Below are 70,215 nucleotides of genomic sequence, written 5' to 3' on the forward strand. Positions count from 1 at the left end.
GTCACTCAGTGGGTGGTTTGGCTAAAAGGGAGGCTTGGTATTGAGACCACCAGACACATCCCCCTGGTGCATCTACTTGCTTTGTACTGTATCTTTGAGGCCTGTTCTGGGTCTCCTTCAAAGCAGCTCTGTAGGGTTATGAGTTCTCTCTGTAGTCAACCTATTGTGTCCGTTTCGTTAAGAATGTGCTCGCTTACGAGTTATCTACCTGTTACTTTCTATCTAGGTTATTTGGAAGAATAGGTATTAGAATTGGGAGTAGAAGATTGAAAAGTTCCGGGGAAAAGAATAGAAACAATGCCAGGAACTGGGAGGGTCGTGCCGGACAACTGGTCACATACGGAGGCCCGGATGTGGAGTGGGTCCGACAGAGTGTCACAAGGTGGTGGTCAGCTAAGGGGCCCAAGGAGAACCTCAGCAGCATGAGCTCGGCCCTTCCTTCCGCAGCAGATGGTGCAACCGGATGGCTCCACTGTCTTGTGAGATGAGTGAAGAAAACCCTTTGCTAATGAAAATGACCGCGACAGTGGGAGAGTAAGCCACTGTCTCCGCTATGTTGATATGCTTATCCGGTGAGCACGTCCTTTGAGTTGTGAGGGTTCCGGGTTTTAACTAAATGTCGAAAAGGTCTTCCATTCTTCGCCAGGAATGTGGGAGGACCGGGCATTGCGCCCGCCAACCTGCTCAGATTTGGCATCTGTAACGCGATGCCATGGGTGGGGTGCTGAGGTCCTGGGCAGGAAGACATCAGTGAGGGTCCAGTATGTGCTCTGACGACATGCGGTTGCAATGAATCGTTTAGCTCTAAGAAAGAAGCAGGTGTGTTAATCTGACTCCTGCCGCATCCAGCAGATTAACCATGGACTCTGCACCAAGCACCACTCAGGTCTGCTGGGAGAATTAGTTCTTCCAAGGTCGCTTGGCTGGATATCGCTCAGAGCTATCTGGATCAGAGCTTTTCAGACTTTGTCATGGAATTCCCCCACGCTACAGAAGGAACTGAATTTAATTCCCTGGGGAATGGAGCAGGGTGGGGCTTTATGTTTTTTGTTTGTTTGTTTGTTATCCAAAGTTTTCTCTTTTGCCCATGAATTTCATATACTCTATTTTAATCAGATTGTGTCCTTGAATACTTTCCACAGTTCCATGGTCCCAGGCTGACAGTGACAAGTAGTCAGAATACATATTCTTCACAGCTTTCTTCCAAAACTGTATCTATAGCAGCCCGATCATTTTTTTCAGAGAATGTGCCTTAACCCAAACCAGCTTTACGGTGAAGGCTCTTAGTCTGTCCGAGCTGCTGTAACCAGGTGCTCAGGCAGGGTGGCTTGTAAACAACACAAACGTTTCTCAGTCCGAAGGCTGGAAATTAGAGACCAGGAGGCAGCATGGTTGCGTTCCGGCGAGAGCCCTCTTCACGGTTGCAGACTGCTGACTTCTCATGTTCTCACCTGGTGAAAAGAGGGTAAGAGAGGCCACTGGGGTCCCTTTACTAAGGGCACCGATCCCAATCATGGGGACTCCACCCTCACGACCTAAGGATTCCCTAAAGCCCCACCTCCCTAATCACCTCCCGAAGGCCCCGCCTCCTTACACCATCATGTTGGGAGGGTAGAATATCAACATATGAATTTTATGGGGACATAAACATTGAGTCCATGGCAAAGGCCCCGAATACCACGATAGAGCTTGGGGATCTCGCAGGTAATAGTAACAGGGAGCATAAATATCCTTCATCGTCACATTTTCTGTTTAACTTCTTCTCCTGTTTTGCTGTAAGTTCCATCATGAAAGAGGCTATATTTTGTTGACCGATTTAACCGCAGTGTTTAGAACAGTGCCTGGAACATACGAGGTGTTTAAAAAGTACTCGCTCCTCCTAGTAAATAGCATTTCCTGACCTACCATGCGATGCATATTCTTCTGTGGTTAAATTCACCATTGACTTCCTAATTTAGTTTCAGAACCAGAATCAATTTTCTTCCAAATCTGCACTGTCACTTTTCGTATTTTCTAGTTCCTTGCTGAAGTTTAAAAGGACTATTCTATTTTCAGAAACATAGTTCGCTTATAGTTTTCATTTGGTAACTCCAGACTTTTTTTTTTCTTGTCTGTTATTTATGTTTATTTCCATTCATGTTGTCTTGTCTCTTGATATTCTGGGTTAGTTATCTTTGATTGTGTGCTAGACATCGTATTTGAAAAAGTATTTGAAGAAATAATTTCAGGCCTAGGATAATGGCATCTTCTTTCAGATAGAATTTTTTCGTTTGTTTCTACCAGGTGTCTGGGAGTATCAGCCATCTGGGCTCACCTTAATGCAACTTAGGTCTTGAAACAGCATTCGGTTCATCTAAAGCCCAGGTGCAGTCATTTACGACCCCACGTCAGGTCCCCTGGTGCACCATACCTTAGCACAGTCTGGACTTCAACGTGGGTCCCTCCAGCTTGCAGAGGTTGTCAAAATGCTACTCAGCCTTTTATCAGCCTCTTAAATCAGCAGTCTCTTTCAGATCAGCAAATATCTCCTTGTTAATGGTGACCTCCGTTTACCTTTCTGGAATTCCATCAAGTTAGTTTATGAGCTTTTTAGATGCCTCAAGGAGGACTTTTGAAAAATATTCAGTTCAGAGATTTTCATTGTCTGTAGTGGGATGTTGGTTCATATGACTTTCGCCGTCATTATCAAAAGTGGAAGGAGGTTTATTTTGTTTACTTTTACCTGTTTATTTATTTTTAACCAAACTGTTAACACTGGCTGTTTCTGAAAGCTGAGAGTATAGGATGGAGTTTGCTTCTGATTTTATGTACCATTTTTTTTGTGTTATTTTTATAATTAAAAATTATAATTTAAGAAAATAAAAATAAGATACATGTCAAGGACAAGCATGACGCGGGGCGCATTATCCTCATTCGAAACGATCTCTCCCTCTGTGGCTTCCTCTGCTCCTTGGCTGCCTGCTCGTTATTGCCACAGGGATAATGCCGCCTTTGTTTGTCTCACTCACCTGGAGCAGTGACTTCCTCCTTTGTCACAGGAACCCTTCTGTTTCCCTTCCTTATTGCTGAAGTCCCATCTTTAGGCATGGCTCAGATCTCATCCTCGGCAGGGATAGAAGGACTTTGTATGACCCTATTAGACACAATGGACAAACCTAGAGTGACGTGGAGATGTTGAGACTCACGAGGGTGCTTTAACCACCTCGCTGTGGGAGAAAGCCCGTGGCTGCAGGGAGCTGACACTCTGGTGGCCTGGTAGTCAAGCAGCTGAATGAATCTGGACTAGATCATGCCAAAGACATGCGATCGTATCAACTCTGTTAACCTAAAAATAAAGAGGACTTTCAAAGTGAGAGGCAACAGGCGTTTATTTGAGATTAAAAAAAAAAAAATAGAAGGAATAGCTATCTGGGAAACATTGATTCAGGCAGAAGGCCAAGTAATGTCTCAATTAGGAGAGAAAAGCAATGGGCATTTATGAGAAAGGGAAGGGGAATGATTACATCTGTAGAAGGAAGGCATTTCTATTGGTGCAGGTATCATGGATGCTAATGCTAAACAATTTTTTAAAAATCTTCAGAGCGTAGTCATAATAACTACGTTCTTGTTACCTTTACAGATAGTTCTTTAGAAAACAATGTTGCTTTAGGCCCAGTCCAAAAGTTTGTTTTTCCCTGTCTCACCTCTCCAGAGGTTTGAGGAGTAGGACACCCGAGGCAGTTCCCCCGGCGTGGCAGCTCGGGCTCCGTTTTAAAGTGGCCCCCGTTCATGATTTTCAACAACGCTTTGTCACTGTCTCCTCGAATAGGATTCATAAAACCGCACTCTAGTTTGTAAGCTTCCTGTAAAAACGACAGTGGCAAGACTTGCAATGTTTTAAAGCCTTTATTTCTGAAGGATTCATAGGGACAGACTGTCCAGCAAAAGCCTCTGGCCGTCCATGGAGGGGATGTATCGGGGCGGCCCCAGACTTTCGGATCCCGTCTGCGCCCAGCGCACCTGATGAAATCCGCACCTGCTCTCCTTTGGGGCCTCGTAGCATATGATTTTTTTTTTACTCAATTTCCCATTAACTTCAAGTTTTGTCCTACTCCATATTTGGTTTTCATATCGAATATAACCTCAAAACAGTTCGACAGCCAGGAGTAAAACTATCATAAATCACACACAATCATAAATCACAGATAAGGACGCACGGCGCTTTTGTAACGTGTTCCACGCAGGGAAGGGCATGTTTCTGGGTCACATTTTTTAGAGAAGCAGCGAGCTCCAGGCATCGTCCTCGCTCAGGGGCGGCAGGGATTACTTTTATTCAAGTGACACTTCCATGGCACGCGCTAACGTGAGGCACTTTAACGCTGTTATTCCCTCACTGAGGGGGGACAGTGAGTCGTCGATAGATTTGAAGGCAAATTCCAAGGCACAATGTCTCCTCCGGCTGAAAGCAAAATGGAGCAGACGAAAGACGTTTTGCAGGTGGAGGTGCTGGCTAGAGGGTCAAGGTGCCTCAACTGTGGCTACAAGACGCTGACCTATCAGGGCGAGTGTCAGGACTTGGGTAGGGTGTGCCCACGAGAGCCACACCCAGCCGGCTGCTCGGGGCTCTGGGCCAGGTCCTAGGAAAGGGACTGTCTGGGGCCAAGAGGGGCATCCAGGTCACGCTATCCAAGGGACCAAGGGTCAGGGGAAGCAAAAAAGGCTGAGCAGGGGTCGAACTCCCTATGGGAAAACCCAGTTTCCGGCTTAGACCAGTAGGAGCAAAGCTATTTAGGGGTACGAATACTTGGAACATTATTTTAGAACCTCTTTTTCAGAAGTCTGTAAGCCAAAATAGCGTTCTAGAGCGTTGTTTTTTATACTTTTCTGACACCAAATGTAAGGCCTACTATCTCGGAATAGAACATAATATTCGAATAAAAGAAAAATAGTTTATATAGAATATCAAGCTCTTTATAAATTGTAAGTAATTTTATCTTGAGAGTTTTAAGTCAGTGTGCAACTTTCTTTATTTTTTTTTCCTCCCGGGTCTCATAAGTATCAACGTATTGCCTCCCCTCCAAATTCGCTCTTCAGGGCTTGCTCTGTGATTGTGGACATGATTTTCTTAAGCATTTTTTTTTTTTCCCCTAAACAGTGAGTGTGTTACGCTTTCTCAGTAGGGGGCGCTGCAGAGGCATCGCAGGAGGAAACCGGTTTCCGCCTTGGTTTCCAGCCGCTGCTCTGGTTGGGAGGACGGTGGGTGTGAGGACATCCAGTGATGTTCTGGTTCCAGAACTTGCCAGAAACGTGCCGTCGGTCTGCAACCTCACAGCCCTGGCGCAGCGTGGTGGCTGCGGTAACACAGCTCCATCCGCACTGACGTTCGGAGCTGCAGGCTGCCTGTCCGCGCGGGGCCACGCCCCCTCTGCTCGCCTTCCCCTCTGGAGCTTTGTGTCCCCTGGGGTCCTTCTGATGCCACAGCCCTCCCTGCACGGACACCGCATGTCCTCCTGTCTTCATGAGAGCCCGCATGCCCTGCGTGTATCTGACCGTGGCCTCTGTGTGCCTCGGAGGGCCGCCCAGCTTGCCCAGTGACCGCAGGCCAGCGAACCTCTGCCACCAGTACAGCAGCAGCGCCTTCTCCAACGAGGCTGAACCCCTTGAGGAGAGGACCCCCTTTCCGCGTGCCCTTCTTTGGATATTCCCTGCCAGCCCTCGAGCATCCTCTACAGTTCTAGAGTTTAATTCTTTGTTATTAAGTTATGATTTTTTAAAAAAGTAACTAGTCTACGGCCATGTCACCCTGAACGTGTTGGATCTCGTCTGATCTTGGCTGCTAAGCAGCCTCAGGCCTGGTTAGTACTTGGATGGGAAACCACCTAGGAAGACCAGGTGCTGTGGGCGTTGAAAAAAAACAAAAGTAACTATTTAGTGCTTGGCAAAGTACCTGACACACATTTAGCACTCAAAGGAGTTTGTTATTAAGATTATTAATGAAACGGAGCTATTATTATCTCCATTTTATGAATGAGGAAACTGAGACTCAGAAGGTTTAAGGAGCTTTCCAAAGTCACATAGTCAAGAGCGGAGCTAGGATTTAAGTGTGTGAGTGTGTGCGTGCGCGTGCGCACACGCGCGTGTGTGTATTTTTTTTTTCTGCTGCCACTTTGTGTTGCCTCTCGTTCTTTGGAACTAATTGGTATCGTTCTGAGAGATGTTTTTATTAGGATAACGAGTCTATGGAGGAAGTTGGGAAGGGCTAGTAGAAGCTTGTCTTTGAGGCTCATGGAAAATGTGTGACAGGCAGCGTCAGAGAGGTGCCAAGAGGACCTCGGCATGTGATCGATCTGCGTCAAAGGCTTCTGTGGGAATCAAACTTCGGAACGATAAAGCGCCAGAGTTAAAGAAAACACCCAAACCGTTGTTGAGGCTGCCGTTCATGATGCAGAAATTGAAACGTTGAAGCAATGTCCTTCCCAGCAATTTTAATGGTTTTCGGAGTCATTTTTAACTAGTTCTCAAATTCTTAGAACTGGAGGAAAAGGCCGTTAGAGTTTCTGTGCTTTACACAATTTGTACAATCCGCAGGTGGTTTTTCTTTTTCCATTCCGGGATGATGAAAATAATAATCCTTTTTTGTAAAAGATTCTCCTGAGCACCCCTGGTCGGCAGTAGAATGAGCGTAAGATGAAAAGCCAAGGGAATAAGCAGCCCTTGCTACAGAACTGGGAACCAACAGGAAAGAGCAGGTGAGGAGACAATATTTTAAGCATCCGTGATGCCAACACTCCACGTCCACCCTCTGGGTGTTATCGTCCCCAGGACACTGTGGGCTGAGATGTCACCATTGATCTGTGGCAGAGCAAGATCCAAGAGGAATCAGAGAAAGCCTCCTGGTCTTTTACCTCTGCACACTTGGTCCTGGACCACTTGAAGGAAGCCAAACTTCAGTCATCAGAGCACATGATGGACACACAATTAGCTGTCCCGGAACACACGTGCCGGGGACGGGAGAGGGTGGGCAGCGCCGTGGAGTGCAGTGGGCACCTCCCTCTGGAAGAGAAGGTGGCTCTCCCAGGCTGAGACAGAGGGGACTCAGAGGCTGCCAGAGTTCACGTGATGCGGAATAAAAAAGAACGGCTTTGGGCCGTTCTACAATTTTAGAACTTTCCACCCAAGGCTACCTTTAGCTGAGAATAACTCCTAAACTGCACCCCCATCCTGCTTGCAAATCCAGTTTTCAAGACTCTCCTTTCCATTGCTGGCCCTCAGCAGAATAAATCATTCAGAGGAAGCAAAATAATCATTATATGCAGCTGCCCTACGTTATAGTGCTAGGAAAGCCAAGAGAAGAAAACCGAAAAGCTATTTGACACGATTAACATGTTCAAAATGTTCGGTGAGTCTGTAGTTTTCCTACATATGGTGTAAAAGCTAGCCAGCAAATGGAAGAAAAGATTTATGCACAAAAGGAACAAAATGTACAATACGGCCATAAATGAAATTAACAGGAGCTGCAGGAAGAAAAAACAGGAAAAGAGAAAAGAAAACTTGGTTAGGGCCATGTAAAGATGAGAGTAAGAAAATAGATTCATTTTGTTCTTAGATGGGGAGACTCTACATTTCATAAGGTGTTAAGTTTTCTCTAAATCAGTTTATAAATTCAGTGATAAATTCAGTGAAATTCCTCTCGACATCTGAGCAGAAGTTTTCTTGGACCCTGACAAGAAGATTCTAAAATTTATCCAGAAGATTTATTTTATTAAAAAATTATGGAAAAGATTTTTAAAATAAGAATAATATGGGGGACTTCTATATAATAAAACTATAGTATTAACACATATTAGCACATACGGTACTGGGTACAAAACCACAGACAGCTCACTCTAGTGATGAGGGAATCAAGAAAAAGATCCATGTGAATATAAGAATTTGAATGATAAACAATCACAACTTAAATAAACTGTGACTACACAATTGATTTGATATAACTTTTTGGAAAGATAATCTAAAAAAAGTTTCAATATTCTATAATCTGCATATCTTTTGAGTGAGCAATTTTAATTCCCCAGATACATTCAAAGGATATATTTAATTCCCCAGATACATTCAAAGGATATATGTCTTGCTGTTTTTAAAATTAAGTAATAACCGAAGTCTGTTAAAAGAGAATTTTAAAAAATACCATATTTTAGGTACACCCAAAACGAAATATTATACAGTTATTAAACTAATATGTTATTATGTCTAGAAAAAAAATTTAAAAGCAGTATGTGTATCGAAAGATCCCATTTGCTTGTGTGTGTGTGTGTGTGTGTGTGTGTATGTGCGTGCGCGCACGCGCCTGTTTTAGCAATGTATGTATTTATATAAGAAAAATAAGTAGCAAAGGCTGACAAGATTCCCTCTGGATGGTGGGTTTTTGAGTAACTGAATTTTATTTTTCACATGGCTTTCATGGATATTATGAAGAGCACATAGTGATCATGTATGACTCGTGTAATTAAACATCAATGAAGGGAGCTTTTGTAGAGGGGGTTGAAAAATCCTCCTTGGCGGAGTACGTCCGTCTCTTTTGCTACGCCATGCAATTGATGACATCAAGTGTCTTACTCATTTGGCCATGGGACACATTAGTCCTAAGGGAAAAATCTCTTTAGGACAAATGTCTTGGCAGACAGTAGAAATTCTGAACCCCAATTTAGTTTCCCATCTGTCTTGCCAACTGAAACCCGAGCTTCAGGTTCAAAGCGCAATTGTTCAGATCGTCTCATCTGGTTCAGCCACGTCAGGTGTTCGTGGCATGTCCTTGACCTTCTTAGAGCCATTGCAGGTGTCAGTCATTTGAACAATACTTCTGTGCCTTTTCAAATCAGAGCAGGAAGAATTGTACTAATATAAAGACCACCTGGAGCTGGATTCCAAAAAGAAACAAAAAAGGTGTTTTTATGTCTACGATCACCCATATTCTTTCTTATCACTAAAAGCTATGTAGCTTATATACCTTCTCTTGCTTCAAAAGCCAAGAACTTATAACTGAATTCAGTGCGCACACATGGACAATATGAATGATTGACACGTCTATTTCTGCCTTTTTTCATACTCTTTAAAATGGCCTGTCTTGTATAAAGAAAAAAAACTTGAATTATGTTCTTTCACATTGTGTAGTTATGTAAAAGCCCTTTGGAAAAAAGTTAGATTCAGGGCCCCTTCCCTGGGAGGCTGAGATGATAGAGAAACTGTGACCGTCAGAGGTAGGTCTCGTCAGCCTGGCTTGTAGGGAGGTCCAGGGCTGGTTTTAAAACCAGTGCTGGGAAGTTCAGACTCAGCCCTGCAGGAAGAGTGTGGGGTGACCTCCTGGAGGTGACGCTGGCAGGTGCAGCAGGCTCTGTCTGGTCTTCTCTCATTCAGGAGGCCCGAGGAAGGAGCATTCCTAAGGAAATGAGCCTTTCCTGAGCATTCCATGTCTCCATGGAGACAGGCTTCAGGCTCTGGGGGAAGGGAGGGGCCTGTGGTGGAGGCATCAGGGCCAAGGACAGCGTCTCCGGCACGTGGACAGCTGCAGGCACAGACAGTGAGGCCCAGTGGTGGCGGCCGAGGTCACTCGCAATTGGAGACGTTCCCATTAACGGAGGACTCTCATCCTTCATTAATGCCCCAAGACACTCCCAGTCCATCTGCCAATTCAGCAACCCGCTCCGGCTGGAGAGCCCCCACCCCACCTGTGTCCAGCCTCTGTCTTCCAGGTGCAGAGTTACTTTCCAAGGAGCGTGTGCCAAGTGGTCCAGGTGCAGAGAAGAACAGCCAAGACCTCTGGGCCCGGGGAAGTGTCTCGCTCACTCTTTGGTTTCACTTCTCTTTCAACTGGAGGGATCGCATCTCACGTGCCTCTGAACTCTTAGAGTGTCTCACGCCAGCGCCTTCCGCCTGATGCTCAGCAACCATGGCTGTGTTCTCGTTTTGTTCCCTATTATAGTATACATGTTCCTAAGGTTGCCGAATGGCACCTGACTCTTAGTCCAGGTTTGCTCCCAAGGCACTGAGTGACCTTGAGGAGTGGGACAACTTCAGGTCTTCAGGTCTCAGGCAATTCTTTAAAAAGGGGAAAGAAAGAAAAAAGAACACTAGGCAACATAATAGAGACCACAGAGTGCTGTTCCTTAAGTGGGTGACACAGAACCCCAAATCTATAGGACATTAAGAACTGTTATGAGAAAAAAATATTTCCATGATCCAATGACTTGATAAACTTTGGAAAAACAAAGCAAGGGAACTTTCCTTCCTCAGGACTTCTCAGTGGTCTGAGACGACCTCTCTTGCAGTTTTGCAAAAGGCTGGGCACCACCCACGGTGTTGGGGGCACGTGGGCCACGTGACTCCCATCCTTCAGCAAGCTGGCCCGGATTTGTTCACACAGCAGACGTCAGGGTCCTGACCTGGCTCCATCTCACCCCACTTCATCTGAAGCCTCTTTAACCAAAGGCACTGCTCTCTCTACCCCGATGCTGACTGGCCTTCTCTTTAGCTTAATAGACCTTTCTTGTCTCCTGGCTCCTCATGAGTGTTGGCCTCCCTGGGTTGCCAGATTTGACACGTAAAAATACAGCACACCCTGTCAATTTGAATATTATTATATACCGAACAACAAAAATTTTTAGTATAAGTCTGTCCCCAGTATTGCACAGCTATACTTATACTAAAGGTTATTTGTTGAAACTCAAGTTTAACCAGGCGTCTTGTATTTTATCTGACAATTATCCTCTCCCACAAGTCCTCCTCAGCCCAGCCTCAAGGGAGGAGATGCTGACCTGCCACCAGGATGTGCCGATGACCCTCCGTAACCTGCAGGGGGCAGGGCGAGCCCTTAGGGCACTGGATACGGGATGAACATTGCCAGTGCTGCTCTCTGTGTAAATAGTGGGTGATGACATGGAGGCTTAGGGTACCTATCTCAGCGATCCCAGGTACTCTGAGAAATATTTGCCCTTCGGACATGAAGCCGATCAAGATATCTCCACAGACGCATTTGATTCGGCATCGCCTCCTTAATCTCGCTCGGCTTGGTGCTGAAGTCAGCGGACTTCTCTGACCATGCTCTCTGGATATTATTTAGACATTTAGTGGCCTGAACATTCCACAGGTACTTTGAACAGCTGACCCACGAACTGAATTCAAGACTTGGACTTGGGAACGTTGCCCATGGGTGCAGGACCCATGGGTTTAAATGTCGGTCAAGGAACACATTCTCGTCTTGGGTTCTCTGTCACTCGCTCTATAACACCTCCACATGCCTGTCAGACCCCTTCAGGTGGGCGTGGTCAGCCTTGCCTTTCCCTTTGCGGGGAGGGCTTTCTGTCTTACGTGGGCAGCCAAGGCAGGATAACATCCACATTTAGCATGGGGCTTTGAGGCACACATATTCCCTTTCAGTCTACTTTCTGGGTACATCTCAACCTCATACTCCCTCATTCCCTCACCTGCCATTGGCTTTCGATCTGGAAACATCCTAAGATTCCAGATTTGGGTTTGGGCTTTGGGCAAAATAAGACCAGTGGGTCTGAGGCATAGGTCAGTAGATCCAGCCCAGCTGACCAGGGTTTTGTGATGATATTTGTTCAAAGCCGTAGCCAACAATATAACAAATCTTGGATGTCCATTTGCCTTATGCGCCATATTTAGACATCACTGTTGGGAAACTCATGGAAGTTTCTAGATCCTTATCCTATCACAGTCTTAATAGCACACTGATTTCTAACACATTAGAGAACAAAAACAAAATAAAACCTTATTCTACAATATTGAGAGATCCAAAAAGAGAGGTAACAACATTTCTTACCACCAAGGGTCATCTCACACAATAGAGTTGCCACTGGGGATTGCAGACAAGTGGGGTGGGGTTCACCAGAGAAACGGAACCAGTAAGGGTATCTATATCCACATCTGTAGCCATATTCACATCTGTAGCTATAGCCACATCTATATATATTTATAGTCATACGTATATCTATATCTGCTTTATTATATGGCATTGGCTCAAGTAATTATGGAGTCTGGCAAGTCCAAAATCTGCAGAGCTGACATCGCAGTTCGAAATCCATCAGGCAAGAAGATTCTCCCTTATTCAGGGGTGGGTCAGCCTTGTGTTCTATTCAGGCCTTCGACTGATTGGATAAGGCCCACTCACCATTATGGTAAGCAATCTGTTTTACTTAGTCTGCTGATTTAAATGTGTATTTCATCCAAAACACTCTCACAAAAACACTCAGAGTAATGTCTGGGCACCAAATGTCTGGGCACCCCATGGCCCAGTCAAGCTGATATAAAATTAACCATCGCACGGGGTTATCGAAGCTGGCATGGAATTCATTTAAAAACAGATCGAACATAGCCAAAGAGAGTTGGACGTGGCGACAAGGCAAGTCAAAAATATCCAGATAGGAAAAAGAATAGAAAATGCAGAAAGGGGCGTAACAGACATGTGGGACGTGATGGAAACATCTAATAGGTGTGCACTTGTGGTCCCAGCAAAGGAAGAGAGAATTGGAATGGAAGCAATTTTTAAAAATTGTCCAAAACAGACATCAAATCACATATTTAGCAAGTTAAATGAGCCCTAAGCAGAATTAATACAGGAAAAAATGCACCTAGGGACATTATCTTAAAATGGTTGAAAGACAAAAACAAAGAGAACAGTTTAAAGCAGCCAGACGGAAACAATTCATTACCTTTGAAGGATAATATCAAAGATTGTAGATAATTTCTCAACCCAAACTGTGAAAGTCAGAATATAATGGAATAACTGAAAGTTAACTGCCCACCTAAAACTCCAAACCTGGTGAAAACACCCTTTAAGAACAGAGGTAAAAAAAGATGTTTTCACATGAATCAGTCTGTTTTCTTGATCATGAAAACAGAGGCACTACCAGTATTTTTTGTAATAACAAAGTATTTTTAGAAATTTAATACTGGAGTTGGGGCTTACACGGGGGTGGGGCAGGGGCAGGGGCCATGAGGGTTCAGGCAACTCTGCTGCTGCAGGAACAAAGTCACCAGCATCAGGCACATCTCATGCCCTTGGCGCAGCCGACTTCTGCGAGGAAACGCTGGATGCAGGACGGGAGCTCCAGGGTGTCTGCGATCACCCCGCCTGGGCCGGATTAGCCCGCCGCCTGCCTTGGGATTGCAGAAGCGATGGCAGGGAGGTATCTGCCTTCCAGCCGCAGTTTCCCTTCATAGGAAGGGTAAAAGGGGGCACGTTACAGCCTTCCGCTTGAATCCAGCTTCGCCACTGGGCACCCCCCTTGCTGCCCCTTCACGGGCATCGTAGGGACTTTCCTGGGTGGATTCTTATTCACGGAGAACTCTTCCTGCTGTTGTATAGTGTGTGTGTGTGTGCGTGTATTTACTTATTCGTTTTATTTCCTGTCTGTTTTTACCCACTAGAATGCAAGCCCCCCAGAGACAGAACTTACTGTCTCTTTTGTTCACTGCTCTATTCCCAGGGCCTAAAAGAGTAACTGGCACATAGTAGGTGTTCAGGAAATCTGTGTTGAAGCGGAGTGTGTGCGTGCCCAATGGCCTTGCGCATCGCCCACGTAATGGCTGTCCACGTGCTTTAATGTAAATATTTATCCAACCTGCATCTCCCCTGCAAGTCTGTGAGCCCCGCGAGGGCGGGTGTCTGTCAGGTTCCCCACTCAGCTCTCAGAAGCTTCCAGAACGCCTGACCCAATGTAAGATGTTTGATTAAGGATCCTCTCTCTTTAATATTTTTGGCTTGTGTGTCCCCAGGAAAGTCAATATTTATTTCTGCAGGAGCCAAGGCCACTGTTGGGGAGGATTTGGGTAAATCTTCCAGTGTTTGAATATAGCTATTACTCAATCTTTAATTCAAAACAACAGAGAGCCATTATGCACAGCAGGCTGCCCCGGGCGCGGGGTGGGCCTTCTGCAGCTCCTTCCTTTTGAATAAGAGAAGCAGTGTCCAGAGACCCACTAGCAGGCAGAGCAGGGCGGGCAGGGGCCGGCGGGACATGGGATGCTGTGTGCTGGCGGCCTGCGGAGGAGGGATGCGGGAAGGGCCAGAACAGGGCGTGGGGTCAGGGTGCACCTCGAAATGCAGCACTTCCCGCCAGCACCTCATCCTGGCTTCACCTCCCTCGGCTTTACCCAGACCCGGTTGTCAGGCGATGTCCCCATTCACCACTTTGTCCGCGTCCACACCTGCCCACGAGCCTAGAGGTCCTCCCCACTGTCTGCAGGGCCAAGGTCCCAGCCCTCGCCTTGGCGTTCGGAGCCGCCAGCGTTCACTGCCAGATAGCTCTCCGGCGTTGCCTTTCACTGTGACCCGCACCGACCTGCTCTTGCGGCGAGGCCGGTTTTCTCTTGCTGCATCCGAATACACCTTTTCCTTTTCTTTTTCTTTGCCCGCAGCACATCTATCTCCTTCACCCTCCCCCCAGCTGGCTTACCCTCTTGCCCTTTATTTAAGGCCGACCTGGTCTTCAAGATCCAACTGGGGCGTCACCTACGCGGGGTGGGTGCCGGGGCATGGCGTTCGACCGCCGATGCTTTTGGGTGTGACTGCTCCCTACACACGCACCACCTGCAGCCTCCCTTTAGGTCCTGGCGCCGACGTCATCGTAAGGACGGGTATTGTCACACACGTGGTATCCACACGCGGCTAAGTTGGCCTCCCTTCGTGTCTCCCAGATGCCTCTGTTAGGACTGGAGGATCGTGCTGGCCAGCGTGGGAGCTCCGACCTCTGAAGGACGCTCCACTGCAATTAAACGCCGCCCCGATTCGTCCCACTGAGCAAGCGTTTGGCCTACACGCCTCGTCGCTGGCTGTGCTGACCCTCCTACCTCCTTTGATCTTGGGGCTGCCCGTGGGCACGTGATCGCCCGCGGCGGGTTGGCCGATGTTGCACTGTCCCACCTCCTCACCCCTTCTCCCACGGAGCACCGTGTCGCGGCCTCGCCCAGGCACCTGTCTCCCCTCCAGGTGATCTAGACTCTGACGTCTGGGCAATGCCGTTCCAGGATGACCTCACTCTGCTGTACGGCCGGCGTCAGCCATTGTGAAGACTTGCGGGGGAGACGCTTATTCCTCCTGACGTGCTTTGTGCCTTTCCCTGGGACCCTCACCTAGGGACAGTCGGGGGACATTGGCAGTGGTGGCGGTGGCGGTGGACGTCTCCCGAGGCTATCCTCGTTACCAGCTTTCTAAGCGCAGCCGGCACCGGATTCGTGGAGATTGTAGAGCGAGTGGCTGAAACGGAGTCGACGCTTTTTGTGAGCATTGCTCCTCAGTGTTCACAAAATCCAAGGTCAGCTTTATTCGGATTTTTGCACACTGATCACAGCAGCACACAGTGCAGGCTGGGGCCGGCCTTCCCGCCTGTTGGGCGGGGAAGAGACCAGGACAGACACCCCCTGGCCTCCCACCATGTCACCCTGCAACTGGGTTGACGACTTTTCCCAAGAAGAGTAAGCTCTGGGTAGTCACCTCCCAGAGCAGCAGCAGGAAAGGCCTGTTGAAATGTGCGTGGGGGGCCGATGTCGTGTTCAGAGACTGCGGCTGAGAGACGAGAGCTGAGGCGGCCCCGGCCTCGGTTCCCCGCTCGCTCACGTCCACTGCTGCCTTGTGTGGCACCTAGGAGGAGAGACGAGGAGGGGGATGGAGGGCATCGGCTCAGATTCCGCCCCATGTGACGCCGAGGAGAAGGAGGTCAGAGTCGCCCTGACAAACCTCACGGGCTCCGCCTTCCTCCGGCCTTCATTTTATTTCTTCCTCCCTCCCCATTTCTACCCTGGGGGCTCACCCCAAGGGTGTGTTCGCTCTCTGATGGGGAGACGGATGAGCCGCAGCAGGGCTGAGGGCCACCCGAGCGTGCGCCAGGCTGCAAACCCCAACGGCAGCTTTTGGGAGTGTTTCTCAAGCAGCCAGGCGCACGCGGCACCGGCCTGAGAGTCATTTTCTGCTGCGAGCCCCACTCACCCTCTGCACACCTAGGTCTTCTCATCCTTCAAATGGCTTGCTCAGCCTAAACCAATGGCTTTCAAATGAGCTCAGTGGAAAAAGAGTTGAAAACCTTTGGCCTTGACGATCCCTTTCATTTCTAAAAAGCTCCGTGGAGAGATAAATCTAGCATTTAAGGTCACTGTGCGAGACAAGTTCTTTTAAAGGCAAAGTAATTTTTCTTTTCCCTCTTGTCCGCCCTCTCCATCTTGGGTGCACACACACGCACATGCACACACGCACATGCACACACACACGCACACACGTACACACGTGCGCACATACAAGAGCACACCTCCGTTGCCTTGGTTTCTCATCCCACATTTCAGCTGGTCTTTCCCAAGTAAAAGGCAGAAGACTTTCCTTATGAAATTCCTAGCAGAGACTCAAATAACCATTACTGACTCTATTTATTCCAAAACGAAAAGGATAACTAAAGGGCACGGAAGGGGCTTTGCTGCCTTCCGCCCTGCGGAAAGTGGCATTATTCTCCCCTTCCTGTTAGGGGATTATTGGTCCTAGCTCAGGCCCTGTCATTAGCAAGGCCTCCTGCCAGAGGAGAACACAGACCCACCCCACTGGCGTCTGTCTTGACTGTGGGACTTATTTTAGCCAGTGACGTGTGAATGGCCTTGAAGCGCTAAGGGCCAGCGCACATTTTCTTTCGCCTGTTTCCCACTGTTATGGGAATGGCATGTCCCAAAGAGGAGCCTCTCCTTTAACCTACATCCTGAGAAGAAGCCACGTAAAGCAGATCTGAAGCCTGATGGTGGTGACCTGCCTCTCCCCTGTAAAATGAACAGGAGATAAGCTTCTATCCTGATAAGGGACTGAGATCCCGGGGCTGTCACTGCAGCAAGGCTGATGGATACACCTTGTGTTCACGCCCCCACTACTCTTTACAGCTCTCACGCAGGCAGATAGTTTCACCGCCCGCCCTAGAGGAAGTATAAGGACTGCAAACAGAGCTGGTCCCAAACCTGGGGAAATTCTGGCTCTGTGGATGACCTTGAATACATGGCTGCTCTATTCAGGACTCTGCGCCTCTGCTCTGAAGATTATAGAGGGAGGTGGACATGAAGCTACCCATGAACAGAAACCTTAAAGACTGTGTTATAAAAGAATCGGAATAGGAAAAAGAAAGGGGAACTTGACTTTCAAATACTCACTTCATGTCAAAGGAAAAAGACCCCCCCACACACACATCCACATTCACCACCTTACCCTGGAGATGGTTTTGTTGGGCAGCCCAGTGATTCCTGATAAGTCCGCTTCTAGGTTGAATATGTCAGTGAGACCCATGAGGGGAAGTATTTCTTCCAGGTTATATGTTCCAGAAATGGCAAACCTCGGCAAATGCAAGTCCAGCAGGCTGTAGAGAGAGAATCAGGCAGAGATGGGGTGCTGTCTTGGTATCTTGGGTGCTGCTGCCCTGTCTGCTGGCAGCCTGGGCTTTGGGAAAGAAAGGCGTTTCCCAGAATAAGGGCCACCAGTCTTCCCAAGACACTATCTACTGTGCCAGAACATTCCGCGGCCCAGAGCCCCTTCCCCTTCGGACCTCTTGTGACCTCTTTGCAGACCCCTTCAGCCCTCTTGTGTCTGGATCTGAGAAGCCCCCTGGCACAGACATCTGTCTTCCCCTTCGGCACACTGATGGAGGGCTTTCTAGATGCCCCGCGTTGGGCTGGGGTATTTACGAGGCTTGGCTGATCGTGTCCACGTGGTGACCACAGAGGGGGACCGTTGCTTACGTTTTCCCACCTTCATGTCTGATTCATCAGCAAGTTCTGTTGGCCTAACTTCCGACCCACATCCTAAAGCCACCTATTGGCAACCCCTTGACGCAAGCTGCCGTCACGCCTTGCCTGTCTGAGCTTCAGGGATCTGATGAGAGATGGTTTGTGTGAAGTGTGAGCACAAATCAATGGAATAACTCTCTCTCCTGTTACCGGCATGACTTTACCATCGGCTCGCCGCATTCCTGGGGGCAAGCTTGCAAGTCTCCTTGGACACGAAGCAAATCCGTCCTTTTCTTCTTGGGATTCTACTTCTTTTCTTTCTTTCTTTCTTTCTTTCTTTCTTTCTTTCTTTCTTTCTTTCTTTCTTTCTTTCTTTTTTATTTGCTTAGTGGTTATTTGTGTGTCTTTTTTTCAGCATTTTATTTTATTATTAGTCTCAAGTACACAGTTCGTTGGTTAGTCATTTGCATAGTTTATGACATGATGCCCCTGATTACGCTGTCTTCCCTCTGACTCTCCGCACAGTCATTACCCTACTGCTGGCTGCATTCCCTCTGCCGTGCTCCCCGTCCCCATGACCATGTATCAACGACTAATTTGTACTTCTTTAACCCTTCACCCCCTTCTCGCAGCCCCCAATTCCCCTCCCCTCTGGCCATCACCAGATGGTCCTCCATATTTGTGAGTCTGTGTTTGATCAGTTTGTTCTTTTTGTTCCTTAGATTCCACATATAAGTGAAATCATGTGATATTTATCTTTCTCCGTCTGACTTATTTCGCTCCACGTAATAAACTCTAGGTCCATCCATGTCATTGCGAATGGTAGGATTTCATTTTTTTAATGGCTGAGTAATATTCCATTGTGTATATGAACCACATACACATATGAACCGTAACTTCTTTATCTAGTCATCTGATGATGGGAATTTAGGTTATTTTTTTTTTAATTATTATTGGACAGTACTAAGGTACCCGCAAGCTTGGCTAGTTAATAACCAACTTGGAAATGCCTGTAATGAATTCTGGTTGGAGACCCTAATTCGGGTTAGGGGATCGTTGCCAATTTAACTCCTGGGGATAGTGTAGGGGTCCAGATCCCTAAGCGAAGGGGGAGGCTGTTGGAAGTTGGGGGTTAAATTGTGAAAAGGAGGAAACAGAGATGGAGCGCAGGCAGCACGGGAGGCCCGGCCCCCGCCAGCGAGGGGCTTTGAGTGGAGTCTAGCAGAGGGATACCTGGCGGACGGCCCGACGTGCAGCAGGTGTGCGACCGGCGTACGTGCAGGATGAGCAGCTCCTGGGAAGCCCCGTGGAGGGAGAGATTGCTGTTTGAAATTTTCATGTCTAAAACCCATTAAAATGCTGCTATGATATTATAACCGTGATGGCAAGCTTCTCATCTGAGATTTATAAAAGCAACTTGGGTCGTTTTTGCTTCTTGAGGGTCAAAGTGAGAGGTCAAAACAGACCCTTCCTGAAGGAAACTCTATTGGTCTCGAAGATTCTATCGACTTCCTCCTGAGAGGGGGAAGAGGCAGGCTCACCCCAAGGAGCCTGAGGCTATGCGGCTGGAATCAGAAACCGACCAGCGCTGTGTGCATTCATAGGTTCACAAAACGAGGATGCTCCTTTTGATCCTGGCCTCTGACCTTGACCTAGTTCTTTTATTTGGTACTTGAATCTTTGCCCAAACATGAAATAGCCTTTTCTATCCCTGATGGCTCAGAGCGGTCGGGATGCTGAGGGACAGCTTCTCTGGGTATGAGGGTGACTGGTGCCGGTCAGGTGGTGGTGGGTTAAAGATGGCCATCCAGAGAGGTTCGGCCCACACCCCCTCCCCTCGCATCGGGCCAAGTCCTGTGACTGCTCTGACCAAGAGGATATGGCAGAGGTGACACTTCCAAGGCCAGCCTTAAGAGAGAGGGGTTTTCCCTTCCTGTCTTTTGAAACACTCTTTCCTGGAGTCCTGATCTGCCGTAGAACAACATTGACTCTGCTGAGCTGCTGTGCAGAAGACCAGGGACGCTTCGCGGAGATGCCGCGTGGACAGAGAGATGCTCGCTCAGCTCTTGGCTATGCCAGGCGCCCGGCCCAGGCACCAGACACCTGCGTGGAGGAGCCCTCGGTGCTCCAGCCCTGACCACCATCTGACACCAACACAAGAGAGACCCTAAGTCAGAGCTGCCCAGCGAGGCTCGCCCACACGCAGAATCGAGAGAGACAATAGATGTTTTCTTTAAGCTATTGCATTTGGGGGTGGTTTGTCATGTAGCAATTGATCATTAAAACTCAAGGCCAGATCTTATCCCAGAGCACCCTGTAAAGGAAGATGTACCCCCAGGAAGGGGTTGGCTCATGAAGGGGGTCTAGGCAAACCAGAAAAACCTGAACCGACTGTGAGAAAACCACAAACCGAAAAGCAACTGAGACAGAAGGGCGTAGGACTGAGGTCCCACAAAAATGGCGCTTTGATTTCACAGTGCCCTTCTTGGTATTTACTGTCTTTAAGAAATGTTTTAATTCAAAAAGATGCACGTTTAAGAAATAGACACTGTTCTGTGGGCGTCGTAATTGTCCTTGATCTGATTTTTATGCCTTCGCCGAATTACCTTCTCATAGTAGCTTATTATTTGAAGAAAGGGAGAAGCAAGAAGAAAGGCGCTTAGGCAGAAGGACACCTGGAGAAGGAAGATGATGCCCGATGCCCAGCGAGCACTTCGCATGCGCCAGGCAGCCCTCCCGGTTCTCCGTTTGCATTGCCTCCATCAAGCCTCCCAGCAACCCGGTGTGGCGGTTATTACGGCCTCATTTCACAGTCGAGGGACTCTGAGGCCCAAAAGGTAAGAAAATTGCCCCAGATCACACATTTGGTTAGGGGCAGGATGGTCAGCCTAACCTTGGGGGTGGGCTCACGCAGTTGGGGTTGACAAGGGCGGCTCAGCTTCCTGAACAAGGTCTGCCCCCCAGACTTCTTCCGCTCTGACACTTACCTGGGCAGGAACAGTTGGCCCCATTTTCTCAGGGTCTCCGGCTGCAGAGAGGTCTCTACCTGCTGCATCTTCCCTGAGTCAGGGAGGACCAGCAGGGCCCGGGCGTTGCCGCTGTATTCGATCTGGAGGACGGTGCAAGCCATCTCTTGGTCATAGAGGAACCTGTGCATCTCCTTCTGGTGCATCATGGGGATACGGAGGGTGGTCTTCTCATCCACAAAGAAGCTTGCTTGCTTCTGGGTCTGGTAACGATTGAAAGGATGCTTCCACTTGGCTTAGGACACAAAACCCATAAAACCGTGAGAGCACAGTCCAGGAGAGCAGCTCTGGGTGGACATACACTAAGCCATGCTGCTTTGCTGACTTCCTCTTGGGAAGATAAGTGTGAGGCAGAGAAGCAGCATCCATACAGAACCGGGAGGCCAGAATTTAGGTCTGGCTCAGCCCCTAGAGCGAGCCCCTGGAGTCTGAGCTCTAATGGCCTATGAGTTTATTCTATTTCAGAGCAACATAACTTTCTAAGAGACAAAAGGCTAGTATTTCAATTTACCAAGCCGCTTCCATGTGTGAGGCGTTATCTCTTTATTGTCATCAAAATTAATATTAAACAAATATTATGATCTCCACGTCGGGGATGAGAAATTGAACCTCTGTGAATTTATGGACACATTCCAGACTTTCAGAGCCATGAAGTGGCAGAGCAGGGACTGGGGCCTGACTGGTTCCACAGCTCAGGTTCTTTGCAAACACCGAGGCGACCCCTCTCTGCTAAGCTGCCTCTGGACAGCGACCACCTTGTAGAGAGAAGCTAGAGAGCCACCCTCTACCGCCCTGCTCCCTGATACCCGAACTGGAGAAAAAAGAAAGAATTCAGCTAATAAAATATATAATGCAAAAGCTCATTAAGGCATAGTCGGAAATGCAGAATTTGGTGGCCATAGTCTTGTCTGCGTGTGCAGTGTCTTCTCTTTGTACTTGTAATCTCCACCTGAACCACCTCCTGACTTGGCCTCCTGAAAGCACCGGCCTCGGTGATGGGAAGGCCTAGCTCGTCCTGTCTCTTGCGTCCATACCCAATCAACGACCAAGTATTGCTGGTCCTTCCTCCCAGGCCATGATCTCACTTACTTTGGACCACTTCAAGAACATCCCAGCTAGTCTCTGCTCTGTCACCCCGACTCACCTGCCAACCATTTTCCAAATTCCAGTCAGACTGATCTTTGTGCAACTTATGTGGCCATGTTGCTTCACTGCTTCAGGCTTGTTGGGAGTTCTGGGGTCCTAGCTCCTGCTTGTCTTATCACGGCAGCTCTCAGCTCTCGCCTGACGCCAAGCACTCCCCTATTGGTCCTATGTCTCAGTCAAACTAAATTTGTTTCATTTGCATGACAATGCAGTGGCATCTCTTTTGCTTGAATTTTGCACATTCTGTCGTTTCAATCCGAACCACCTTCTCTCCACCTCTCCTGCAGCTTCCTCACCTGAGGAAATCCAATTGATTCTTTACGTCTCAGCTTAGGTTCGTTCTCTTCCAGGAAGCCTTCCCTCATTCCCCAAGTCTGGTAAGCATCTCTTTTATGAGCGCCAAGGTGGCCATATCTCCTTAGGCAGGACATCACTTGCTGGCTGTATTGTAATTGCCTTTTACTTATTTAAAATTCACATGGGACTGTGAGCTAACACAGGGTGGGAAAACTATATCTTGTTCATAAATTTCCCCAAGAGGCTAGCACAGTTCCTGTGATGTGGTCAGTACTTAATATATGCTCTTGAATGAATGAGTGAGTAGTGTTCCTAGAGGCCTTGAACATGGGACCTAAGTTAACTTGAAATCATTTATTCAGCAAACCGTAAGATGTGTTTAGCCCTGCGTCGGACTCTGAAGAATCAAAAATGATTAAGATTCAAAAACAAGAAGCAAAGCTTCTAGAAACAAACCAAAAATGCACATCTCTGATCTGGAACTAACATCATCTGTCTCATGGGTTATTGGAATCAGATACAGCTATTAGGGGATGGTGTTTAATATCTTCTCAGGAGAAATTGATAAAATGCAGGCCCACGCTTGGAACTGAGCTCTCTGCAAATAGTCAGGAGCTATGAAAGGCAATCTCTTCATTATCTGGGAAGCCTGGATTGCAAAGCTCTGCCCAGCAGCCCGGAGATGAGACAGACAGGTCACCACATTTCCAAGGCCAGAGGGCAAGAGTCACCTACTCTATGTTCTTTGTTCGCACAGCTCATTTGGTACAGGGAACTCTCCTACCCAGGAATTGCTATAGAACCAGTGAAACCAGTAGGACTAGGGCAGAGGAAAATGTGAACTTGTTCCCTGCAGACATTTACCCAACAGGCCATAGGAATCTCTCTCTCTCTCATCTCTCCCTCCTTCTCTCTCTCTCCCTCCTTCTCTCTCTCTTTCTCTCTCTCTCTCTTTCTCTCTCTCTCTCTCTAACTCTCTCTCTCTCTCTCTCTCTCTCTCTCTCTCTCTCTCTCTCTCTTTCTCATCACATATACATACACAATTTCAAAGCTGAAAATTTAAATCCTCTCTTGAAGTCAACAGGGGCAACGAAACCAAGAATTCACAGTTCCAGAGCTCCAGATAATAGAATAATCTGGAAGATATGTCTTTGAAGTACGTTTTTTAAAAAAGAAGGAAGAAAATTCATAAGCAGAGAACAAGTCATTGTGAGAAAATAATAGGTAGACCTGAGAAAAATAGGAATTCTTAAAATGAAAATATAGTCAGTAAAACTGAAAACTCAGTAGATGGGTTAAATAATAAATTAGACGTGGCTTAAGACAGAATTAGCAGATGGAAGCTAGAGCTGAAGAAATCACCCTGATGGAAGCATGGAGAGATAAAGAGATATTTTCCTGGGTCAGGAAATATAAAAGATGAGCCCGGAGTGTCTTGTGGTGCCAGAAAGTAGGATATGGGGGCACATCAAAGGGACACAGGAACCACCGGGAAGAGTTCTCAATGGCCAACTTTGGAAAAATTTGAGCAACACAATAAAGTAGTATAGGATTATAATCCAAAGTATAAAATATACATCCACAGCTTTAAACTTACATAGGTAAATTGTTGAGTAAAAAAATGTGGGAGAAGAAACACATCTCCCGTGTAGATGAATTCCCAATAATTGATGTTGATCCTCACTGGAAGAGATGAAGCCTAGCTCCCCACTCCACAGTGTGGGATGTACTTTGTGACTTCCTTCAAAGGACTCAGTGTAGAAACGGGGGGCAGGGGGAAGGGTACCTTTACAGTGGAGAAATCTGACAAGCATTACCTCTGCCAGGTGATCAAGGTCAATACCAACAGTGTTAAGTCATGCTGATAGTATGCACCCTGGGCATGATGGGATGAGAATGGCACTTTACCCCTGTGTTCTTGCTCCCCGAGTCCCATAACCCCCAGTCATAATCAGGGGAAAAACCTCGGACAAATCTTAACCAAGGGCTGCTCTACAAAATACCCGGCCGGTACTCCTCACAATCGTCAAGGTCATTAAGAGCAAGGGAAGTCTGAGAAACTGACCCAGCCAAGAGGAGCCTATCATGACATGACGACTAAATGTAATGTAGATCTTGGGTGGGATCCTGGAATAGGAAAAAAAAAAACATTAGATAGAAACTAAAAAGATCTGAATGAAGTATGAACTTTAGAAAAGTAAAAATAAATGGAGGACCTCATTTTCCTAGGAGCACATATGTGGATATATACATCTAACTCAGGAAATACCTAAAGTAAAAAAAAAAAAAAAAAAAGTGTGCCATGTTCAATGCAACAGTCAAAATAAGCTATTAATATAAATTAAGATGTGGTAACGACACAGAAACATAAGTCCAAAATAATACATACAGTATGATACCGTTTGTGTAAAATTTAAAGCTGCAGCAACTGTATTACGTATGACTATGTGTGTCTACTTAATATGCCGATGTTGTAGACACATGGATGAGGAGCGTACGCATCAACCTTCGGATAGTAGTTGTCTCTGGGGAGGCATGAAAGGAGAGAAATGGGACCAGAACAGCATTAAAAAGAAATTGAATTTCATCTGCAGTGTCATATAAAAAAAAAAATTCTGAAGCAAATGGGAAAATGTGAATATGTCTTCATTCTTGGTGGGTGGAGCGTATGGTGGTTTTTATGTTATTCTCTATATTTCTTCATGCTTGAAGTAGATGCCAATATAAAAAAGAAAATATTTTTTCTAAAAATGAATTATCAATAGGAAAGCGAGATTGAGAGTGTAAGGAAAAAGTCAGGATAAAAATAGAACAGAAAAAAAAAATGGCGAGAGAGCCCAAATAGAGACAAATCAAGAAGCAGCGATACAAGAGCGTTAGTTAAACACACGGAGGTGACGACCAGAAGGAACAGCTGTAAGACCTCAAGACAGGTGCCTCTTAGGAGCAAGGCTGGATGGAGATGGCGAGGTAGCAGTGATTCTGCACAAGCCGGCGCTCACCTTTGAAGAAGATGAAGTTCAAGAGAACCATGAGCGTGTCTTCGGTGACCTCCTGCAGGCAGTCCGCCACTTGCCCGTAGGTTTGCTTCCTCACGTAGTCATTAATCCGCCTCCCGGTGGTAGCAGAATCCGTGAAGTTAGCGGAAAAAGCTAACGCTCCATACAGCTCCCGGATGCTATCCAAAAACTGCTGCCGGGGCTTCAGCTGCTTGTCCAGAAACAGGGAGTTGCCTACTTTCAGTTCAAGTTTGGGGCTGGGCAGGTCAAGGGTGTGGATGAGGCTCTGGAAGCCCCGGTGGATGTCGGCTTGTGGGGTCTCCGTGAGGTTGAAGCCGAGACCCTCCAGGATCTGAGTCGAGGTGTCAGCTCGGGCCCCCAGCGAGAGCAGGGCCAGGGTGGTAGAGATGCTCACGGGGGAGAAGAGGATGTTTCCTGGGGTTTCAGCTGCCAGCTGCTTATACAAACGCAAAGCAAAGTCGGTAATGGCGGGTGTGACTTTGTGGTAGGCGGGGGCCGGCTCCGAGAACTGACCTCTGAGCGTTTGAGACACCCCCAGACTCTTATCGCCACGGGCAGGAAAGGGCTGACAGTAGACGGAGGCCAAGATTCCTGCTCCCAGCAGCCACAACCATGCTGGCCCCATCCTCTGAAAACAAGACATTGAACATGTCACCCTTCTTCCTAAATAACTTCACGGCTCCCCATTGCTTACACAGCAAACCTCATATCTAGCCTGTACCCCCAGAGGTGTCATGAGGGGCACTGCAGAGGGCAAGGTGGAAGGTCAGCAAGCAGGGCTTCAGACACTCCCTGCAAGGCTCCGGCCAGAGCACCGGCCCTTGATCTGCTTTACGTATTGATACGTCTGCAAGATTTTGTCGAGAAAAGGACTCTGGGTTATAAAAAACCCGTCTATGGTCTATTCTCCCTCCTCCCCTTCTTCCTTTCCTCCCTCCCTCCCATGATTCCTTCCTCCTTTCCTTTTTCTTTTTCTTTCTAGTCATTCTTTCAATCATTCACTGACTTTCAGGGATGGAGGCGATGCTCAATATTCTGGAGCAGATATTCAGGACGCTGTGACAATGCGCGATGCCGGGCCACCTTTGCACCTCGCTGTGGCCATTAACCACCATCTGGCCAACTGGAGGGTGGTGTGTGACGCTCCTGGCACAGGCCCTCACAGGGAGAGGGGCGCCCTCTGGTCTGCGGCCTCCCATTCGCTGGGATGTGGGCATGGCGATCAGCCACGGGGACCTTGTGGTTGAGGGCAGCCCGCACAGGGTGGCAAAGCCAGAGGACGGGTGGAGCCTGGGGGTAGAGATGAGAGAGAGCAGCTCTGTCCCCATCAAGCCTGCTGTCTTGAGTACTTCTTGTCACACGCAGTGGCTGAAATCAACATACTAGTTGGTACAGCAGAATGGGGAAGATTTCTGTTAGGGGTTGAATTGCGTCCACTCCAAATTCATATGCTGACGTCCTGATCTTCAGCATCTCAGGGTATGGTCATGTTTGGAAATAGGGCTATTGAGATGTAATTAGTTAAGATGAAGTCATTAGGTGAGCCCTAATCCAACATGACTGGTGTCCTTATATAAAAAAAAGGGACAATTCGACCACAAACACGCGCTCCGGGAGAATGCCACGCGAGACGAAGGCAGAGATCTACAAACCAGGGCTTGTCAAAGACTGCCAGCAAAGCCCCGGCAGCTAGGGCCCAGGCCTGGAGCAGATGGGCCCTCGCAGCCTCGGAAGCACCCAGCTCCGTCGACACCTTGACCTTGCAGTTCTCGTCACCAGCCCTGTGGGACGACGATGCATTTCCGTCCCTTAAGCCCCGAGCCTGCTGCGCTGATACGACAGCTCTGCGCTTCCTGTTACGTGTGCCGGAACCTTGCATCCCCTCCAGAGGGTCAGGTCGATGCAGGGCAGACGACCGCCTGCTCCGGGCCTGGAATTCAGCTCGGCTCCAGCGTGAGGCGACACTGCGGGGTAGACGCGTGCCTCTGCTCTCTCTGCCCGGGCGTAGCATCCCCTTCCCGTTTGAGGGCCCCCGCGCACATCCCCACGCGCGCACAGAGCACACGCTGCCACGCCGCCACTCGGCACCCTCACTTTAATGTCCCCAGGAAGGAGAGTATTGTCCCCTGCCCCACGCTGTCACGTTCCTCAGCGGCTGCCGGACCCTTGCTCGTCTGTTCTGGCAATGTTTGTGCCTTAATCAGCACCTTGAACACTTTTTGCCCAAACCAGTGGCCTCTGAACCAATTACAGATGCTGCGGTAGTGCAGGAGAGATCATAATTTTGCAGATGGTTCACAGGGCCTAGTGGCCTAAACACCCCGCCAAACCTCAAAGGCCACTTGTCAGGTTATGGCGAAACTCGTTTGCTGGTCAAAGTACTGTGGGCAGTTTCCCAAGGTCGCATCCTGCCTCCCTCCGCCACAGCCCCGCTGTGGACTCTCTTAGTGACAATTTCTATTCACACCAAATATTCTTTTGAGGGGGAATTTGGAAGAAGCAGAACACTTTAAAAATTGATCTGCCCCTGGGGAAAATAAATACAGCCATGACAAAGCTATTGCCGGTGTATTCTTTTTTATCCCATTTTCTACCCTGCTGCACCCAGAGCATTCCAAGACTTGCAGAAGGATCTGTTTCTCAGAGGACGGCGTTGTGCGTCAGGGGCCTGGGTTCGCATCAAGGCTCTCTCTGCGGCAGCTCACCGCGATGATGCGGTGCAAGGGAAACTCCCTGGACCGCAGTGACCCATTTGCAAAATGCAAATGATAATGCCTACCTGCCAGGGGCGGGGTCACTTAGGGATTACAAGACATACCAGCACATGGCACAGGAAAGGATGCAGCCTCAATTTGCACCCCTTTCTACTGAAGCTGGTGTAAGCTATACTCTATTTATTTATTTCTTCCTCTTCCAGAAAGATCCCGGAGGAATAACTAAGAATGCCATTAATTAATGATTATATTCCCACGTACTGTTTATTTTGGGGTGAGGGCGTTAGATACATTGTATCACTGGTTCCCAGCCGGGGGTGTTCGAAAATGCAGGAGGAGGGACGGGCGTGAAGAGGGGGATGGTGTTCCGGATCGTCTCAGAGACTGGAGAGGAGGGTGCTCGCTGCTGGCGTTTACTGGGAGACAGAAGGCTCCGGAAATGCCAGGACAGTCCCACGCGATGCAGAATGGTCCTGCCCGGATGCCGGCAGTACCCCGGCTAGGGAATGCTCGCTTCAGGTCATTAAACTGAGTCCCTACGAGAGCCTTAAGGCACAGGCGTCATCATCCCTGTCCTATGTGTGGGGAGACCGACTCTGGGGCAAGGCGAGCGCCTGGGAAGTGGCTCGAGCGTGAATCAAAGTCCAGACCAGCGCTCCGAAGCGCGGCCCGTTTCACGTAGCAGAGCTTTACGTAAATTTGCTATCACAGCTTTGTCATTTTGCTTTGGGTTGTATTCTGTTTTCTTGTCTAACTGCTGGGAATACTGGGAGTTCTCCTCTTAGAATTTTTTAAAGTCCAAGTTTTCCAGGAGAGGTTATTTATAACTTGGAGTTCCTACTTCAAACCTTAGGAATCAGCACATCATGACATTTTTACTTCAGGGGACTCAGTTCTCCCATCCTTGCTGCCAAAGGGGAGAGAGAGAGACAGAGAGACAGAGAGACAGAGAGAAACAGAGAGACAGAGAGACAGAGAGAGACAGAGAGAAACAGAGAGAGAGAGAGAGACAGAGAGAGACAGAGAGACAGAGATACCGCCGCCCCTGCCCTCTGCCTTCATTTCCGGCAGAAGCTGGTACTCACGGCAAGATGCTGGGTCTTCAGCAAGGCCTCACCTCCTACCCGCAAGAAGTGCTTGAAGATCACAGCCGCAGAGTCAATATTTGTCAGGTCAGTTCTCGGAACCAGTATGAAGATAACGCGCAGCAAACAGGAAGGGACCTTTTTTCAAGGTATCTGTCCTGCCTGCCTGCCCTACAAACGGCGAGTTGCGATTCTGGACCCAGCTGGATTTAAGGAGATTCTGACCTTGGCGGTGCAGGCAGGGGGTCGTGATGTGGATGCTGCTGATCCATCATGGGTGTTCTGTGTGTTCCAGCCGGTGGCCTCTAAGGATCACCCTCACAATAAGAAAGCAAATGTTGACTAAACCTGTACACTGTGTCAAACCGTCATGCTATAGACCTTAAACATATGCAGTGATGCACGCCTATTCTTTATCAATAAAACTGGGGGAAACGGGGGCTCCGCGCATTCCACGGGGGGTGGGGCCGCACTCCGAGGGTAGATCTGCGCCCCCAGCTGAAGTCCTTCCCGCCACACCATTCCGTGTTCTACTGATACTTTAAATAAATATAGTCCGTGTACAGAAAAAAGACTGGAAGGAAATTCAGAAAATAGGGCAAAATCGCTCCTGTATTGAAAGCCTCACGAAGTGGGATCATTGACTCTTGTTCACCCATCAATTGCCCGAGATCTAGAATGAAGCCTGGAACTGAACGAATATTTATTAGGAGTGAATCTTTAGGGGATGGAATTGAGGTGACTTTTACGTTCTTTGCTGATGTTTGTATTTGCCTGATTATTAGCTCACGAAGAGCACGTGTCTTATTTATAACAACAACAACAACAACAAACCAATAAAACGTTGTTAAAAATAGAATTACATGTCATACATGTAAGACAAAATAAAAGCTTGCCCTGATTGGTGCAAAGGTTGGAATCCAGAGGCACTTTTCAAACGTGAAGGCTCCCAGGAGGCTGAATCTGGTTCCGCAGTAGGTGGGGCTGGAGGTGGCTCTGGCCAGACTCGTGTGTGAGGCGCGACACGGCCCCCCGCTGGGAAGACGCCGTCCGTGTGAGCCGGAAAGGTGAAGGACAAGCACGTGGCCCCAGGCCCTGATGGATGTGTTTGACGACATCCTTGTTGCCGTTGCTAATACAAGTCCGAAAGGGTGCGGGCTGCCGCCTGAGGCTGGCGTGCACTGAAAAGCGCCCCTTGGGAGTGAGGCTGCGGGAAGAAAGCTGCCAGCCTCCACCCACCCCTGACTCCTGGGGACTCCCACATGCTACCGTAAGGAACTCGTAGTTGAGAATGACAAAAGAAGCTTTAGCCAGTTCGTCACGCACACCATTTCCTTTGTGTTGTCTCGGAATCATTGTCCTTCTTGGCACTTTATGTGTGTGGAGCCTGGTCTTACCAGCGTGCCCCTTAGAGGATAAAATTACTGTATTCTATACTAAACAACCATTTTAGTTCTAGTACTAAACAAACAAACAAATACTTTTATTATTTGTTTATTTTTTAATAGTTGGCATACAATAGTTTCAAGTGTACCTCATAGCGATTAGACATTTTTATACCTTACAAAGTGATCACCACAGTGAACCTAGTACCCATCTTGTACTATACATAGTTATTACAATATCATTGACTATATTCCCTGTGCTGTACATTACTTCCTCGTGATTAATAATTTAATAACTGTCAGTTCGTACTTCTTAATCGCCTTCATTTTTTTTACCCATCCCCCACCCCTCCCATCTGTCAACCATAAAGGATAAAAATCATGTGATCGTATCAGTAGAGACACTGGCTTTCTTCGGCATGCCTGAGGGCAGAGCATTGTGCGTAAAGCAAAGTCAGGTACAGGCAGCACCGTCAAAGAGTCACTGCTGGAGTCCCCAACATCTGGGCTTTGGTCCTGGTTCTTGCTCTGCCCAGGGCATCCCTGTGGGTCTCTGTTCCCATATTCAGATAAAGATGGGGTCTGTGTATTCCCTAGAAGCTTCTCCAGCTCTCTAGCAGAACTCCCTTCTCTCTTCTTTATTTCTGTGTAAAATAGCTTGGAAAAGCCAAAATAAGGTCCCCAGCACATATGAGATGGCATGGGGTACCGGCCCCCCTCAGAAAAGGAGTCTCTGGGTCTCCTGGCACTGGAGCACCACCGGAGGCTGCAGAAGACCCCCTGGGTAATGAAAGGTGACGTGTAAAGGGCCAGAACAGCCCGTTCGGCAGAGGAAGGGCAAAGAATGGCAGCGTAGCCTTTGCTCGGTACCCCTGTGGCCCACTGCCCCTCGTGTGGCTCTGAGGAATCAGAGTGAGGGGGCCAGGCCATTGTCACTCCAAAGCAGTGAGGAGGAGGCCGAGCACCCAGAGGGTTGTGTGCACGCGTGCGACAGTGTCAGAGCTAGGAAGGTGTCAGCCTGGACAAAGTCTGGAAGGAAAACCAAGCCATGCACTCAGAAAGTTCTTCACAACCGACGCGTTAACACTTCGTCTTCCTGTTTGAGAAATTCAGCTGGCTTAGCAGCACCTCCCCCCAAACTCAGACTCCTTTTCTTGGCCTGCAACACCCTCCAGGGTCTGACAGTGTACCTCTCTGAGCTCCGTTCTACCACGGAAGCCGCAGGGCCCCCTTCCGTCCCTCCAACGGGCCTGCTCGTTCCTGACTCAGCCTTCGTGCTCAGAAAGTCCCCTGTCACCTTCCCATCACACTCTTTCCAATCACCCCGTTTGGTATCTTAACCTGCAATAATCACGTTTATTAATATGTTCAATTTCATTGTCTTGGTGGTCTTTGACCCCCGCCTAGGTCCAATAAGCCAGGGACCTTGTCTATCTGATTCATTCCTAGTACATTTTAGGTGCCCAATACATTTGTGTTTGAATGAATGGATGAGTTCATGCAGCCACCCAAACGTCACATAGTGACAACCTGGCCACTGTGAGTTAGCCAACAAACCATCTTTAAATTAGGACCTTGGAGGTACATGAGAGCACCATTGCTGGCCAACTTCACATTTTAGGTTTATTAAATTTATTATGGTAATTCTTCAGTCGGGGTGACTGTTTTCTACGTTGCGATTCCCAGAGGCTCTAAGGAATACAAACATGTCAACCTAGAAACATTCCATGAAGCTAGTTTACCTGAGATATTTGTGGAAAAGAGCGCTGACTTGGGGTTCAGGGGCTTTGGTTTGTTACCGCATCTTTGCTGACTTTTGATTATTGAGATTCAAATGTGGCATCTGGTTGGAGTGTACAGCTGTGCTGGAGTCAGGGGGAGCCTCAAAACAGGAAGGGGCACAGCCTCATGTCACACGGGGAGCATTAGGCAACGTGGTTTGTTATTTCCTGTGTATTATCGAGGCGTCATCAATCAATAGGCCTTTTTCCGTCTAGGATTTGGTGGGATTTTCAACTTTCCCTAGGAAGAGCATGGTCTCTGTGGCCCTGTCGATCACCAGCAGCAGGAAGGATCTGTTAAAGAGGATGGACCGAGAGGAGCTGTCCTTTGACCGGAGCGTGAGCTTGGTGGCCGTGGCGGCTGCAGCCTCAGTACCCTCCTCACTGATGTTTAGCACAGCCTTGTGGGCAAACTGCAAAAGAAAAAAACAAAACAAAACCAAACAAACAAACATCAGAGCCCCCAGAGAGACACTTTTGTAAAACCGAGTATTGGTATTTTGCCCAGGAATGGGGGACACCCCCTCCGAGAAGCTTCGGGATTGCAGCAGACGTCAAACACCCGGCGTGCGATCTGCTCAGTCGATGGCAGCTGTCGTTGCCACTGGCCACTCGGCTGTCAAGCACGGAGTTGAATTATTGCAAATAAGGACCAGAAAGAGCTAGGCTTGAAGCCCGGTTCTGCCACTTACTGCCGCGAAGGTTATTTAGGGGTCGTGCGCTTCACTTCCCAAATCTATGAAAGGATGATGATAATCGCACGTGTGCCACAAGGCTATTTGGTGAATTAAAGGAACTCAAAGTATGTATGTCACAGTAATTACTACGGTTATTGCACTGGAGACACAGGTTAGGTATTACTAAATAATGGATCCCTTCTTGATCTCCTGCAGAAGAGATTCTTAACCTGGGGTTCATGTACCACTAAGCTTTGGGGCACCTGTGGACAATTACAGCCATTGTTTTCATTGTGAGCATAAGCACATAATGGGACAATGTCCATTATGCTCATCGTATTCCAGTGGGATTTCTCTGCATTTCTTCCCTGGACACCAATGACAAAGGTCCCCTTCAGTGTCCCAAGACCATTTCTGACCATTATCTTCTGTTATCAAAATAAATTTTAGGTCAGGGATCAGAGACCCACATGCAGACAGGGGCTAGGCATGTACCCTCGAAGAGATGAGGAGACCTCTTGTAAGGGCATGGGGCCCGCGGGGAGCCTGGAGGGTGCGCTCTGGCTAAAAGGGGTGCCGATGGCTCAGCCCTGGCCGACGGCTGTTTGGACTCACTGTTGCCATGTAGGAACTGGGCTTGAGGATTTGTTTCAAGAGAATCAGAAATCGAGATTTTTAGGTCCAATATTCTACATTTTAGAAGTCAACTCTGCCTTTTCCTTTCTTTCTCTTATTTTTTTAACAGTGCAGGCCAACACACAACACATCTACAGGGCACTGACAGCTCATGGGCAGCCACTTTATGACCTTAGCATGAGGTCCTAGGCTCCAGGGAGGTGAGGTCGAATGCCAAGTGGGCACCTGGTCATCTGCAGCAGGTGCTGGGCCACGGGGCTGCTTACCAGGGGCACGCACGATTCTCAGAGAACTGTGGTTGGGCCTGAGGGACATTTGCTTGATGAGGGATAATGGGTGCCTGTGTGTCAGAAGTATTATGGCCATAAAGCCACAGACCCAGCAGCTATGACACCTGGCCTTACTCCTGCCACAGAGAAGTCACTTTGCCTCCCAAAACGCTGTTCCTTTATCAGTGAGATGAGAGTGCTCGACTGGTCAGGTGCTACAGGGCTACAGGCCCTTCCAACTGAGGCTCTCATGTAAATATTCTCATCCACCGACTCACTTTGGAAACCTTCAGGGAGTTCCTCTTTGTGATTCCAGAAAAATCAGCATTTTTGTCAAAGGCATCCCGAATGCCCATCTTTGGGAGGATGGTTTCCAGGTCGTAAGAGGTAGAAATGGAAAACTTTGGAATGAACACTTCTATCCACCTGTAGGGAAGGGGAAGGGAAGAAATGAAGGCACAAGCCCTGGATCCCCATCTCTGCTCCTAAGTGGCATTTCAGAAGATTGTTTTACCACCAGGCCTTGCTGGTTGCATCTAAAGGGGTCAACACTTCCCAGACAACCAACCCAGGATGCTCTGGAAGTCAATCTCCCGGACGAGCAAGTCTAGCCTTGAAAATAAAGAAGATGAAAAATGGGGCCCCTAATGAAGTAGGAGACAGGACGGAGAAGGGGGTCCAGCAAGGGAGCTCATGGCAGAGGCAACTGGGAGGCACTGGCCAGCGACGGAAGCACATCTACCACCCCAGGCCCGGAATGCCTCCCATTAGCCCTTCCTGAGACTAACTCTGCCGCTCCCTGAGAGCAGCAAAGTCTAACGGGACTTTCTGAAAAGTGAGAAATACTCTACATCTGTGCCGTCCGATATGGTACCCACTGGCCACAAGGGGTTATTGAGCAACTTGAATGTGGCTGGTACTGACAGAGAGTTAAAATTTTAATTTAATTTAATTTTGATTAACTTAAATTTAAATAACCACACGTGGCTAGTATCTACTATGTTGGACAGCATGACCCTAGAGTTTGGCACATTCTTTTCTTCCTGGACCAGGCGTGAACAGCCCACAGCATCGAGCATTTACTATGTGCTAGGCGTTGTCTCATGAATGTTATCTCCATTTTAATAACAGTAAAACTTAACTTCAGTGCTTTGCCCAAGGTCATGTCCTTAGTAAGTCACAGAAAGGAAAGCACAGAAGTGTTGGATGGGCACTTCAGCCCTCGTTGATGGACTTCTCGCGACATCCAGTACTACGGACAGCTCTCACGTCCCTGCCACTGTCTCCTGAGCTCCACCTTCTCTCTGTTCTGCCTCTTTACAGACGCCCCCACCCCATCGCCAGTCTCTGAGCTGGCACCTCGTCCTCCAAGCAGCCCCGGGTGCAGTCTGAGAAGAGAAGAAACCTCCGAGGCATCCTGCGGCTTCCTTTGATCCCCAACTTTGCATCTTCGCTAGTGCTGTTTCTTTTACCAAAAATGCCTTTTCCAAGCCTCGGTCCTACCCATACCTGCATGCTCTGCCCATACGTGTGGCTCAAATGCACCACTTCCTTGAAGTCTTCCCTCGAACCCAGCTGCAAGTGACCTCTCTTTCCTCAGAAGTGCCTCAGCACTCTGCCTGCCCTCCCCCGGGCACTGATCTTTGTCTTTCTTTAATTACGCTTATCTCTGACCTGTTTTTTCTCTCCTCTTAGACTATGAGCCTCTGGGAATGATGCTCACATGGCCAAGAGAAAATTGCTAAGAGATCGTGCATAAGACTTTGACACTCCTTTTTATCTTATGGTTAACATTCCTCTGATACCCTCCATAAGTATGTAATTAGAGAACAAATAATAATGTTACTATTAGCTAACCTTTATTGAACACTTACTATCTCCCCAGTATTCTTCTCAGCACTTCATCAATATTAACTCATTTTATCTTTTCGGCAACCTATGAGTTCAATAATATTATTATCCTCATGGTGCAGGTGCTTTTTTGCTTATTTTTATGCACTCGTGCCATGGGATTAAATATCAGATTGGCTGATAGAGTGAGCTCTGCTAGCACAGAAGAGCTACAGTGACATGATAAGTTTGCAGGGACATGTTCGCTACATGGCTTTGGGGCATTCACGTTCTCTCTCGGAGTCTCTGTCTCCTTATCTTTGAAGGGTGTGATAACATTCCTCATCTGTCAGGTGACTGTGAGGTTCAAGCGAGAACGAACAGTCATGCACAGCACCAAGCTTACGGCCCAACACACAGTCGGTCTAGCTTTACAGAAGCAGTTATTCAACGACCACTATCACGGTCTCTCTCCCACACTTGGATGCGCACCATCACGTGGCTCGGGCTGCTGCAAACCGACACAGATGCCCACCTCTTCCGGAGTGAGCGGCTCCACCTCCTCAGTGTTCTAGACGACAAGGCTTGTTCCAGCTGCTTCATCTTGCCCTGGCCGGGGAGGACGAAGAAGGCCACGGTGTCCCCGCTGTAGTCCATCTGCAGCACAGAGCAGTTCAGCTGCGGATCCACCCCAAAAGAAAATTGCTCCATCTGGTGCATCATTGGGGCCATCACTGTCCTCTTGCCCACCAGGAATGGGTATCTTTGAGTCGTATACATAGGATTAAAGGGCTTCTCCCACTTGGCTACCACAAAGAAGAGAAGAGAGGTCTTTATGTCACAATGCAATTGGTGAAGACGGCGAAATGGTGAAATTCTGAAGACTCTCTCTTCCATAAAATCAGTGAGAGAACTGTCAATAATAGTCAGTGGAAATTAACAATGGTTAATAAAAGTTAACCAAATGCTTTGGGCCAACTGGGAAACAATTTATTAAAGAAAACTAGCTAAATTTTGGTAAGAACAGTGAACTTTGTGGTATTTTAACCTGCTCTAGTTCCATCCCCCACCCCCTTTACCTCTTCAGTACCCTCGAGAAATAACGGCCTGAACTTGCAATGAAACACAGCAACCTCACTGCCACTGAAGGGAAAAAAAAAACAAAAAACAAAAAAAAAAACGGGGTGGCTGGAACCCTTTCAAAGACTCATTCCAAAAGAATTTTCATTATTCAAGCTGTCTCGTACTTCCCTGGAAGGCATCGTTTATAGAGCTGCCTGTATTTGATCTGACTTGGAACTCAACCAATGCAAAAGAGCCATTTCCTCAGGGAGAATTAGTCAAAGATAGTTACAAGCAGTGATAAATTTCGCAGCTGCTTGAGACGGTGGATGACACTTAGAGAAGACAATCGACTAATCAAAAAGCGTAACAGGACAGGCCGAGGAGGGTGACGGTAGGGTGCCATCTGCAAAAACGACAGAGTGCAGACCTCCCGGACCTCCGCATATTTACCCTGTCCCAAAGGCAACAAGGAAAACTGCCACGATAGTCAGAGTGAGCGTTTTCGGAACTCGAAATGAACCAAAGGCTTGCGGCAAACTGAGGAGAGTTGTTTTTTTTTTTTTTTTTTTCCCTAAGAAAAAATGGTTGAATCTCAATGAGAACCGTTAATTTTGAGACATGCAAACTTGCACTAGTATCGCCCTCCACTCTCTAGCTCAGCAGTCGCCTTGGAAAACAGCAGACTGTATTCCCGGCACCAGAGGGAGAGGAACAGAGCTGAAGAAGTGTGATTATTTTATCTATCTGATAGTTTCCCGGAAGACCCCACTTACGAGGTTGATTAAAGCTCGCTCAGTGCTAAAAGCTTTCTCCCCCAGGGTCAGGGAGTATTGTGAGAAAAAATTACAAGGGACTGTTTTAGCTTAATGGTTAGCGGGATGAGGATAATAAATGGGACAAACAATAGACGAATCAAAAAAAAAAAAAGAAAACTAAAAAGAAAAGCTGAGGAAAAAAAAAAATAGGAAAGTTCCAGCATACCCTGGGCATTTAGAGGCTGCGTTCAAGTGTAAAGCTGTATGCATATTTGAAAAAAAAAAATACGAGAAGGCTCTAAATTCTTACCTCTGGGCTGCCCTTGAGGGTCTGCACAGGAAGTGGAAGCTGAATGAGAGTTATAATTTGCCTTGTTGAGTGTCGATGGCCTGCCCCATCATGCACACAAAGACTTTGTGCAAACGCACTATTCCAGGCGTTTAAGACATCTCTGCTCAATCGTAGCTGACTGTTTACTTAACCAAGGAGAGCCTTAAGTGGCCATATATAACAAAGTACAGATTTTAAAAAAATAGTTCAGAAATATTACTTAACAAATAATTACTGCAGCAAGCCACCACAACAAACCCCGCGGAAGGGGAAGAATCCGACTTTCAGAGTTGCCTCATTACATTATTTAAAAAATCCAGCTTTTACCAAAAAAACATGAGGCATGAAAATAAAGTATGGACTATAAACAAGGAAAAAGCAATCTACTGATATCAGAAATGAAAAGAGCGCCACTCTAGGTCCTGTGGAAAATAAAGGAAAATAAAGGAATACTGTGAAGAACCCTTACGTCCACAAAGCTGATAACCTAGATGAAAGGGTCCAATTCCCTGAAAGACACAACTCGCCAGAACTTACATAAGTAGTAATAGACAATGTGAATAGGCCTATATCTATTTTTTTAAATTGACAATAATTAATAATTTTTCAAAACAGAAAGTACTAAGTCCAGATGGATTCACTGGTGAGTTCTACCAAACGTGTAAGAAAGAAATTATGCCACTTCTCAACAATCTCTTCCAATTCTTCCCAACTTGATGTATAAATTTAATGAAATCCTAATCAATACCCTAAGAAGTTATATTGTAGGTATCAATTAACTGATTCTAAAGTTTATATTGAGATGCAAAAAAAACCGAGAATAGGCAACATAATATTGAAGGAGAAGAACAAAGTTGGAACATCTAACATTATATGCAAAATAATGAATCTAGACACAGGCCTTACGCCCTTCACCAAAATGAACTCAAAATTAATCACAGACCTAAATGTAAAACACAAACCTATAAAATACCTAGAAGACAAAATAGTAGAAAACCTAGGTGGCCCAGGATATGGCAATAACTTTTTAGATAAAACATTACAGGGATGATACATAAAAGAATTCATTGATAAGCTAAGCTTCATTAAAATTCAGATTTTCTGCTCTGGAAAGACAATGTGAAGAGAATGAGAAAACAAGCCACAGACAGGAAGCAAATATTTTCAAAAATGTACATCTGATAAAGAACTATTACCCAAAATATACTAAGAACTCTTAAAACTTAGCAATAGAAAGCCACTGGATTAAAAAAATAAACCAAAGACCTTGGCAAGCATCTGATCAAAGAAGATACAGAGATGGCAAATAACCATATAAAAAGATGTTCTACATCATATGTCATCAGGGAAATGCAAATTAAAACAACAATGAGATCCCACTACACGCCTATTCAGATAGCCGACATCTGGAACCCTGACAAATGCCGGTGGGGATGCGGAGCAGCAGGAACTCTCACTCCTTGCCAATGGGAACGCAGGATAGTCCTGGCACCGTGGAAGACAGATCAGCGGTGTCTTTCAACACCAAACATACTGTTGCCTTACAATCCTGCAATCGTGCTCCTTGGTATAAGGAATGAAAAATTATGTTCACAGATCTATCTGTTGGTTTTCCCCGACAGGTTTTTGAGAGCTTGAGTTAATGTTGAATTTAAAAAGACTTTCCGATTCAAGATTTTTTGTTTTGTTTTTAAATAAAATACATCTGATTGGTAAAAAAACAAAAACAAAAACAAAAACAAAACTAAAAAAACTAAAAACTATGTTCACAGAAAAATCTTCATGTATTATATGATTCAATTTATAGGAAAAGTCCAGAATAGGCAAATTTATAAAGACAGAAATTATATTACTTTTTGCTGGGGAAAGAGCAGGAATGAGGAATGACTGTTAATAAATGTTTTTTTTTTTGAGATGCTGATAACATTTTGGAATTAATAATAGAGGTATTTGCACAAATTTGCAGATATGCTAAAAACCAAAACCCACTGGATCGTATAATTTAAACTGATGAATGGTTTGTGAATTGTATTTCGATAAAAGTAAGTTAAATGGGAACAACATACATTAAGCTCAGGAAACTTAGTAGGGGCTTAAAGCATATTAATTATGTTTCTTTCTCCTTTCGCATTGCAGAATAGATAGATAAATGAGTAGAAGGATAGGTAAATGGGTGGATACGGGGAGGGATGGGTAGATGAGGAATGTAAGAGGAGGGAGAAAGGAAGAGAAGAGAGAGGAAATGGGGGAGGATGATGTAATACCGCCCATGATAACTCCGCCTAGAGAGTCTGGCCGCTTCGACCACAAACACAACCCCATGAGGCTGGCTTTATCATCCATGCATCCGGTTAGCACGAAGACTGCTTCACATCGGGCACTCAGTACGCAGCGGACCTTTTGAAGCAATATTTCTAGGATCATGGCGTGAGTAAGGCACAGAGGCGAAGTTCAATCCCAGGGCTGTCCAGCTTTAAAGCTGAAGCTTCTTCTGCTGCAACGGTGTCTTTGTAAACTGTAGAGCTCTAGACAGCTGTACAGGGGATGTGCATGACAGTCACGCTGGCCTGTCTGCACTTCTGTGCCTGTGAACGTGTTTTCACCTTTAAATTTCTCTCTTAAACTGTGGTGTCAGAGAGCTCTGTGTCCCTGCTCAAAACCTTCAGGGGCAGTGGGGCAGCTACTGGTGGCAAGAGATAAGGTCCTGTCTCCCAAGCTAACTTCCAGCAGATTTGCCTTATGGGCTGCCCACTGAGGCCAGTGTTAGCCTCTCAGGACGCATAGCCAGGCGATACAAAGACAGGACTGCATGAGCCCGTGTTATCATTGATGAACTGAGGCCAAGGGAAGGAACACGAGATGTCCCCGGGCAAGTAGGCATCTCGTTACAAAGCTAGGTAGAACTTAGGCCTTCCCACTGCTCCACCCTGCTGTCTAGGGTTGGTCTAGCTTGTTTATTTGACTGGATAGAGGTGAGGGGCGGAGAACAGACATTAAAATCAAAATCAACCTGTCAGAGTCTTACCTTTAAAGAAAATGTGGTTCACCAGGACCATGGCTGTCAGAGGTTCAAGGCCTTGGATTAAGTCTACAACCTTCCCTTTGGTCTTCTTCTCCACGTAGCTGTTGATCTTTTCCTGGGCAGCAGAAGGGTTGGAAAAATCTGTAGCAAAGACTTCTGACTCATACAGACTCTTGACGTTGTCCAAGAAATCTGTCTGCAGCTGCAGCTCCTTTTCAATGAAGAGGACACTCCCCATGTTCAAGTCCAGATCTTTGCTGGGGATGCTGAGTGAGTGGACCAGATGCTCGAAGCTCTGGTGAATGGCAGACTCCGGCGTGCGTGTGAGGTTGAACCCCATGCGTTGAAGGATCTGGGTCTTGGTGGCCGAGCGGGCCCCGAGGGAGAGCATGGCCAAGGAGGTGGAGACACTCACGGGGGAGAAGAAGATGTTCTCGCTCGGGGTCTTCAAAACCAGCTTCTGGTACAGGCGGAAGGCAAAGTCGGTGGTGCTGGAAGACGCCCAGGCAGCGAGGCTGCTCTTTGTGAAGAGAGGGCGGGGGGAGCCTTTGCTGGGGGCGCTGGTTGGGGACGCACAGTAGATTGGTGCACAGAGGCTAATGACTAAGAAAACTCGATAAAAGGAAAAGGCCATTTTGGAACGAAGTAAGTCTGCAAGAGAGGAAAGAACCGTTGAGGGAGGTAAGCTGAGGGTCCAGACCCTGAGTCCGAGACTTTGCAACACTCCACACCATTAGCAATTGAATGGGGGGGACAAGCTGGGCAGTTAGCAGAGTGGGTTCTCTCATATAATCTCATCCGACCCTCATGATAACCACCTGATGTAGATATTATTGTTGTCCTCATTTTACAGGTGAGTAAACAGACCTCGGAGAGGCTGTGTAACTTCTCTCAGGTCACACAGCTCGTCTGTTCTGTCTGGAATTCAGTCAGGTCTCAAATCCCAAAGCTCAGATCGCATGCGCTTTGCTGTTTCTATTTATTTCACGGGCTTATTTTTTTTAAGAAGCGAGCTAGCAAAACCAGATTGCAAAGTTTTAGAAAGTGATATCTTAGCCCTTGGAGATTCCTCCCAGCATTCTCTGTCCCTTTTATGAAGATCTGATCATTTTCCCACCATGGTCAGATCTATAGAACATGCCGGTAAATGCCTGTGGCAGACATCCCGGGCACGTTGATGTCCCTCGAAAAGTGGAAACTCAGAGCAGAAGGCTGTCCTGAAACTGTGGGCCTCTAAGTGCCTTGAGTGTGGCTGGTTTTAGCCACACCTGCCTGCTCCCCCACAGGCCTCATCCAGCAAGACTTGGGCACCGGGAAGATTTTAGACTACGTGATCCAACGGCAGTTGGAAACAAGTGGATTTGGAGCAAGACGGGTCTGGGTTTGCATCTAACTCTTGCATTCGCTGAAGTTTTTAACTTCTCTTCACCTCAGTTTTCTGTTTCTGCTCTGTGACATAGGGATAATTATCTGTACCTTACAGAGTCGTTCAGAGGATTGAGTGTGATGGGGTCACTTGTCTACGTCAGGCCAGTTCTAATACAATAGTCACTCAACAACCTCTTTGTTGAAACTGAACTCATGTAAAGTGAATAACATATTATCATACCAGGTATGATTAAAATTAGAAGAAATTATATAAAAGAATATTTTCGCTCAACGAGTAATTCTTTTGGGAAATTACGAATTTCTCTCCATTTTCATTTATTGGACGGGATAATTTTTGTTTTATAGTTTTGTATCTATTTGTTTGACTAGAGCTGAGTTTTCTCTCTAAGCTACACTCACATGTATCCAGCCACCCATTGAGCTCTTTATCCACACATTCTAAACTGACCTCCTAAGCCACTCCCCACCCTGAGCCTTCTTCCCTCCAAGGTGGTCACGTCACCCATGTTGTCAACCAAGCGAGAAGACTGACGACCACTCTGCACTCGTACGTCACCCTCCTTCCCCAGGCCCAGGGAGTCCCCAACCATTCTTTCTTGAAACATCTCGAGCCCCACCTCTCTCCTTCCCCTCGCCCTGCCCCCGGTCCGAACCCTCTGATCTCTCCCCTGAATGGTTCCGAAGGCATCTGGACTCATCTCTCTCCTTCCAGCCATGATCCTTCAAATTGATTTTAATTCCAGCTGCCAGAGTAAACTCCACCAATCTGACTCTGCCCCGAAATCACCTCTTGGGGGATAGAGTCCAAACTCTCTATTTGGCTAACACCTTCGGAGGGCTGGCCCCTTCCCCTCTCTTTAGCCCGACTGCCAGCCAGTGCACCCATCTGCAGCCTCCCTGCGCTCTGCAGCAATGGCCGGCAGCTCAGATCTAGCTCCCCGCACCCCATGTTCCCACCCCCTCACCCCGCCTCAGACAGGACACTCCCTGCTCTTAATGCCTCTGTGCCTTGGAACAAACTGATTGCTCCCCTGGGATGTCCCTCCCATTGCTCATGGAAAAGCCCTTCTCTCTCACTCTCGAGAAATCTACTTAGCCAGTTACCTCCTTGAGAGCCGCCTCCACCTCCTTTCCTGTCATGACTTCATCGCTTTCTCTCCTACTTCTGAAACTTGATTCTACTTCTATTGCTGCATGGATTATCATGGACCGCATGCATGTCCGCCTGATGATCAGTAAGTTCTTTGAGGAATAGGAACCATTTATTTATAATTTGTGCAGTCAATACATTTAGCTGGACATGTGAACACATACAGCCTCTATATGAGGTGTTGGGGCTACAGTGGAAGACTATAAACAGCGTCCTTGACCTTCAAGAGCTTATTGGGAAGATGGACAATCAGCAAATATCACCAGGTATGAGAGGCGTGCGATGGGTTAGTACAGGCTTTGGGCATATCCATGTCCTGGGACATGCAGCTTCTACTGGAAGTGACAGCCAGTTAAGACCTGAAAAAATGTTTAAAAAGGTGAAAGGAAGAGAGAGGAGAGGTTTAGGCTGAGAGAACTTCCTGGCACCAGTAGATCTGAAGAACAGAAAAGTTTCCACAAAACGGAATCCCAGCTCGAGAAAGGCTGGTGAAAAGGGGGGTAGGGAGCGGGGAGGGACCAGCTGCAGAGCTCAGGGGCCTTGTGCAGGCATGCGCAGACTCGATTCCGGGCCAGGGGACCCACCGAAGGATGGATGCAGGGAACCGCCTCAATTCAAACAGTTTTCAACGGTTGTTCTGGGAGCTACATGTGCCGCTCATGGCTCTACCCACCTGCAATTCATTGTGATGCACAATATAGGGGCTCGATAGGTACTTGGTGCCCTGGGCTGAGTGTAAAGAACATTTACACTAGCGTCAGAACCACGGGGGAAGTGAATAAAGGAGAGAGAAAGGTAGGACTAAAACCTTGAGTTTCTCCTATTCGATGAGCTTTGTGACACAGGCTGGGGGTCTTCGGGAAGCCACGTGAGAATGTGGGGTTTGTAGCAAACCTGCGATGGGCTGGGGTATGCAAGATGGACGCCGTGATGGACCGGGGTCTGCAGGAAACCCTGTGATGAGCTGGAGGTCGGCTGTGCTAACCTGAGTAGCAATGACTGAACAGAAGCAGTTGATTTTGACAACCAACTGAAAGTCAGAGCCAAAGCAAGACCATTTGCTTCTTCACAACCTCAAAACAATAAATTACGTTTAAAGAATGCAGCCTTGTGTAATTACCTTTGTATCATGTTACCTCCCTGAGCCTCTCTCTCTCTTTCTCCCCAAACTTTAGAAGGCACCCTTCATTTCCATCTCAAGACTCACACTTCCCTCTTTTGTATTTAAATACTCCCTCCCAACTGGATCTTTGCCATTGGTTTTTAAAGACATTCAAGTCTTGCCTATTAAAGCAAAAAAACCACCAACAAACAACACAATACAATTCCTTCTTTCACCCTCTCATTCCTTCTAGCTACTGCCCCATTTCCATCCTCCCCATCACAGCCCGAAGCTTCAAGAACTGTGAATCCACGGCCTCCACGGCCTCACCTCCCACTCACTCTCTGGTCCACTCCGTGTGTCTTCTGGGTCCACAGAAATGGGTCCAACCCACGAACACGTCTAGGCTCTCATCTCCTCTGACTTTTCAGTAGCATCTGGTGCTAGAGGCCGCACTTGGCATTCCGTCGAGTCCTGCCCTTCGGCTCTGCGACACCATGCTCCCCTGCATTTCTCCTGTGTGTCTGCTCTTGCTCTCCCGTCGCCTTGGCTGGCTTCCCTTCTCCTGCGCTGTCCTTGCGTGTCGGCGAGCCTCCGCGCTCGCGCTCGGTTGTGGCGCTCTCCTCACCGTGACCTCTCCCCTCTCGTCTCACACACCGCCCATCGCTTGCTTCATTACTAGGAAATGGGAATCACCTATTCAGATCTCCAGCCCAGACCTCTCCTCGGAACTCCATCCATCTAACTACCTCCTTCATGCCTCCTCCTGATGTTGCAAATAAACCTTCAACTCAGCGAGACCCAAACCGAACTCGGACTTTTATCCAGACACCATCTCCCAACGAAAGTCACAGCCGGAACCCCTTCAGCATTTCCATCCACAGGACCACCGCTCATTTCCTTATTCAAACCTATGGCTCATCCTTGCCCATTTTTCTTCCTCATGCCCCATGCCAACACTTTACCTATTTTAAAGTGTTCCCATAGCCTCCCCTTTCCCAGAGTGCGCAGTGAAATCTTTGGTCGAACCTGCCTTGCCTGGGCTCCATCGGCCCCTCTGACACACGGGCACGTGATATTTGCTGTTCCCTCCTCCTGGAGCGTTCTCCTCACGCCCCTCACCAGACAACTTGTTTCCTAATTAATTTCTGTTTATTGTTTAGGTCCTGGCTCATGTCACTTCCTCAAGAAAGCTCTCTTTGACCACCCAGCTAAGGAAAATTCCTCCTATTAAATGTCTTTATAGTACCGTCAATCTCTTAATGAAATACTTACCACAGTCATCATATCACATTTACTTACTTGTGTGACTGAAAAGTTAATGAATTAGGGAAGTTGGCTATTTTGTTCCCCCTGGACATCACTGTTTGACCGATACTAAGGGCTCGCTCGGTACCAGTGTGTGAGAAGTGAGTGAGTAAATGAATGAATGAATGAGTAAATAAACAAATGGAAATATAAATGAACAGTTTACCTCTGAGGGTTGATACTGACTGGAAATGAGCAAGAGAGACTTTTTCAAGGTCTTTTAGGATTAATTAAAGTGATAATGACACAGGTATGTACATATATAAAATTCGAATTGTTGTACACTTCTGGCCAAGATAAAGTAACTGACATTAAATTTGTAAGGAGGTAGAATAATACATAAAGCAAGCGAGACCCTAAAAACCAATTCAGACGTCGAACAGCAGGTCAAGAAGGGAAATGAATGCAGTGAACCCTATGATTGTCCTAATTTTCTGCCGAAAGGCACTTTCTGGACATGGGGAAAGAAACCCAGGGAAAGCACAGCAAGCTTGCTGAGCTGAGGAGGCAGAAATCCGAGTGTGGGAAAGCCAAGGAAGCTATAATTGTACAGCAAAAGTGTGCATTAGCTTAAGTCCGAGGCTAAGTTCTAAGCTCTGCATGAAGAAAGTGAAATTCTATAAGGCTGGTACCCCACCAAAAAAAAAGAAGAAAATCCAAATGCCCAAAACCAAAACAAAACACTGACATGAAGATGTGAGAAGAAAAATTCCCAGAGTTCACATAGTCTGGATTTTTGACAGAATCCAGACAAAGAATTATAATGTCACAATATCCAGCATCCAATCAAAAGTGACCCATGCCCAGAAGGAAGAATCAGTCAATAGAAACAGACCCGGAGTAACTGAGGTTATAGAATTTATAGGCAAGAACTTTAAGACAGCTACTTAAAATATGCTTAAATAAGGAAAACATTACTATAATGGGAGAAAGGTCAAAACTATGAAAAAGTATCAAATTGAAGTTTTAGAGACGAAAAATTCAGTATCCATCATCAAAAACTCACTGGCTAGGCTTAACAAAAAATTTACATTGTAGAAGAAAAGATCCATAAGCTCGAAGACACAGTAATACGAACTGAAGAGAGCAAAATGGAAAAAGAAATAATAGAGCCCCAGGGGCCTGTGAAACAAAAATCAAGCGGTCTAACATACGTGCAACTGGGGTTCTAGGCAAAAAGTGGGTCAGGGAGAACAGAAAACAATGTGAAGAAATAGTAGACAGGAATATTTGTTAATTTATTCTATGTAAACTACGTCTAAATAAAAAAATACCAAATACAATAAAATTCAATGAATGTGGCCCTGCCATTTTGGTCACATATGAGTGTCAGTCTGCCTACGCTGCCCTCCTCGCTCTGCCCATCCGACAAACTCCTCTCCGTCCTTCCAGCTGCAGTTCTAAGTCACCCATTCCAGAGCCTTCCTGGGTCCCTCGGAAAGTCTGACCTTCCCTGGGGTAGGTCACACCTGGAGCAAGTCACTGCCATTTACCTTCTTATGTGTCCTCTCCCTGATTAGATAGCCTGGACCTTGTGTGGCTTTCTTCCAGGACAAGGACTGTGATCAGCGAGTGGCGGGCGAGAGGAGGAAGGATAAAGGGGAATATAAAGATGCAGGAGGGTGGGGGGCAGCGGGGGAGTAGTCGGAAGCCTGGGGACAGGTTCTGCTGACTCACCCGCCCCCAGAGACTTTCGTAAGGGCTATCTGATGAGTATGGGGATTTCCAAGGTTGATTAATCGTCAGGAGAACGTGTGATCTCATTAAAATGCAGATTCTCTCTCAGGCCGCACTAAGAACTTTCCAGGAAACTACGAGAAGAGAAGACTCGGGAGTGAGGGGAGCTGGGTCTTCCTCCCCCCACAACCTCTGCCTTTGCCCCAGAGAGAAGCTCACCGAGATGACCTCGGCTCAGAGCTCCTCAGTTCCTGGGACCTCAGGGCCTCCTAGAAAGCAAAGTCCTGTTTCTCCTCAAAGTCACGAGACCAACCCCGCTGGGGCAGCAACAAAGCACGTGCAGTTCCCCACGAGCCCACTCAGGGTCCCGGAAACATGGAGCCTCACTCCGTCCGCGCCCCTCCGTGGAGCCTCTCCCGCCATGCCCGGCCCTCTCCAGACTCTTTCTTCCCTGGCTATGAATCTTTTGCCTTTATCCTATTTCTGGTGTATGGAGATCTTCATATCACTTATTTAAATCCGGCTACGTCTTCGTACTTTGTAAATTTATTTAAAAATTTCACCTATATTTGCTGTTAACCATGAGGGAGATTGGGCGCCTCAACGCTGGACTTGCAATATCATCTTAACCAGAAGCCTCCCCACGGGGACCCAACGACACCTCCTTGGACACACGCACCTGCTCACGGGGTACTGCTCCCCAGAGCTCCCCACCATCTCTTTTGCTGCATCACTTTCATTCCTTAGCCTGCCCGGAGTGGTCACATGACGTTTAGGAATCTGAGCCAAGCTTAGGAACTAGCAGGGTAGAGGCCCTGAGCATTTTTGTCTGACTATTCATTTGTTTCCAATCTGCTTTTGGCAAGGGGCCACTCTTTCAACATTATAGGACACCTGGGCTTCCTGTTCCAGGTGGGAGCTTCGGTGGGAGGGCTCCTGTCCCCAGCCTAGACCAGGGATCTCTGGTTCCTTTGTTCATCGCGCCTAGAGAAACAAGAGCCGAAAGGCGCCTCGTGTTGGGAGGAAAAGCAGCTTTCACAGAAAAACACCTCGAAGATGTCCCTCCCCTCCCCCAATGGCATCACTAGAGATGGGTGCCTGCCTGGCGCAAAGTAGGTCCACATGCATGACATCATTTAATCCCCCTGCACTGAGAGATGGATGTGATGAGCCCCACTTTATAGAGAGGAGAGGCTAAGAATTGGGTTCGATTAAACGCCTCGCCTGATGTCGCAAACCGAACACACGGCAGAGCTGGGATTTGAACTTCAGCCCGTCTGACTCTAGGGCCTCCGGCCAACTTCCAGCCTCTTCAAGCCCCCGCCAAGTGAAAGGCGACTAAATACAACTCGGTATCTTGGGCATGAGCCTGGAACAGACAAAAAGTTTTAGCGAGAAAAATGTTGAAATCCTAATGACGTTTGGTTCACAGTCAGGCACCTGCATTAGTGTTGAGGTTGTGACAAATGTCTCGTTAACAGTGGAGAAACTCCGCGAAGGGGGTGCGGAGTGGCTGTACTGTCTTCACAACTTGCCTGTCAATCTAAAATTATTCCCAAATTTAAAATTTTATTTAAAAGGAAAGCAGCAGAAGAAAGAAAGGCCAATTTTAAGGCACATAAGTCACGTGACTGTTCCCGCCTTGGCCTAAGACCCCGAGGGTCAAGGCAGTGACTTCCCTGAGCTCACAGGCTAAACCATCTCTGGTCTCTCCTGACCATGACATGCAACCATAGAGTGGCAAATCCTGCCTTTTCTGGTTCTTGCCTGATTCCCTCAAATAGAAAGTCTGGACCTGGTGCCAGCAGCCATTACAGACATGGTGCACCTGCTAACTGTCCTTTTGAACTAAGTAGAGCAGACCTCAGGCTGGGGGCTAGAGCAGACCTCAGGCTGGGGGCTAGAGCAGACCTCAGGCTGGGGGCCGCAGCAGGCAACGGTCTTGGTGGAGTTTAATCGCTGGGTTGGTTTCATCGTATGTACTTTTATAGTTAATTTCCATTTGTGGCAAGTTTTGGGTGTTTTTATATGTGATTTCGATATTAATTTTTCTGTTTAAATAAAGTTCTTTTTTTAAAAAAAAATTAAGTTAAAGATCAAACGTGAGTCAATAATAGTACGAAAGAGATGAGGATTCGGCCACCATCATAAAAGTAGTTCAGGAATGAATGAAATTTGGGACATGAAGTAGAAAATGGAGAGCATGTTTCCCAAAGAGAAAAGGTGCCTTGGCCTTGAGTTCTTATCGTCACACCTGAGCTCTGACGGGGTGACCTCGTCTTTCCAGGCCGGGCCTGGGGGGAAGGAAGCTGCCCATGGAGTCCTGAGTTCTCGCCTGGCTTTTCCACGCCTGGTTCGCTGCCTGGCGCATAGTGGATGCTCAGTAAATGCCTGTGAATTACATGAATGCATTTACTTATGAAAACGTGGGTGAAACTTTGGCACCAGTTCTATCATTTCCACTATGAGCATCAAGGTATTGTCGGCGCCATCATTGCACAAACGGGAAATGGAGGCCCAGCAGGGAGAAGGTATTTGCCCAGGCCACATAGTTAGCCTACGGTAAAGCAGGGCTGGGAACTAGGACATCCTGCCTGGGATTACCCTTGCCAGCGAAGCGGCCTGTCACTTCTGGTGTGTGCCCATGCGGATGACCTCAGCCTGGACAAACAGGAAACTGGCTTCCTGGCACCCTGCGTGTGCTCGGAAAGCCATCCGCTCGGAAGCTGCACCGAGGCTGTCTGCATTTCATGAAAAGTCGAGCCGGATCAGCTCAAGGGGGCCTTTGAACCGTGGGTTCCTGACGCTGGGCACTTTCGTTCTTGGTTGGGGCTGACCCCTCTCTGATCATCAAGTTCATCCAGGCGTGGGCATCTCTCTCTTCAATCAGGAGGCTCCAGAGGCTGATTATGCAACAGAGACCGTGGAGAGTAGAATCACAAACTCCACTATCTCAGCGGCGAGTGCCACTTTCCCAGTGAGACCCACCTGACCACCACCGGGACAACCAGTGCCTCCGTCGCCCTCACCTGCCCAACTTAACGTTCTTATTTATTTCTTACCCCTCCTGTTCGTTGTCTGCCTGGAACAGCCACGAGAGTAAGGAGCTTTGCATATTTTCTCTCTGACGTATCTCAAAACCCTAGAAAAGTCCTTGGCACAGTTCTTGGGCACTCAGAAATACTGGCTGGCTGGCTGGCTGGCTGGGTGGACAAATGTCCCAGAGTCCCAGCTCAGTGGAGTCCTAGCTATGGAAGCCTCAGTTTCCTCATCGATCAAATGGAATGGTCGAACTAACTGGAAGGACGGGGACATCAGGGTGTTGGTGAAGTCACCTGTGCAGTGCTAGGCTCTGCAAGACATTTAGCAAGTGCCGGTTACATCAAAGTCAAAATCCACTCATTCATTCATCCGGTCAGTCAGGCCACTAGCAGGTGGCCCGGGAGGGTTCTTAGGAGAAGGATGAGTAACACCTGAGAGGAGCTGGTGGGAGTGGGAGAGAACGGGGAACGAGGAGCGCATCCGGGCAGGGTGGGCCGGCGTGAGCGGACGCGGGAGGCGGCAGTCCGGAGGGTGTGTTCTGCAGACCCGCGTGAAGAAGCAGGCGCGCGGCCGGCCGGGTCTCCCAGAGGAGGGGCGGGCTCTGGAGGGGGCTGGCCGTGTCCGGAACACGGGCGACTACTGCGGCAGGCTTCCTTCGCAGCAAACACACACACACTGTGCATGTTCTCCAGGACAGGAACCAGCCTGGGCGCTGGGAACACAGGAAACCCGGTCTGCAGCCAGAAGACGCTTACGACACACGAGTTCGCCTGTGTCGCCCTCCAGCTAGACACCTGCAATGGCTCCTCATAGTTCGGCAAAGACTAGCATTGCCCCTGTGGCCCGGGAGTCCCCAGCCCACCTCTCCGGCCTCACCGCTTCCCTGCCTCCCTGCCTTATTTTCTTGCTCTGGCAACATCAATCTCATTTCAGCTCCCAGACCGCGCCGCCGGCCACCCCAGGGCCTTTGCACGTGCCGTTCCTCCTACTGGTAGTCTCCTCGTGTTCCCCGCCAACTTCTGCCCCCTCTCTTTTTGTTTTTCCCGATAGAATTTAATTCTGTAGTGAAGAATGAAAAATCGGGCTGCGGAGTAGGAAATCAATAGAAAAATATTTACGATGTACAATTGTCAGTTTTAGAATAAGGTCAGTTAAAAGGAAGATGAATAAAGCACTAGAGCTTATGCTCAATTTCTATTTGAAAGACCAACCAGTATTTTATATATTATTAACTACACTGGGGAAAACCACATATATATACAGGTTTAATTAATAGTCGTAGTTCAAAAATGAATAAGCTGCCAGCCTTCAGAGCGCTCCTCAATTTTCACATCCTGAAGCCTTGTCTGAGCTCCTACCCTGGCTCGGACCCTCCTGTTACGACCCTCAAAGCACAGGACAATCAACCTTCATTGTGCTCATCATGAACTGATGTGTATGGTAACTCTGTTCATGGCTGATGGCTGATTCTCCCACCTGATGTTAACTCCATGAGGGGAGTCGCCGGGCCTGTTTGTATCAGTAGTGAGTTGGAGATTGCTGCCCCATAAGTCATTGTGTAACACGGGGTCGGTTGTAGCCCACGTGGGGGCGAAGAGAAAATTCAGACCCAGGAGCCATCCTAGTGCATGGACATGATTCCTTTATTGAAGGTTGCTTGGAAGATGCTGGAAAGGTACAGAAGATTTCCTAGAGGTCATAACGGGCTGGGTATTCAAGGATGGATAGGAGCTCATTAGGCAGAAGGCAAGCATTCCCGGTAAAGGCAAAGGCGAATGCCAGGAACGTGGCTTTTAGAAAGCAGCTGTTCATCTCGGGGTGATAACAGAGCATGCTGAATGCCCACTATGTGCCAGGCGTGGCTTCTCTGCCACCTCATGTAACTCTCAGCTCCTCGGCCCCGCGAAGTAGACATATTACCCCCTCTCAGTAAATGAGGGTGGGGGGGACTGAGGCTCAGAAGGGCTAAACGACAGGCTCGTCGCCCCACTTCCAAGCGGCTCACCTGGCTGTCCCCCGTCCCCAGTGGTGTATGTTGCAGACTCGCGACAGCTACTGAGGGTTTCTGCGTTTGTCCAGTGTCGTCCCACCTTACCCCCTCGGGCTGGTGCCGGGAGATGGAGACGGTCAGCAAAGCCCCGCGTGGGGACTCCCAGCCTTTTGTCCCATATCTGGGTCCCTGGTGCAGGGTCTCAACCTTCTCCCTCTTCCTGTCTTCTCGAAGAGGGACTGCCTACTCTGGTGTTCCCTGGTCTTAGCTCTTACCACCAAAACCAGCCCAGTAGCCCAGTCCCTCCCCACGCTGCCTTCTCCGCCAGCCTGTGGGTGGTTCAGGTCCCCTGGGCCCTACGGGTGCCCAGGACAGAGAGGAGGTCCTTGCTGAATATACCACGTGCCAACGTGAGCTGGGTAGCAATCTACCTTTGAGAGGAGCTGAGGAATGACTAGGCTGGGTCCCCAGCTCCATGTGGAACCCCTCCCTTCCTGCCCCAAACTGTGAGGCCACAGGGAAGTCCCTTCGCCTCTCAGAGCCTCAGTTTCCACATCCGTGCCGGACTTGAGAGCGCCTTGTGCTCGCAAGCTAAGAAGCCCCATAAATACTGGTGCCCATTGGCGCCCACTAGTGGTCATAGGCAGGCCCTGCAGGGCGGTGTTTTCTGGGATAGGCGCATGGACCCCCTTCTGTTTTTAGCAGAGCCCGCTAACGGAGTCAAACGCCGGGCTCTGCGTTTTGTGCTCTGGAATCGGACGAAGCTGGGGTTCAGTCCTAGCTGCAGCCCCTCTAGGTCGCCTCCTTCCAGTGCTGGACCAGGCGCGCCCCAGTTTTGCCGCTTGCCTGGATGGCTGGCTGAGCCCGGAGCTTCCGTGTGGAGCCCACATGTCAAAGACCCAAGGCCAAGGGCTCACAAGAGTGAACTAACTTTTCTGAAGCAGTGTGCGGGCTTTCTTAGAGCCCCAGAGGCAAGTCTCATTGTCCTTATCTAGAAATACGGAAACAGAGGCTCAGGGAAAGGATGCGGCTTACCCAAAGACACTTTGCCACTAAGATCTGAACCCAAGTCTCTCTCTGAAGTGCGGGTACTCGCTTTGGCTCACGGCTTCCTCAAATTACCCACCAAGAGTCAGCAGACTTGAGAGGATGTTTATTAAATCGCACAACTCCTCCGCCTGCCAGGGAGGAGAGAAATCACTGCCAGACAAGCGGGCGTGGGTGGGGGGGGGGGTCTAATCGCAGCATTTAAATGGGTGGGGAGAGGGCTAAGCACAGAAGCCCTGAGAGCCGGCCTGCTCTCGTTTGGTCTTGGGAGCACGCGACGACGCCAACATGGTGTTAGAATGTCCCTGCGGTCTCCATCCCAGGGAGATGAAATGTTCCCAGCCCCAGGCCGTGGTCGAGGTCTGCGGCAAACGGGAATCCTCCTTATGTCCCAGCAGGGTCAGCGATCCTTCCTATGAAGAGCACGGTAGACATGACGTTCTCTGTGATCACCAGCAGGAAGGGTCTGTTCAGCTTGAAGGTTAACGGCCTCTCCATGGGCAGCGTCTGCATCCCGGAGCCTGCGGCCGCCTCCGTGCCCTTCTCGTCCATCTTCAGCTCAGCCTTGTGCACCGCCTGTGGGAACCAGGAGCAAGGTCACTGCTTGCCAGGCCGCTCAGAGGCCATGTGTGAGCCGAGGACAGTGAGAGGCTCAGAGAGGGAGAGGTGGCAGCCAACGTTGCCCAGCACAGCAGCAGCTTGGCTGGTGCCAGCCTCCCCGGGGCTGCTGCTTGTCATCTGTCCTCACTGAAGGATACCGACAAGCAGATGCAGCGTGAAGGAAATAATGATGCGGAGGGAGCGTCAGCTGTGGGGGGTGGAGTGGGGTTCGCTGTCCCGCCTAGGAATTACAGGGGGCGTCAGCGGCCATAATGGCAAGGAGTGTTTGTGGAGCCTTAGCTAGGTGGCTGGGAAGTGGCAGCATCTCGCCCCGAGGCTGCCAGCCTCCTCCGCTCTCCTTTTATCTGCCTGGTGGGTGGTTGGGGGGTGGTTAAGAGGGATCCAGATTCCAGGGCAGCTGTTGGAGACGAGGTGGGCCCCGTACCCACCCCGACACCGTCAGCGTTTCTGAGTGGGTGATTGGCGCTGGGGAATCGTTGGGCTTTGGTGAAATCCTGACACATTCCATTCCATGCTTCAAAATCCTAACAACTTTCTGGCAGGCCGGTAGCCAGCGCTCACATGTAGAATCCCAGCTATCGGCACACTCGCTTACTGCAGAGGGGGACAAACCACTGACCTCAAAAAGGCCCGTGGAGAAGGGCTCGCTGGCCCTGAACGTCGATGCGAAGTCTGTGGCAGGAAAACTCACAAGCAAGAACATCCTATTAACTGTATTTCTTTCTCTTGCAAACTGGAAAATAAATCTGATCCAGTGTCGACCATTCGCTCAGCTTGGCAATGTGGATCCCTCCCAGGTGGGCCTGACCTTCACGCTCGGCGCCAGACGGTCCCCGCCACCCACTACTTGGCCGTGCTGCTACCCCACTGGGCGATTCTCCCAATATCCAACTCTGCTGGTTGAAATCTTTCCCACCTCAACACCCTTTTCACCTAAAAGTAGGGTTGCCAGATAAAATATGGGATGCCCAGTTAAACTTGGATTCAAATAAATAATGCATTTTTTTAGTGTAAGGATATCCCATGAAATTTTTGAGACATACTTATACTAAAAAAAAAGAAAAGAAAAAAAGAAAAAAAATCACCACTATTCTGAAATTTGAATCTAACTAGATGTGCTGTATTCTATCTGTTAAATCTGGGGACCCCACCCCATGTGTTCCTCTCTGCTTTCCCCCAACGGGCAGGTGCTCAGCCTTGTTGGACACCACGGGCCCTTTGCTTGCTCATCTCCTGATCACTTTGCCATTTTCATGACTTACTCCTAACTGGCTGTGAGGCCTTCGAGATAGGGTCTGGGTCAGACATAGACCCGTTCAAGACCTGATGAATGTTCCGACCTTGGTCAATTGTTTGTTGCACTGAATCAACTTCCGAACCAGCACCAAGAGCTTGGCTCCAGTTTTAAGGACTGAAAATATGAGGCCTGGGAAGGTTCGTCATTCACTGCAGATCGCATGGCTGATAGGCGCTCGGCCTGACTGGGGGGTGGAATCTGGGCTCCTACGGCTCCTGTGACAGCTGCTCTGGCCCGGGGCTGTGCGAAGGCTCCCTTTGCTGGCCAGGGCAGCGCCAAGGCCAGGCAGGCTTACCTGTCCCACTTTCAGGCTTTGATGAGGGACAATCCTGGTAAGATCGCTATGCTCCTCGAAGATTTTGTTGATACCCAGATGGGAGAGCATCTTCTTCAGGTTGTAAGTACCAGTGATGGAGAACCTGGGCAAGGACACATCTACGACCCTAGGGAGGGAGAAGTGACAAAGGTGAGCAGACAGGTTTTCTCCTTTTCCAGGGCAGGCCCTGGGATTGACAGCGAATGAGGCAGTCTCAGTCCTCACAGGCACCCCTTGGGGTGGGTACCCTAACTGCCCTCATCGTACAGAAAAGGAAACGGAAGCTTAGAGAAGTTAAACAAATTTCTCCAGATACAGCCGAAAGGCGACCGAGGCAATCTGCTTCAAGGTATTTACCTGCAAAGGGGAGCAGAAAAAGGAGCAATAGTGGGGGGAAGTGGGGTCAGGAGAAGATTGTTTTGTGATGGGAGAAATAACGGCAGCTGCGTGTCAGACGGGAATGATTCGGGAGAGCGCGAACACGTTTGTTGGTGTCGGGAAGGACAGACAGTCGCTAGGGTGGTAATCCTGAGCCATGAGGGAGGTAGGAGCCAGGGCCTAGATGGGGAGAGTGGCCTTAGTTCATGCCTCAGTGGGGACACAGAAAACCCTGGTCCGATACCGTCAGGCGGCTTCATATCACAATGACTAAGGAAAGATGCGATGCGGTACCCAGGCCGGGAGTGGACCCTTAACAGTTTAAATGGGGAAATGGATAGTTCAAAGTCGCTAACAATGTGTGCCAACTACAAGTGGAGTTTCCTGTTTGCCTTTGGGAAAACCGAGCCTTTCCTCTGGGGAACCCACCACGGCAGGCTTCTAGTTATTCATATACAAAGCAGGAGTGTCTTCTCTGCCGAGTCCAGGCTCAAGCCATCCATAACTCCCCAGGCGCCGGGCCCCTGTGGGCTGCGGTGTGTCTTTTAGGTGTGTGTCTGCTGCCTTGGTCACTTCTCCTGGGGACAGGGTGAGTTTTCTCTTCCTGTCCTAGGCCTTCCGGTCTGGAGAGGGGCATAAAGAACACATGGGAAGAGTCCACCCCCCCTACATTCCCCATTAAGTGGGATGGTCTAGACTTGACGTTGTCCTCCAGACGGCATGAGCTCGGAAGGTCGGAACGTTGGCTCATCATGGTCTGATAAAATGCAGTTTACCCACTGGGAACCATGGACAAGAGCACTTCCTGCAAGAGGATATGAGGTTTCCCACGAAGAGGTGGACATCACTGCTCTCAGTCATCCTGGGGCCAAAGCGACCGCGGAGGCAGGACCTTGTCTGCAGCGAAGGGGACTATCCTCTCCAGGGTGCCCCCAGCAGGGAGGCCTGGCCTGACGCATGATGCGCTGGGGGAAGGCGTACATGGTGTGGGAGGCAGAGCGGGGGTTCGCTAGGAGGGGACTTTGGAGGACCTCCAGTAAGGCCCGTGCTAGCCTGCAGGGAATCTCACAGGGCCTATCCCCCACGTGGGTAAGGAGCAGTGGGAGGAGTGTGGGTCATCTCCTGAAACCAGGGAGAGGATGACAGCCCTTCAGGAATATTTGTGTGTGGTCGGTGGTACCCGCGTGGCGGTCTCAGCTGCAGAGGGGCTTGGGGAGTGGAGTGTGGCCAGCTGCAGCCCTGTGGGAAGTGGCAGAGATAACTTGAAGATGGAGACAGGGTAGGAGCTCAGTACATGTGGGGTAGAAGAAGTGAAGAGAGTGGGAGGAAAGGGAGGAGGAAGAAGCTGCATAGAACCAGGCGCCCTCTTTACCTTCGCATGATTAGTTTTTTCCATCTGTTGAAAGTGTCTGTCCTCAAGGCCTCCTCCGCTTGCTTCATTTTGCCCTCGTCGGGGAGAACGAAGATGGCCGTGATGTTGTTCTGGTAGGGCATTTCCAGGACGGTGCAGGAGAGCTGGTCGTCATGGCCGATTTGATACATGCCCCCACGGAACATCATGGGCACCTTCACGGGCTGGTTTCCATCCAGAAGGAAATCTTCCTTTTTAGTTGCTTTTGGGTCAAATTCGTGTTGCCACGTGGCTTAAGATTGAAGAAGGACAAAGCAACATGAGTGCCCTAACCATCGCTCTGGGTCTGACGTGAGTGAAAATGCTCAACTCTACTCTAAGTCAGCCCTCGACATGCCACTCTCGTGTGGGACTAAGGGGAAAAATGAGACAGGCCGCCCTCGGGAGCCTGCTGAAGAGCAGCGAACTCCCAAGTCCGGGTGTCTGGACCCCTCTTTTTCTATCCTGAGGACTCTTTGATGCCACTGGGCATAAACTCAGACCCGAGTCTTTTCACACTCACTACCTTCAGAGCCCCCAGTGCAGGATTCTGAAGGCAAAGTCCCTGAGTTCAAATTCTAGCTTTACTGTTTTAGAAGGATAACTTTGGGTGAGAGTCTTAATCTCCCCGGGCTTCGATGTCCTCATTTGCAGAAGGGGGATATTGATGGGCACCTCGCTGGGCTGCTGTGAGACTGGGAAAAGGGAGCACGGCTTAACGACTGTGTTTAGAGAGTGCCGAATAGATGCTAGTCATCATCAGCATAATTGTTGCCATCGTTCTTGTTCAAATCCAGGGGATGTCAGGACTTTGAGAAATTCCAGATTCTCCTTCCTCCCTCTGCTTTGGAAAGACTGAGATTTCCGTCTACCATTATCATTCTTTTTGTTTTCTTCTATCGCCATCATTCTTTTTGGGGATTTTGGGAGAGCTGAACTTCCGTAATCAGAACTGTGTTGCTGACAGCTCAGCAGCAATCTTGCCTGGCCTGAGGGATGTCGGCCTCTGATTCTCACCTATGCTAGTCAAGCTTTGTGTATGCATGTGTTGTGTGAGTAGATGTGTATAGCGTGGGGGATGGTGTTTGGGTTTGGGAATACTCGTCCACCTTCTTTTTCAATCTCTCGCCCTCACATTGGCAATCTACAAGGTCTGATAGGAGACCGAGGCCCCCACTAAAGTGATCATCATAGCCATCATCAACAACATCAGGACCCTGGGCATCTACTTGAAGTGAGGGAATGTGTACAGCCCTTGTGCCAAAAGAAGTGGGTTTTAGTCCTGAGTTTCATTGACTGGCTTTGTAAGTGAGTAAGTTAATGTTTCTCTGAATTTCACTTTCCTCATCTAAGAAATGAGGAGAAGGCAGTTGCTGCAACTTCTATAGACAACGTTGTGTGAGTATAATCAGTAACGTTGAAAATGCGCATATGGAGGGTAATTTACACTTTACAAAGTTCATTCTGCATACATTTTCACTTTGAATCCCCACAACTGCTCAATGAGTTATATAACAAGGTACTCCTTTTGCAGATAGAAAAAGTGAGGCTCTGAGAGATTACTTATGAATCCAAGGTCCCAGAGCAAGCAAGTGGCCAATCCAGGTTTTTAATCCAAGTCTACTGGTCATCCTATCTTTTCTATGCCAATATATCCTTTTCCAAGCCTTACCTCGAAAAAAAATATAGTTTATGAGGACCATCACCGTGCCAGAATCTATATTGTTGATCAGGTTGTTAATTTTCCCCTGGGTTTTCTGACTGACATAGTCATTGATTTGCTTCTTAGTATTTTCTAAGTTCCGGAAGTCAGTGGGGGCAGTGTCTGCGTCATACAGGTTCTTGGCCTCTGTGATAAATTTCTTCTCCGGTTGTAGCCTCTGGTCAATGAACAAGGTGTTCCCAAGGCTCAGCTTGAGATTCTGGGTCCCTTGGTTCAGCCTCTGGATGAGGTAATGGAAGCCCTCATGGAGGTCTTTCTCCGGCACATTCTTGAAGTTGAGGCCGTGTTTGATCTCTGCCAGGGTGGCGTCCTGGGCACCCAGACACAGCATGGAGAAAGCTGTAGAGATGCTCAGGGGGGAGAAGAAGATGTTCTTGCTGCGGCCGGTGGAGGCCAGCTTCCTGTACAGCTTGAAGCCAAAGTCTGTACTCCGCGTGGCAAGCTCCTGGGCCGCTCGCCTGCCCTTCCCCTCTTGGGGCTGGCTCATAGCTCCATGATCCTTCGGGGAAAAGTTGGGCTTCAGAAGACCTTCTACAGTGAGGAGGCCAGCCAGAATCAGGCCCAGGCCCAGAGTGCGGTTCATGTTCCTTGGAGAGTGTCCTGTGGAGTAGTAGACCTGAGGTCAGTGGAAAACAACAACGACAACAACAACAACAACAACAAACAACAACAAACAACAACGGCAGCAGCAAAACCCATTGCTACTCTCTTCCCCACAAGCAAGACCAGATGAAAGAAGTAATACAACGGCCAGCATGTGCGTGCACAGTGGTTTATATGTGTTTCGATGTCCATTTTAGCATTTAACCTTTACAATCACCCCGGAGCCTAGAAATAATGATCTCCATTTCTTAAATGAGAGCCCAGGTCTGGAGAACAGCTCTCGGTTTTGTACTCATCTTCCCCATCTTATAGTGACAGAATCTCGAGTCTTTTGAGGAACTTCTCCCTCTGCTCCACTGGATCTCAATAAGAAAACCCCATAGTGTGGGCATGTGACCCAGGCTAGGCCATTATATAATACTTCATCCTCTACCACACCGATGGGTAAAGAAATGAGAGTGTAACCAAAATCAGATCAGCCGATGGTTTTCCCTGAGAACGTGCCAGCCTCTTAACTCTGAGGTGTCCAGCTTAATGATGCAGCCCTAGAACCAAATGTGGCCGTGACTTCCACATGGAGAAGCAGAGAAGAGAGGGAGAGAAAGAAAGAGAAATGGGGAGAGATCCTTAGTGACATCCCTGGAGTCCCTGGATTGAGTTTCGCCTGAAGCCCAATCGCCTCCTTTTTTCCAAGTTATGAACCAATACATTTCCCTTTTAGGGTTGGCTGGTTTGAGTTGGATTTCTTTCTTTACAACCCGAAGAATCCTGACTAATTTGCAGAAATCGGGCCCTTGTCTAAGATCACGTGGTCTGTAAGTGGTGGGTACGCAGCCCAGGAGAACCCAGGCCTCCGGTAAACCTGCCTCCCTACACGCGACCCAGAGAGGAGAAGGGGGTGGCGAGGTGGGGAGGGAAAGCCAGCCCCCCTGGCTCCAGGCTGCAGCTCCTCCATCGTCTCTCAGCTGTGGCATCTTCCGATGGGTCTGTGAGCTTTGGGGGAACACAAATTTCATTTTTTATTTTCCCTTAACTTCTAAACCCAATATTGCAAAGAGCTGCCCAAAGGACGGTCTTCCAAAAAGCTTGCTGATTTCTCTCCTTAGCTATGTTACTGTCAATGATTTTTACGCCAATTTATATGTCAAATAAAGGCCAATTTCTTTACTCGGCCCTCTGTTATCACTTACTATGTTTTGTCCTATAATTTACAGCTGTATGTGTCTGTAATCTGCGGAACATGGGATGGTCCTCAACAGTAGAGGCTATGCATGGCTGTCTTAGCTTGGGCTCACGAGAAGCAGAGCCCAAAATGAGGATTCGGGCGTGTGTTCTGTACTGAAGGAGTGCTCTTAGGAAGAGCTCCTTGGGGAGTGAGAGAGGCAGCGCAGGAAAAAAAGGAGCTGAGAAAGGATGTGGCCCCCGGTGGCATCCAGGCCTGGCCTGATCCACAGGTATGCGGGCGCCCTGGAGCATGAAGCACATGGCAGTGCTGAGCCCATGAAGCAAGGGGACAGGCTTCCGGAGGGCATCAGTGCCTGTGATCTGCCCCCAGGATGCAAATTCTGGGATATAACTTCCTAGATCAGTTAGCTCCTGTTGGCCAGCTACAGTTTTCTGGAGTGGAGGGGGCAGCTGTGAGTTATTAGCAGCTAACCCTCACGGCACTCTCAGCCTGGGGAAATGGGCCCGGCACCAGCAGGATGGACCGAAGCTAAGTCCCTAGTGCCTGGCGTGGAAGGGGTCCCTTCTTCACGACTGCATGGGAGGGCAAATGAACACGAGCACTGGACCTGCACCTAGGAGCGCCCCAGATCCCCAAGTCTGTTGTGTGTGCCCCTAAACCCTCTGTGCCAGGTACCATGGAGGCAGCCATCACCACAGCAAACATGGGTCTTTAAGGAGCTTGTGGTCTACAAGATGAAAATGCTGGTGGAGGTGACTTGTTGCTTCCTGCATACCCCATCTTCCCGGCAGAATGTTTTTTTTGTTGTTGTTGTTGTTTTGTTTTGTTTTTTTTGAGTGCCTACCCATCCCTCAGGCAGACCATCTACCTCGGGGATGGGGACTCCATCCCCAGCACCAGCGGGGGTCCTGATTGGGGCAGGGTTACCCCTACCTCCCTGTTCGTGCCCGGCTCAGGAGCCGTGCCTAATCCATCAGCGCACAGCGAGGTTCCGTTCCGATGGTTGTTCAGGGAGGGGCATGTGACTTAAGTGAGCCCGTGAGGGTGAGTCGTGGGGCTCTTTGTTAAAATATTGGGGTGCTACCCTCTCTCTTCCTCTGAGTGTCCTAGGCAGGAAGACACAGATGCCAGAGGCTGCCACAGTCATCGCTCCGTGAGGGAAGTGACTCTAGGACGAAGTCAGAATGCAAAGAGGGTGCACACAGAGCTTCACAGAGAAGTTGGAGCTGGGGACTCGGGTCAAGCTGACCCAGAGTCCACCCTCCCTCCAGACTTCCAGTGACGTGAGTGTGAGTTCCGTGGTCAGTTACTTGAAGCCCAGAACACCCTAACGAATACAAGTACGTATGTATTTTTAAAAATCTAGGACTACCGAGCAGTCAGGAGTCCCTTCTCTGACCTCACGCCTCGCCGCGTGCGGTGTGTCACTGTGGACGAGACTTCCGCTCTGAACCGAGGTGATAGCTAAGCACCTTCCACTCCTAGCGATACGTTTTTTAATAAAAATTAAAAATAGCTGGTGATGAACAGGGGTGCCTGAAATTAGATTATAGAAGAGAAGATTAGTAAAACTTCTTGGGGATATTACTAAGGAAAGAAAGCAGAAAATGCAATGAATTCACTCCCAGGTTAGCGGCTGGACCATGCACAAAGTCCGTCTGGATTAGTGACGGAAGCTTCCTGCATTCACAGGAGACAGCCGCCCCGTGTGCACCATCTCCCAGTGCCTGGGAGTGGGGGCGTTTAGACCTGTCCATCAAGGAGCTCAGAGAACATTCTCAACAGTACATTTACCAGCCAGGTGAGGCGCAAAGCCACGGAGCAGCCCGCCAGGAGCTGAGGGTGGGTCAGGGTAGGACAGGGCCAGAACCCACCAGGGGAGGGAACCTGCTGGAGGCTCCAGCCCAGAAAGATTTTCTGGCCCAGAGAACTCACACACGTAGTTCTACAGCGATGCCCGGCCAGGGACTCCTAAAAGTTGTTTCTGCCTCGCCAAGTTTTGGGAAGACAAACCGATTATGGAACCAGAAGTCTGGATGTTGATCTTCAACTGCTCATGTGTTTGTTAGGTGGCACGGAACAAGCCTCTTTATGCTTCAGAGCCTTAGCTTCTTCATCTATTAAATGGGGGAGGGGTGATACTTTGGACTTCTCCCCTTTAGATGCTGCTAATCGGCTCACAGCTCCCACCTTTGGGACACAGTCTACACCTTGCCTGGTCTCAGCTCACCCCACCTCTATAAGCCTGTGTCACATCGATCCCCATGGGCCTCCTACCAAGTCCTGCCGGGTATAGACAGCCTCGCCCTTTTACCCCCGAAACAGCCCACACTGGGCCCATTTCTTGGCCTTTCTATCCATCATCCCTGGCCCTAAACTGACCCAAACTTGTCAGAGGAGTGCCAGTTCCAGATGCCTGAACAGGCTAATTTTTGTTTATTCCATCAATTAAAATTGCTGAGGGACTGGTTATTTCCCAATAAATGGAAAGATTGCCCGAGTTGAGCAATTCTGTTTTGGCTTTTATCAGAGAGAGAGAGAGAGAGAAAGAGAGAGAGGCGGGGTGGCGGGGGAAAGGCCAGTTGTCGCACTAGATAATACAAGTAAACAAAATAAAGAAGAAAATGAACAAGAGAGAAACTGAGCCTGGCAGGGTGAAGCCAGCGTCAGAACTTTAATTCTCCTCTGGCCATCCGAGCCCCACATTCCCCATTCGTTTGGGGAAAGAATTTCCTTCTCTTATGAACAGACAAAACAGCATGGCCCTGACTCAGGAGTCATTCATCCTAAAGACAGATCCAAACCAGGACTGAACCAGGGGCCCCCTGGACAGGGCTCAGGCGCCTTGGGTCTGCGCACGGAGGGGTTGCTCAGGGGAGGGCGCGCGGGCGGGCAGCTGGCCGGTTCTCACCTCCCACGCCATCCTAATCAGCTTAGTAATTGGGATCAGCCAATCCAAACGACGAAGGCGTGGGAAAGTGAGAGGTGACAGTACACTTAACAATAGTAATATCTGCAACTTTACGGAGTATTTTCACATTCGTCGTCACCAGTAGCTTGGGAAAACAATACACCAACGAATAGAGCACACGCCGGTTACAAAAGAAACAGTCGATGTGGGGCGGTTCGGGAGCACGTACTTCAGAGGGCAGAGACCTCCCCAACCCTCCCAGGCCGTCTCTCTTCTGACGCTTTGCTATGCCATCTCTCTTCCCTGGGGCGAGAGTGACCACAAGAGGAAGAAGCTTATGTGATGTCCTTTCTCAGGCCGACGAGACTGAACAGTTTAGGATGCTTTGGATGGGTTCCCATCCTCGGTGGCTCGAGCCAGCCAGAATGTCCCTTCTCACTGAGGAGCCTCTCCCTGCACTGGCTGGACACAGGTGTCCTGTCCTGAGGACCCCCAGGCCCTCTGAGTGCACAGGGCTCGGGGAAGCTCGGCGCCCTCCCTTGGGCTGAGGGACGTGAGGGCCCTTTCCGATGACGTGCTCCGGCCATTCAAAGACCGGCACCAAAGTCCAGGACTTGAGGGGACGTCCCCGGCGTGTCTGTGGCCCGCCTATTTTAAGGGACCGATATTGTTTAGAAGTGGCCACTCTATTAGAAGTTATCATTTTTTAAAGCACGTGACAAAGGCATGGCAAGGCGTACCCCCTCCCCTGGTGGAAGCGAGAGAAGACCCAGGAAGGAAATCTAATGACCCCTGCCATATACTTTATCCTCCTTCCTGGGAAGCAAAGAAGGTGGAGCACAAGTCCCTCACCTCACCTTTAAATTTGCCCTGGAGACCTCTGCCTTCATTATTTTAAGAAATAGCGTGAGCCTTCACTATGCTCAAGGCACTGGGGCTCTGAGCGATGCCCAAGGGACGGTCCACACTGATGCTGCTGACTGACCCGCAGACCCCTTTGGAACTCAAACAAGGAGCTCTCTCCTGAGAGGCAGCATCCCCAGGCAGCCCCACAGACTTCTCCAAACCCTCAAGTACTTTCCAGCTCTTCGCCTGGCCTGTTCTTCCTGCCTTCAGAGCTTCATTCTAAGAGGAGGGAATATGTGGGTTGGAAAGGTTGAGCAACTGTCAAATTTGGGGCCACTTGTGCTATAAAGGAGAAACAGAGGCCCAGAGTGAACAAAGGAGCTGTCGGAGGTCAACACATGCATTTTGATGGGTCAGAGTGGGAATCCGGTACCTTAAGGGGATTCTGCAAAAATGCATGACACAGATTTCTTGGTCTCGCTCCCTCCATGAAACAGTAAATTGATGGGTACAGCCTCTGTCCTCGGGGAGAGATAAAGTCCACGAACAGCTCACAGACAAGGCTGACCATAGCCAGACCACAGGCCGGGGGCAGACCTGAGTTGGAGGGGTCCCCTTATCTCCTAAGACAACCCCACCCCCACGCCCACTAAGGATTCTCCTCCAGAAAAGCATTGGAGGTAGAACTTGTGAAAATTAGATATCCTTGAAAATGAATCAGGGCCTCACTCTCCAAGAGAGGAGTTTCTCAGATTTGAAACCCCTCCAGAATTCTGTTCCAGAGCCCACCTGGGGACCGAGCTATATCCTTCTGCAACCTGAAGCAAACTGCACGTGGAAGAGACAGGAAGCATCTGGCTTTTTCAAAGGGAAGATGCTCTACTCACAGCACATTCAGAAGAAGTCCACGGGGCCAGCCAGGCGGGTCCGCTTTATCTTGCTTTATTAGTTACACTTCCATGGCCTCTTGGAAAAGTAAACCGAGGCCCATGAATTTAGCTCGTCTGAGTGGGCAGGTGATGGAGACTCAGTAGCAGTGGCCACGCTGCCTCTCTGGGGACTTTGCGTGGATACCCGAGGCAGCAGTGTGATATGTAGACCACACCCGCTGGGCGGTGGCTTCCCTAATGAAATCCATTTATATCTTTCGCAACAACCATATTTCCTAACCATCATGGGTCTGCAGGTCGATCAGCCTGTCGTCCTAATATTAAATGTTCAACACGACCATCGCCACTGTCATCTATGGGAAAAGGATGAGAGCTGGCTTTCCTGGGGTCATTCCCTTTGTCCTCCATGTCTTTCTTTTGCTATTTTTCAAGTACTCTACAGTTGTCAGTTCTCTGACCTTAGCTCCCATAGAGAGCTTTTGAGGAAGGGAACCAAACAGAGATGGATAGACAATTAAATACATAGTTTCTCTTAGGTGCACCAGGAATCAAAAATTCACATCAAAGTTTGTAATCATTCAAAAGACTCACAAATTGTTTTCCAATAGCACATTTGCTGTGTGGAGTAACGAGACAATGATTGATTCTCCTCCCTTACTTTTCCGTATTTTCCTAGTTGTCTTTAAGAAACTGGTGTGACTTTAGAATGAATTTTGAAAAGGTTGAAACAAAACGAAATTCTTATCTTCAGGTTTTCGGAGAGAGGAGCAAGGATGATGTCTGAGAATCTTTCTGACCCACCGAGACGGGAGGGCAACGGGCCCAATGTACTGAGTTCCGACTCTGCCTTCTCTGTCAACGCTAGCGAGCAGCAAAAGCATCGAATCGTGCGTCCCACAGGAGGCGTCACACGACCAGGGCACCCAGAGCTGTAGGCACTGTCCCTTCTTACTTTGGGATGCTGCTTTGAGCAGTGCCATGACTGTCGTCCCCAAAGCCATATGGAGCACGTGACCCAGGGAAGCCTTCCAGAAAAAAGGCGACACTGGCTCTTTCGTGGGTGTGGCTTCGGCCACATCCAGATGCACTCACAGGCCACACCAGCCAGGCCTTGGGGTCGTGGGGCCCCAGAGCTTCCAGGAGCAGGAAGAGCCACGGAACGAGGCCCTGAGCTGCCACCTTCCCTCGCCCAGAGAGGCAGGTCTGTCTGTCGTACTGCATCTGGTCGGAATCGCTGTGTGTGTGACCAGATGAGGCAAGAGGCCTCCCTCATGGGCTCCATTCACTGAGGGGTGCGGATGAGCACATACCCCTGACAGAGGACGGGCTGAGGGGAGGGCAGTAGTCCCGCCGTGGTGGAAGCCGAGAGCCAGGCAGCAGACACTGACCCAGAATCTGGGCCTGTGCCCTGGTTTGGGAGGGAAAAACACTGCTTGCTAATGACAGGGTGAGACCTGTGTGAGTCTGCGGGCCACACCCACTGGCCTGGCCCAGACACCCTGCTGCAGGGCAAATTCCCACGGGAGACATGAGGGAGAGGCCGGTGATGGACAGCGCTGGGCGGGGTGGGGATGTCCGCTGAGCAGCAGGCGGATGCCTCCGAGATGCCTGAGCTCAGACAGCACCCAGAGACAAAGAAGACACAGCGGAGCAGAGCCACAGGTGGTCTGAGGCCAGGCTGAACCCCAGTGAGAAGCTGCCTGCCCCTGCCAGGGAGAAGAGCACTTGGAAGCCTGCTCAGCCGAGGTGGCTTTGCAGGGGAGGGTGTCGGTGGGCAGCAGCAGGGAGACAGCTATGGGAAAACAAGTCCCCTCCCAGTACCCATCAAGGTGCCACAGTGTAGACTTGTGTCTGCCCCGACCACCTGTAGATCAGAAGACTTGAAGCCCACAGATCTGAGCCTGGCGTCCATCAAGGGCTAGGAAGGCAAACGTGATTTCCGGTCTGGGGACATTGCAGTGAGCTGATAGAGCAGAGGCCGTGGTCCGAGCCTGGGGAGTGGCCTGTATATGTTTTTACAGCATGGCCATGTGTAGGCGAGAGAGGGAAGCAAGGAGCTTCCAGTTTCACCCTTGCTCTTTGGTTCTCCTTGATGTTGGGCCCATGAGAGATCTAGGAACATATTAATGGCCATGCCACCCCCCCTTGACTCCAAGAGCCGAGTCTGGAGGGGACACAGGAGAGCATGAGATACAGCCAAGTAACGGCCGAGGCAGAGGTAGTTCTGGGAGGTAAAAGCATGCAAGAGGCACCTTATCTCACCTGAAGTGTTTGGGAAACTCTTGAGCTGGGTTTTGAAGGATGAGTGGACATTTCCTAGGTGAAAACCGAGGATGAGAATAGCACAGCAAAGATCCTGCAGCCTGGAGGAAGTGAGTAAATGATTGATCTGATGCCTCTCGAAACTGTGGCTTGGAGCCTCTGGTTCCTCTCGGAAGAAACCTACCTCCAAAGCAGTCGCCTCAGCCCTGCTCCAATGGGAGCACATAAGAATCCTTTCGGAGCTTAAAGCCATCCGCCATGTGCATAGCCCTCCGGAGGTTCTGACTTGGTTGGTCTAGGGTAAAGCCTGTGCGAGGGCATTTTTAAGAACCTCTCCTGAGACTCATAATGAGCATCCAAGGCTGAGACTCTGCTCTAAAGCAGGTGATTTCCACCCGATGATTGTGGAAAAAGTCTGGGACATCTCTGGAAACATCGAGCTTCCTTACACCACTAGAAGTCTGTAGCCAGTAAGATAGTGAGACATTGATGCAGAGATAGATAAACTGACAGATGGAACAGACTAAAGGCTCCGGGACAGTCCCGCCCAAGAAGCGCCACTCAATATGTGACAAAGCACCACTGTCATTCAGCAGGGAAAGGACGATCCTCTCAACGATTGGTGCTGAAAACACTGGGTATCCTTGCTGGGGGAAGTGAGCTTAACCCCACCTCACTCCGTACACGAAAATTAATTTACGAAATCACAGGCCCGAATGCGAAAGGTATTCACATGAACCATATGAAACTGTCGATAGTCAACGACTTTTTTTTTTACTTCAAAACCCATGATTATCAAAACCATAAAGCTTCTAGAAGAAAATATAGTAGAATGTCTTCATGACTTGGAAATAGACAAAGAGTTCTTAAATAACACCCAGAAACCACTAACCATAAAAAAGGGATAAATCGATGTTTATTAAGATTAAGAACTTCCGTTCATCAAAAGTCACCTAATAATTGTAAGTCTGAAAGAAGGCTAATAACTGATTTCTTAAGTTTCTATAAATCAATTAAAAGAGGAGAGGAGGCATTGGAAAAATGCAAAGGAAGGGGTCTGCAGAAATGACTGACTCAGCCTTTAAAGTCCATTCCTGACAGGCCCCTCCCCCACCCCCCACCCGAAGCTCCCCACCACCCATCCTGAGTCACGAAGGACATGTAGAACCTCAGACAAAGGAATCACGTGCCCCTTGCATGGACGTGCAGAGGTATAGAAGCTGTAAGAAATCTGACCAAGGGGAGCTCGTGCTTTGGGTCTGGTGAAAGCCCCACGCTCTCCGCCTGCCTGATAAATTCTCCTTCCTCTAACAAAGTTGTCTGAGCGTCCAAATTTCTCCACCGGTGTCGCTTCCTGCAACAAATAAGAAAAAACAACAACAACTTAAAAAATAGGCAAAGACTTGAACAAATACTTCACAAAGGAGGATACTTAAAGAGCCGATAAGCATCTGAAAAGGTTCTCAACACTCTCAGGCATCAGGAATATACAAAATAAAACTACAACATACCACTCCACGCCCGGAATAGCTGAACTTATTTATTTTTAAATTTTATTTTTAATTATAGTTGACATACAAAATTATATTAGTTTCAGGTGTGCAACAGAATGATTTATATTCCTTGCAGAGCGATCACCATAATAATATAGTAATCGTTTATCATACGTTGCTGTTATAATGTTATTGACTATATTCCCATGCTGCACACTACATCCTGTGAGTTATTTTGTACTGAAAATTTGTACTTCTTAATCACCTTTCCCTTTTCTGTCCATGTCCCCACCCCACCTCCCCTTGGCAGCCATCAGTCGGTTCTCTGTATTTCTGAGTTTGTTTGTTTTGCTTTGTTTGTTCATTTATTTTGTTTTTAAGAGTCCAGACAAAAATGAAATCATATGGTATTTGCCTTTCTCTATCTAACTTATTTCACTTAACATAATATTCTCTAGGTCCATCCATGTTGTTGTAAATGGTAAGATTTCATTCTTTTTTGATGAAGTGATATTCCATTGTATATATATACCACATCTTCTTCTTTTTTATTTTTTTATTCTTTTGTTAATTTTTAGGCGAGGCAACCATTTGACCTCACAATTGCAAGGACCTTGTCAGCTTATAATCCCTTATTTATTATGATTTTTGTATGCCTACAGCATCTGGTCTTCTTAGGTGGTCTCCCATCCAAGTACTAACCAGGCTGACTCTGCTTAGCTTCCAAGATCAGATGAGATCGATCTCGTTCACAGTGGCATGGCCATATACCTATGCGTGACATCTTTATCTATTCTTCTATTGATGGACACCTTC

The 70,215-nt window shown here is 48.6% G+C and overlaps 3 protein-coding genes across 3 annotated transcripts; all 3 read right to left on the reverse strand.

Moving 5' to 3' along the window:
* Positions 1–15,263: 15,263 nt before the first annotated feature.
* On the reverse strand, positions 15,264–29,133 carry SERPINA11 (serpin family A member 11). The gene is made up of 5 exons (XM_016145533.2): positions 29,028–29,133; positions 25,211–25,856; positions 20,727–21,000; positions 17,225–17,372; positions 15,264–15,634 (listed from the first exon to the last, which is right to left on the reverse strand). Exons 2-5 carry the CDS (start codon positions 25,851–25,853, stop codon positions 15,431–15,433), a joined length of 1,269 nt encoding a protein of 422 aa, XP_016001019.2. The 5' UTR covers positions 25,854–25,856; positions 29,028–29,133; the 3' UTR covers positions 15,264–15,430.
* A 2,625-nt stretch (positions 29,134–31,758) lies between these two features.
* Positions 31,759–47,288, reverse strand: LOC107511229 (serpin A9). The gene is made up of 5 exons (XM_016145437.2): positions 47,221–47,288; positions 40,782–41,429; positions 36,141–36,411; positions 34,054–34,201; positions 31,759–32,606 (listed from the first exon to the last, which is right to left on the reverse strand). Exons 2-5 carry the CDS (start codon positions 41,410–41,412, stop codon positions 32,406–32,408), a joined length of 1,251 nt encoding a protein of 416 aa, XP_016000923.2. The 5' UTR covers positions 41,413–41,429; positions 47,221–47,288; the 3' UTR covers positions 31,759–32,405.
* A 6,579-nt stretch (positions 47,289–53,867) lies between these two features.
* Positions 53,868–59,791, reverse strand: SERPINA12 (serpin family A member 12). Its single transcript, XM_016145438.2, has 4 exons — positions 59,158–59,791; positions 57,468–57,738; positions 55,697–55,844; positions 53,868–54,059 (listed from the first exon to the last, which is right to left on the reverse strand). Exons 1-4 carry the CDS (start codon positions 59,789–59,791, stop codon positions 53,868–53,870), a joined length of 1,245 nt encoding a protein of 414 aa, XP_016000924.2.
* Positions 59,792–70,215: the final 10,424 nt, after the last annotated feature.

This window comes from Rousettus aegyptiacus, unplaced genomic scaffold, assembly GCF_014176215.1.
Source record: "Rousettus aegyptiacus isolate mRouAeg1 unplaced genomic scaffold, mRouAeg1.p scaffold_m13_p_3, whole genome shotgun sequence".
Taxonomy (NCBI): Eukaryota; Metazoa; Chordata; class Mammalia; order Chiroptera; family Pteropodidae; genus Rousettus; species Rousettus aegyptiacus.

Excerpts from the sequence above, each read along its gene's own strand:
- SERPINA11 (XM_016145533.2), bottom strand. The coding sequence starts at position 25,853 with ATGGGGCCAGCATGGTTGTGGCTGCTGGGAGCAGGAATCTTGGCCTCC. Across the intron at positions 21,001-25,210 it reads GAACTTCATCTTCTTCAAAG|CCAAGTGGAAGCATCCTTTC; the intron begins GTGAGCGCCGGC and ends TTGTGTCCTAAG. Across the intron at positions 15,635-17,224 it reads CCAACAAAACCATCTCCAGG|GTGCCACACAAGGCAGCAGT; the intron begins GTAAGGTGGTGA and ends CTCTCCTCCTAG.
- LOC107511229 (XM_016145437.2), bottom strand. The coding sequence starts at position 41,412 with ATGGCCTTTTCCTTTTATCGAGTTTTCTTAGTCATTAGCCTCTGTGCA. Across the intron at positions 36,412-40,781 it reads GAACCACATTTTCTTTAAAG|CCAAGTGGGAGAAGCCCTTT; the intron begins GTAAGACTCTGA and ends TCTTTGTGGTAG. Across the intron at positions 32,607-34,053 it reads ACTCCCTGAAGGTTTCCAAA|TTTGCCCACAAGGCTGTGCT; the intron begins GTGAGTCGGTGG and ends TTTCTTTTGCAG.
- SERPINA12 (XM_016145438.2), bottom strand. The coding sequence starts at position 59,791 with ATGAACCGCACTCTGGGCCTGGGCCTGATTCTGGCTGGCCTCCTCACT. Across the intron at positions 55,845-57,467 it reads AAAAAACTAATCATGCGAAG|GGTCGTAGATGTGTCCTTGC; the intron begins GTAAAGAGGGCG and ends CTCCCTCCCTAG. Across the intron at positions 54,060-55,696 it reads AAAGCCTGAAAGTGGGACAG|GCGGTGCACAAGGCTGAGCT; the intron begins GTAAGCCTGCCT and ends TGGTTCCCACAG.